Source organism: Nicotiana sylvestris, chromosome 1, assembly GCF_000393655.2.
Source record: "Nicotiana sylvestris chromosome 1, ASM39365v2, whole genome shotgun sequence".
NCBI lineage: Eukaryota > Viridiplantae > Streptophyta > Magnoliopsida > Solanales > Solanaceae > Nicotiana > Nicotiana sylvestris.
In genome coordinates, this window is record NC_091057.1 from 10,950,586 (window position 1) to 11,022,674 (window position 72,089).

Consider the following 72,089-nt stretch of genomic DNA (forward strand, 5'->3'; position numbering starts at 1 on the left):
TGCCATTTTTATACTGGAATGGAAGCTATTGTTGTAAGAAAATTCAGCTAAAGGTAGATAAGCGTTTCAATTACCTCCAAACTCAAGAATGCAGGCTCTCAACATATCCTTCAAGATCTGTACAGTACGTTTAGACTACCCCCGTCTGTCTGTGGATGGAATACATTACTAAGATCTACTCGTGTACTCAATGCTTCTTGAAAAGATTTCCAAAAGCGTGAAGTGAACTGTGATCCTCTATCAGAGATGATGAATACTAACACTCCATGAAATGGGACAATTTCGTTCATAAATAGCTATGCATATCTTACTCCAATATATGTAGTCTTCACTAGCAAAAAGTGTGATAATTTTGTCAATCGATCCACAATCACCCATACAGAGTCATAACCTCTAAGGGTTCGTGGTAGACCGGTGACAAAATCCATAGTAATTCTTTCCCATTTCTACTCTAGAATCTTAGTTTGCTATAACAGTCCTGCGGGTCGTTGATGCTCAGCCTTAACCTGCTGGCAAGTCAAACGGTTAGAAATAAAGTTAGAAACATCTTTCTTCATACCTTCCCACCAATAAAATTGCTTCAGGTCATAGTACATTTCTATGGATTCAGGATGTATAGTGTATGTAGAGTTGTGGTCTTCTTCAAGAATAGCTTGTCTCAACCCATCTACGTCTGCTACACCCATTCGAAGAACACCATCATTTTCAACAACCATATCCTTACTTTTACTAGCTAAGGCCTCATCTCTATATTTTCATAATCGCTCATCCTCATATTGGGTGGCCTTAGTGCGCTTAACTAATGAAGACTTGACTTGAGCACAAACCAGCAATGCCTCTGAATTTCCAACACTAAATCTGGTATCTGTACCTTCTAGTCTATGAATATCTTCGTCCAAAAGTCTCTTTGTAGGATCTATATGTGCCAAACTCCCCATAGATTTTCTGCTCAATGCGTTAGCCACCACATTGGTTTTTCCTAGATGATACAAAGTAGAACAGTCATACTCTTTGAGTAGTTCCATCCACAGATGTTGCCGAAGATTCAGATCTCTCTGCTGAAAGATATACTTCAGCCTTTTATGGTCATTATAAAGCTTACAAGTTTCGCCGTATGGGTAATGCCTCCAAATTTTTAGATCAAATACTACTGCAATCATCTCCAAATCATGTGCATAATAGTTTTGCTCGTGCTTTTTCAATTGTCTCAGAGTATAAGCTATAACGCGACCATTTTATATGAGAACACATCATAATCCCACCCTCAAGGCATCACAGATACTGTAAATCCTCCAGAACCTGATGGTAAGGCTAATATTGATGCTATTGTTAGACACATTTTGAGTTTTTGAAAGCTCTTATTACATTCCTCCATCCACTAAAGCTTTGTATTTTTTATGTTAGCTTGGTCAGTGGCGCTGCTATTCTGTAGAAATCCTGCACAAAATGCCTGTAATAGCCTACCAAGCCTAAAAAGTTGCGAATCTCTGTAGGAGAAGCATGTCTAGGCTATTTTTGCACAGTTTCTATCTTCTTAGGATCTACCATAATTCTATACTTGGATACAACATGCCCTAAAAATGATATAGAATCTAGCCAAAATTCACACTTTGAGAACTTAGTATAAAGCCGATGGTCTCGCAATGTCTGCAACACAGTCCTCAGATGATTCTCGTGTTCTCTTTGGCTACGAGAATATATCAAGATATCATCAATAAATACTATCACAAATCTATCCAGAAACGGCTTGAACACCCTATTCATTAAATCCATAAATGCAGTTGGAGCATTATTCAGTCTGAAAGGCATCACAACAAACTCATAGTGCCAGTACCGAGTCCTGAAAGCAGTCTTAAAAATATCTTTATCTTTGATTCTAACAAAAACAACAACCCGGTAATAGTCCACTAGTGGGGTATAGGGAGGGTAGAATGTACGCAAACCTTACCCCTACCCCTGAGGGTAAAGAAGCTGTTTCCGGGAGACCATCGGCTCAAAGATAAAAGATCTGCAACAACAACAAAAAGCAGACAAATAATATCAGCACCACAAGCGACAACAAATAAGTGGAAGGACAATAATTATGGTAATAATAAAAATTGAAAATAAAAATAAAAATAAAACAAAAAAGTGTGATGGAATAAAAACCGCTAGTAGTCATATACAAAACACTATAAGATTAGCCAGAATAATAAGGAAAAAACGCTCAACTACTCCCTAACTTACAACCCTAATGCTCGACCTCTACACCTGCCTATCTAGGGCCATGTCCTTGAAATTTGAAGCTGCACCATGTTCTGCCTGATCACCTCGCCCCAATACTCTTAGGCCGCCCTCTACCTCTCCTCGTACCTGTCAAAGCCAACCGTTCATACCTCCTAACCAGGGTATCTAGGCTCATCCTCCGTACATGTCAGAACCACCTAAGCCTCACTTCCCGCATATTGTCATCCACGGGAGCCACACCTACCTTCTCCCGAATATCTTCATTCCTAATCTTATCCAGCCTAGTGTGCCCATACATCCATCTCAGCATCCTCATTTCGGCTACTTTCATCTTCTGGATATGAGTCATCTTTGATTCTAAGCTGATGATAAGTGATAACCAGATCGGAGGTCGATCTTTGAAAAGTGGGCAAATCCTTGTAACTAATCAAACATGTCATCTATACAAGGCAAAGGATATTTATTGCGTAATGTTATCTTGTTCAACTGCCTATAGTCAATGTACATTCTTAGAGATCCATCTTTCTTTTTTACGAACAATAATGGCGCACCCCATGGTGATACACTAGGTCTAATGAAACCCTTATCTAACAAATCCTATAACTATTGCTTTAGCTCCCTCAACTCTGTTTGTGCCATCCGATATGGGGGTATTGATATGGGCGGTATGTCAGGTGGCAAATCAATACCAAAGTCTATTTCTCGTACTGGAGGCAATCCTAGTAAATCCTCAAGAAATACATTAGAAAATTCTCTTACTACTGGTACATTTTCTATACTAATTGTTTCCTCTCTTATGTCATTTACAAAGCTAAGATACCCAATAAACCTTTCTTTAAAAGCCATTGATCCTTCATAAAAGATACAACTTTGCAAATATCTGAAACTCGATCCCATTTTAAAACAAAACTAGGTTCATTTGGTATCTCAAACTTAACTATCTTTGCATGACAATCGATGATAGCATAGCAAGAAGATAACCAATCCATTTCCATCAATATGTCAAAGTCAATCATATCAAGTACAATAAGGTCAACTAGAGTATCTCTACCATCAACCCGAATCTGACAAGCACGATACACGTATTCAGCTAATAGAGACTCTCCAACAAGAGTAGCAACTAGTAAAGGATCATTCGATAGCTCAGGTTGTCTTACCTCAAAGCAAAGTACGAGGACACATAAGAGTGAGTAAATCCCAGATCAATCAACGCAAGTGCATCAAATGTACAAATATAAAGAATACATGTAACCACATCATTCGAGGCATGGGCATCTTGTCTAGTAAATGCAAAAATTTTCGCTTGACCTCTACCAGCATTCCCTTGCCCTTGATTCACAATATCACGATCTCCAACACCTCGACCTCTATTTCTTGTACATACAACACCTAAAGTATTACGAGTAGTTTGAGTAGGTGCACCTGACTGGATGGAAGCTTGGCTGAAATTCCTTGGAGGCTGAGGGCAATCCCTCAAGTGATGTCCCAACTGACCACACCGAAAGCACACTTTAGTCAGAACACGACACTGGCCCAAATATGATCTATCACAGGCCTGGCAGACTGGAGTAGTGGCATATATCTTCCCAAAATTACAATGTCCAGATGATGATGGTCCCCTAGTACTCTGTTTGTAATGTGGTCTGTATGTGGACTGTAAAGACAAGTGTGTCCCTATTTGAGAACCCTGATGTTGCTGTCACTGATTTCCTGCTCTGCGATTTTCACTAAAATCGCCACTGAAAGTTCCTCATGTTTTGGCCTTCTTACCTAAATCACTATTTGCACGCTTATCACGTCCCTTATTTTCAATCTTTTTAGCGAGATCGACTGCATTAGAGGAGGACAAAATTTTCATCTGTAGGGCTACTGCAGTGTATAGACGACCAACCAATCCATCAACAAACCTCTGAACTCAAGCTTCTTGGGTAGGCACTATGTAAGCAGCATATCTAGTCAGATTACAAAACTTGTTGTTATATGTTGACACATCTATATCTGGAGTCTGAACCAATCTCTCAAAGTCTCTAGCATATTTTTGCCTTAGGCTTTCTGGAAGGAAATGTTCGATGAACAACTTACTTAACTCGTCCCATGTTAGTGGTGCCACTCCTGCTGGCCTTCCTAGCAATATAGTTTCATACTATGTGTTGGCAATATCCTCTAGTTTCTATGTTGCGAGCTCCACGACTCTCTCACTAGAACATCTTAGAGCACATAATGCCTTGAGTGTCCCATCCAAGAAACTTTGTGGATCTGCTGAATTATCAGAACCTGTGAATTTTGGTGATTTCAATTTCAGGAACTCTCGTAGGGATACTTCCTTATTTCCGAAAGTCTGAGTCTATACAGGTGCTTGTGTCTGTAAAGTAGCCTGAGGAGCTAAATTTCCACCCTGAGTAGGCACTAATGCCTCTAACACATTCAATAACCTTGCCATTGTAGGTAACAGTAGGTAAAACAGTTGGCACTGGTGGTGGAGCGTCCTGAACTCCCTATTCTTGCACATGATCTGGCATAGCAGTTTGGGGTTGACCCATATTCACAACTTCAGGTTGAGGAGCGGCCTGTCTTCTAGTCTGATGAGCCCCAATTTGATCTCCACCTGGGGTAGTACCACGTCCAACAGATGAAGGTGTGTGTGTCCTAGCCATCTGCGAAAGAAATACTCCAAAGTCAATCTCAAGTTATCTCAACGCACGATCAAAGAATGAAAGAAGGAAAAACATTCCTAGATGTTCAGTAGCCTAAAGATCATAAGTATGGGCGCCCACATACCCATGAACCAGACTCTACTAAACATTGCTCCATGACTCAGGACTTAAAGCCTAAGCTCTGATACCAACTTTGTCACGACCTAATTTAAGATCATGACCGGCACTTAGGGGTAAGTGCCTCTAAGTAAGCCTCGCCGATATTTTACAGAAAAACGGACAGAATTTCCCCTATTTTTGGGACTATCCAAAAACTTTCATGTCTCAAAATCAACAATCAAACATCCTAATATTAATCCAACCAACAATAACTTTATCTATTAACCAAAATAAGTCTCAACTATTAATAATCCACCCGTTAACCACCAGAAATACTAATTTATATCCAAATTTGATAAGAAAGTGCAATACTCATCATACGTCTATAATAACGAAATAATACTCATGAAACTAAAAGAATGACTAAGGAGCGACTCTAAGAGTTCAAAAAAAGACCATAATGATTAATTCAACTTCTTGCCCACGCGAACAAATTGGGGCTTACCAAGAACTATCAACCAGTGCACTCTAAGTAACGAAATCCTCGCTTGCGTCAATTACTGTCTCTGTAAAAAATATTAGCGGGGAGTAAGTCACTAGCTCAGTGAGTAATAACACTTAACCACAATCGTTTTATTGGGGATAAGTCAGAAAACATGCTAGTATATCAAATAGAAAATACCATAAGAATACCCTTTCTAAAACGGTAAATATAATCAGTCTTTTCATATGTTTCTTGTAATAGAAATAAATTTAACAAATCGGTAATAAACTCAGTAAACACTTTCTCATAGCAAATCTTTATGTTAGGAAGGTTTCCAAGAAAGGATCATGTAATCTGTATCACTATGTGGACCCCTTCGTAAAAAGGAGTCAAATATAACCGTAGGTCCCTACTCGAGAGAAAACTGTAACTGTATGCTAGTTATACCTTCCCACTAGCTAGGGCTATAATTGTACTCGGTAATCGATAAATACAAGGTGCACTAGGTCAAACAAACCCGCCGTTAGCTACGGGATCCTTCAAAGTCTCCTCCCATTTATACTTTTCTTTGTAAACAGTAAATATTCACATAGAAGCATTTTCAAAATAGCACGGGACATTTTAATTCTTATCAAATCAAATAATCTAAATTCCGATAACGGTAACATATCTCAAGTGATAGTAAAATATGTCTAGTAACAGTGAGAACCTTTTAAATAACTGTAAGCATCTCAAGTAAACTATTCAGTACCATATCAAGTAAATGACTTGTCCCACATGCAATTTTAAATATTCGGTAACATATTTTATTTTTAAAATATAGTATAAACCATGCAGGTTATGAAAACATAAATTGCGGTAAGATTACTACTCACGGTACTCGTGCCGAAATGCCAAATGCTTCACCTTGAGCAATTCGTACAACTTCCTCCAATCAATCTATAATTACATAATATCGATCTCATGTTAATTTCCATGTTTAGGATAATTCATAGCTAATTTAGAGTACCCAACCCTCGAAATTTTATATTTGACTCTTAATCAACCGAATTATATTTACCCACGCGATGAGTAAGTATTAATATATCATCTCCAACCTATTCATATAATTTATTAATCCAATTTTATAAAGTTCTATGGATTCTTCAGGTAGAAAATTTTCAATTACGTGAATGAATTAGTGTAATTTTTATTACTCTGTAGAATCTTTAGATCATGGGAAACGAAATTAAAATCTAACAAAAGAAGAAGCTCAAATATTACATGTAAGACTCAATCAATGCTTAAGATTCCTCAACAATTATACTTATGGTTCCAACGCACTGCACCAACTTCTTCCTCCTTCTTTTCTCTTTTTTTTTTCTTTCTTTCTCTGCTCGTTTTTTTTGTTTTTCGTTCCCTGAAGCTTTTTGCTTCGTTGCACATAGGTTCTAATGGGCTTCGACCCTTTTTGCTTCAATTACTTATTCCTTTTTGTTTTTGTTTTGTTTTATTAATTAGTTTCTTTTTTTGCTAATGGCCAATACATCCTTATTGAAGGTGGCGAGGGTACATGAGCGAATTACGCTCAACCAGCGTCCCCTCAGACTTTTGATTTTAAGGGTTTGAAAGCAAAATATATTATCGTCTTTAATATATATACACTTATATATTCAAAAAATTTGTCGAAGTTAACGGGGTTCAATAATCTGTATTCCCGAAGCATAGATCCGTCTCTGATAATGGATATGACCTGAACAAGAATAAGGGTAAAGGAACCCTGCAAAATTAAAGTGTGTAAATAATTTTTTTGTAAAAATATTTAGTATGAAATTTATGTATTTTTCCTACTTCTCACTTAATCCCAGATATTGGCTCAACAAACGATTTTTGGGGGAAAAATAGAAAAACAAGAAAAGGAAGAATGTTATAAAATAAAGGTTGTAAAGTAAATAAATCGAAGACAAATATAGAGGGAGATTGATATTTTTATTCAACTTCAAACTGATCTATATAATTAACTGAAATCTCCTCTATTTATAGAAGAAATGAAGCTGCTGGGTAGGCTGCTACTGCAAGCTGCTGTGTAAGCTGCTACTATACCAGATATAGATAATCTTCTACCTAAGGTAATGTTTATCCATAATGGAGTACCGAAATAATAAGCTCATTGTACCAGGTATGGATAATCTTCTACCGGTAGTAATATTTATCTACAATGGAGTACTGAAAGGATAAGCTTGTTGTACTAGGTATGGATAATCTTTCACTGGGGGTAATGTTTATCCATAACGGAGTATCCAAAGGATAAGCTTCTTCATGAGGCTTATTTCCAATAGAGTACTAAATAGATAAACATGTTTACGGCGGAGTCCCATATGGATAAGTTTCTTCAGGAAGCTTATTTACAACAGAGTACCAAATAAACATTCATAATATAATATATTTATAACACTCCCCCTTTGATGTTTAAAAGATAATGTACCTCATTAAAACCTTACTAGGAAAAAATACGTGAAAAAAATCCTAGTGAAGGAAAAAGAGTACACATATTTTGTAATACGCATTTCTAGGTGTCTCATTAAAAATCTGTAAGGAAAACCCCGTGGGAAAAAAATATTAGTAAGGAAAAAAGAGTGCATCGTGTATTTTACTCCCCCTGATGAAAATCTTGTTTCAAATATTCGAGTCTCCGCATTCCAATCTTGTATACTATCTTCTCAAAAAAAAATTGTAGAGAATATTATCCATCACTATTTCAGATCGATTTAAATTAATATCATCAAATCAAAAAGCTGCTACAAGTCATTTCATTGAGTTGCTTGCAACCTGCCTGCATCAGCTGCTTTTAGAAAACTTCAATGGAGTACTAAATGGATAATCTTCTTCAGGAAAATTATCTATAGCGGAGTAATAAATGAACATCCATAATAATATTTTCAAAACACTCCCCCTTGAATGTTCATTATTATGTGCCTCGTTAAAACCTTAATAGGAAAAATCCCGTGGAAAATAATTCTAGTCAGAGAAAAAGAGTACACTAATAATATACATTGCAAGTTGCCTCATTAAAAACCTTAATGGAAAAACTCAGTGAAAAAAAAACCTGAGCAAGGGAAAAGAGTGCAGAGACTTGGGTATATCAGGACCAAGGAGTCCATCATCCTCTTCTGGAGGTAAGAACGGATCCTTAATCCGTGTAGGAGAAGAACTATATCTTGCTAGTATATTAACAGAAATGCTATGCCAGACCTTGTAGCATTAGCAAGATACATTAGTGCACAAATTGCACTGAGATAGGGTACTTCGGGACCAAGGAGTTCCTCATCCTCTTTTGGAGGTCGGAACAAATACTTATCCACTTCAAATGATCGAACAACCATTGGTGTACTCAATGGGTGATTTGTCCATGTAAAGGCGTTTTAAGACCCTTTCTGTATAGGCAGATTGATGGATAAAGATCATGTTCGCTAAATGTACAATTTGCATATCAAGATAAAGTTGTCTTTTCAAGATCTTTCATCTCAAATTTTTTGTTAAGATATTCAATTGTCTTTTGGAGCTCTTTTGGAGTTCCAACAAGATTTATGTCATCAACAAAAATAGGAAGTATATCAAATTCTGAATACATGGACAAATAGCATCATATATGTAACTTTCTTTCAGCAAAATTCACTGAGGCGATAATACCACATACGCCCAGATTGCTTTAAACCGTACAAAGATCTTTATAATTTGATCGAGTATATTTTTTGAGACATTGAATTATATGCTTCAAGCATTTTAAATCCTTCATGGATCTTTATATAGACTTAATCAAATGAGTCATATAGGTTATGGCATTTAAATGGCATGACATCTCCAGGTGCCTGGACCACAGGTCCGATCCTCACAATTTTTTATAATATTGTGCACTATATTGTATCAAATATATCTTCGACGATCATTTTGTATCGGTTCCTAAGCAACATAACTTGTTGAGATCTTATCACTTTCTTTATTTTCAGGTACCTGGATTTCTTCTGAAGTTTCATGAAATGTTATGTTTCCAGAGCTCATTTTGATCATTAGCTCCTATCATTTTTCAAGGATTGTTACCTTTGGAACCGATTGGTCTACCACGCTTCATGCGTATAGTAAACTCTATCCTTCAGGGACTTTAATTTTATAGGAGCATTTGTAGCTGAAATATGATATTTAATTTTGGATAAGCAAATACTTCTGGCATTTTACTTGAATTATCTTCCAAGTGAGGATCATATTATTGATAATTCAATTCATATAGCATATTTTTCAGCTGTTTATTCCATCCCCCAAAATGTTAGAAAAACTAACATATTAATCTTCTTTGGAAAAAATATCTTTGTGTATTGTGGTAGAGAAATTAATCATATACCACACATCAAAAGATAGTAAAAATATTTGTTTCTGATCCTAAAACAATTGTGAGGGGAGAACTTATCATATATTGTTGGTCTGATGCATATAAGTGCTGCCATATGCAATTTAGAAAATCTTAGACCAACACATGAAGCTTTGTTCTCATAAGCAATGGTTTAGCCATTAATATGAGGTATTCAATGCTAAACCAGCTTGGATATAAACCAGCATTATCAAAATGAACTATCTTGATTTCATAATCTAAAAGTTATGCTCTTAGTTGAGAAAAACAATTTCAAATGTCAAACTGTAGGTTGACAATGAACATACATGTAATCATCTTATATATGCATCTATAAGTGGTTCACATGATAGGTGAATGAGCCCATATTCACGTTTTATATATTTCAGAATTCAGGGGTCTTAGTCCCAATTTTAGCCGGTATAACCAATTTATTATGAAAACAAGCAACACAAGAGAATTTTGGAAGAATCTTCTGGTTCTTCAGTATATGCTTATCATAATTCTCAAATAGCTCATTTAAAAATGGTAAATAAAAACTTCAAGTTTATCATGGCATGTGTTATCTCTTAGTAAACTTGTAGTTTACTATGACATATACTTTTGCATTAGTAAACTTCTGGTTTACTATGATACATGATGTAGTACAAATTGAACATATAAGGCGGATAACTTCTCATATACATATTATATTACCACATATGATTGTGGAAACAATTTTCAATCTTTCAATCATTTGTAGTCTCAATATAATAGCCATTTGTGTTAGTAAATTTCAGGTTTACTACAACATATGTTTTGACCATAATTATATAATATGAATGACATATTTGTATATAAGGTCTTCAAGAGCCTTCATTCATTATCCACAATCTAATATTTATAGGATACTACTGGTGTCATATGTCTTCTAGACAAACAGCTAGCTCTTCAGGAGTTGTTGATATATTTTGTACTATCAAATATTGCTCAGACACTTCTGGTATCATGAGAGAAAATCATAGTCAAATGAACATTATAAAGATAATTCTAAATTTATAAATGTAAGAAATTAAGAATTTTAGTATTTTTACCACCAACTTTGTGATAAATATCTCCTTCAGGGAGAAACGCAGTTAACATCTGAATATTTTATATCAAAGCGGTAACCACTAGTCATTACATCCTTCAGGGAAAGATACATGAGTTGTTATGTCCATCGGGGAACTCGATAACTAACCATAACATATTAATGTGGTCGTAGTAGAAAATATTCGACAAGAATACTTTTGTCTTGGAATAATATTTAATAAAATTATCCAAGATGTTTTACGTACAATAGGTACGTGCGATAATGATCTTTATGCCACAAAAATAATGTTTATATTCTCTATTATTCTAGCTCTTCAAGAGGTGAGTTGTGGCATTTACACTGCTTTATAATATTTTCTTGCTTCAGGAGGAATAAATTTAAAATATGAAAAATTGAGTATATATTCTCTCAATCATATTACCTCTTCTCGAGGTGAATCGTAATATATTTGCATCAAGAGCGCGTTCATATTTACGAATTTATTAATATTGTCACATTCACTTCATAGAATGGATTAATATTATCAAAAGTTCTCATCCTTCAGATAATCGAACATAATTATCTGAACATGCATTAATTACATCAAATTGTGATACTTCAACCTTTTTTAAAATTTTACTACTTCAGGAGCAAATCGAGGTGTGCATTTAATATAGAGAATATTTATGTAGTTTTTCTTCAATTGTAACCATAGAAAGCCTAAATTATCATTTCTGATGGTCATAGTCATATACCACTTCTGGTGGTTAACAAAATTTAGTTACAATGAGATATACAAAATATAACCATTTCTGGTGGTTGTATATTTCTTGAAAACTCTGATGGAGTTTAAGTGGATCTAACAACATTATCCACTTTGTAATTCTTTATTAAGATAATAAGGATAAAATTAAAACAAATACCAAAATAGGTATTGTATACGTAGCATATAACCAAGCAAGCGATGATAAAGATATTAAACCAAATATAAGTAAAAGGCTCAAATTAATTTACACAAATTTGGCCACTTCAGACGTAAGTGATATCCACATCACTATTTCCAAGAAGAAAAACTTACCGCCTCAAAGATATAATATGCCTTATGATGGTCAGAATGAACAAGATCTAACCACGGACGTAAGAACGTCGCCTTGCTTCGGAGATGGACACTGAATTGGCCAGAGCTCAGTCTGCCGTGGTAGGTGCTGATGTCTTTTGCATTATCACGATGCACTCTCTACTGTTGTATATTTTCCATGTAGACTTATGACAATATTTCAACCAATATTCACTTTGCAGCATCAAAAGATGATTGTTGCACCAAAGGCAAAGAACCCGGATACATTCCTCTTTGAGTTGCTATCACATTTCAGTTGTGACAGTCAAAACTTGCAATCGCCGGAAAATTGTGCGAGGATGACGGAAGCAAATAGGCAGCCGGCTGAAAAAATCACAAACACACCGAGAAGGGGAGTAAAGGCGATCAAACCAAAGAAAATAGCTTCGAAGTAATTGCTCAAAATGACAGAGTAACGTGTTATAATAAAGGCCGTAAAGTAAATAAATCGAGGACAAATATAGAGGGAGATTGATATTTTTATTTAATTTCAAACTGATCTATATAATGAACTGAAATTTTCTCTATTTATAGAAGAAATGAAGTTGTTGTGTAAGCTGTTACTGCAAGCTATTGTGTAAGCTGCTACTGTACCAAATATAGATAATCTTCTACTGAGGGTAATGTTTATCCATAACGGAGTACCGAAAGGATAAGCTCATTGTACCAGGTATGGATAATCTTCTACCGGTAGTAATGTTTATCTACAACGGAGTACTAAAAGGATAAACTTGTTGTACTAGGTATGGATAATCTTCCACTGGGGTAATGTTTATCCATAACGGAGTATCCAAAGGATAAACTTTTTCAGGAGTCTTATTTCCAATAGAGTATTAAATAGATAAACATATTTACGGCGAAATTCCATATGGATAAGTTTCTTCAGAAAACTTATTTACAACGAAGACCAAATAAACATTCATAATATAATATATTTATAACAAAGAAGATATTTTTATGTCGTGACAATGACAGTATGGCTCTAATAGTTCGACACCTCCACTCCCATAATAAGACGTAATGTACCTAGCTAGCATTAATTAATCCTTTACTAAAAGTTAGAAAGTATTTAACAAAACAATATTATCGTAAAAAAACTTGATGTAGATATATAGGAACTGCCAACGTAGGATTGCGTTGGATTGGAGAGTAAAAAACCAAGTTATGAAATTTTAAGCGCAACATTTTTAATTTTAAATATTAAATGAGAACGATAGTTTTCACTTTAAACAATGAGTTTTCCTAGAGAAATATTCAAAAAATATACTGTATAGCTGCTATAAAAATAATAGCCGAAAAATATATAAAATTTATATATATATATATTCTTTATGTTATATACAAAAATTATACATATTTTATACATTTTTCGGCTAGCAGATGTAAATAGTTTTTGGTGCGGGCTAAAAGTGATAGTACCCAAAAATAGGTTGTTCACGTCTAATCGTTAATCTTTCTCTCATTTTATCTTCCAACATAAATTCGCTATGTGTCATACGTCGAGATTGCTTTGAAGACATAGTCCGAACTTGACAAAGAAAAGGATATCTTAGAAAATTATTGGATGTTGTTTTTAAATTTGTTGACTACCACTATTTGTCAAAGAATCCAAAGCCATCCAAGAATTAATTAATTTATTAATACTTTGCCAAACAAATTAAATGAAGAATTGCCTAAATTTTAAAAAATTAAGTGAAAAAGTCTATACATTTTAAATAGCGATCATGTCCTAGATCTTGTTATAGTTAATAAAACTTTAGCCAAGCTTCCACTAATGGAAACATACTCGAGGCATTAATTGATTAACTGCAAATTTGACTAAAAAGGACTTTGCGATTAACATAACCAAAATTGGGGAAAATACAGTCGCATTTCAAGTATATCTTATTATTAAGGTCAACACATTTTAAGCTATATATAATTTTTATGAGTTAAATTACGATTGGTACAGTATAAAAAATCTTTTAGATGTACATATTTCTCCTAGGAATAATATGATGTGATTTTTATGACACAATTAATAATTTACTTCATTTTCAAATAGACCTTGCATTAACTTCTTTAGGAGTTATAACTTCCGTAAGTTGAATTTCATTCTTTAATTAATCAAAGTCAATTATTTTAAGAATTAAATTAAAAATAAAAATATTCTCTTTTTAATGACCAAAGACGTACACAAAAAAAAGGATGCAATTTGCATTAATCAAACCAATATATTATAACTATAGATATCTTTAATTAAATTTGTGTATAATATAGATTTTGTGTATAATTCAATTATGGTATGTATCCTTTTTGAGAAAGAATCATTGTATATTACACATTAATTTTAAGTTAAAATAATAATTCTTTATTTAGTACAAGCTTTGTATTTAACCTTATTTGTGAACAGTATACATTACTATAGGTATCATATACATTAATATATGTATCTTTAATTAAATATTGTGTATAATTCAGTTATGGTAAGTATCTTTTTTTGAGAAAGAATTAATTAAAATTTCGTTAATTTCGTTTTGTATTTTACATATTTTTTTTAAGTTGAAATAACAATTCTTTATTTAGTACAAGCTTTGTATCTGATCTTATTTGTGAACAATATACATTACTATAGGTATCTTTAATTAAATTTTGTGTATAATTCGGTAGATATCCTTTTTTAAGAAAGAATTAACTAAAATTTTGTTAATTTTATTTTGTATCTTACATATTAATTTTAAGTTGAAAAAATTATTTTTATTTTAGTACAAACTTTATATTTGGTCTTATTTGTGAACAATATACATTATTATAGGTATCTTTAAGTAAATTTTGTGTATAATTCAATTATGGTATGTATTCTTTTTTAAGAAAGAATTAATTAAATAAATATTTTGTATCTTACATCTATATTATATTAAAGGAAATGATATTATTAACAAGAGGACAAAGGAAAAAGACAAGAAAAATTAAAGTTTGGTGGTTAACAAAAAAAATAAATGAAGGTTGAAAATTCAAAAAGCCCAAAGCTAAAAATGAAGATTTGTATCATTTCTTGAGCATATTCGCTCTTGCACATTGATTTACACATAATTTTTTTAAAAATTAGGATTTCAGATGCCTTAAAAATTGATTTACTTCGAAATTTCCTTAGAAATCTTTATTTAAGCAACTTTTATTTAGGTTTGGCTTCTCTACATTACTTAGGGTTTAGCTTACACACAAATTACTGCAAAGTATGGCTCCAAACTATAACTATATCAGCGAAATATCAACGTCCAAAATGAGTTGGAATTTGAAGGTTCGTGTTGTTAGATTATGGCACGTTCCAGACCGCGAGAAACCAGAAAATCCTAATTCAATTGAATTAATTATTCAAGATGAAAGGTGCATACTCTTTTAGTTGTTATTTTTTTCGAGTTGTGATGTATTTTCTTCAAGTTATGTGCCTTACTAACTTAACTTTCTTTTCAAATTTTTTGTTTTAGGGAGATCGAATTCATGCAACTATTGGAGGAGCTGTTATTAAATGATTTATCATTTAATTATTGATTATTGTTATTGTCTTATGATCCTTTGGTCTTATGTATCATTTTTTAGTTAATATTTTTAATTTGGTATAACTATGTTATGTGGCAGTTCATCAGAGGAGACATTTTAGCATTTTTTTCCAGCGCCTCACTCCTAGAATCTTGAGCCAATTAAGTATTTCTCTGTTTTCTTTATATATGATTTACTCTCTGTCATTATTGGTTATTACATTTGTGTATTTTATTGTCGTGTTGTTGTGATTAATCTGCCAGAAATTTTTATCCTATTTGAGTGATACTATCGTGTTAGAGCTTGCAGATTAGTGAGAAATGGAGAATACTAATTATTATACTGGCAATCCTCATCTGCTGCTGGGTGGACAGCAACAGTGGCCAAAGAACCAGAAACTGGAGGATTCTACATTGAGGTAGTATGCAACTTTTTACTTTAATGCAAAGTTGGATAATTTATTGTAGAGAGCATAATATAAGCTAGATGCATTGAGAAAGTCTAAAAAGATGTCACCTATAGTGACATGGAACAGTGGCTTGTGACTATGTTATCTGCAGTCCAAGTGCATGAAGCTCATCTAGATTCTGATGTTGGCGTGATGAGATCTATTGGCTTCCTAGAATCCAAGCTATTGATGTATCTGAATATATTTTATTCTATACTTAATCAAAATATCTCAAAGTGTGTAACAATTTTAGATGCCAACTAAGTTTCCTTCTGAGGGATCATTCTGGCATGTCTTGTTCATTATCTTATCAATAATATATTCATTCTGGCATGTCTTCTTCGTTAACTCATCAGTAATACAATATATGTTGTCTCTCATTTCCATAAAAAATTATCGCTCAAGGACCAGAAATTCTTGAATTCTTACCCATGCCTTTTTGTAGTGATAAACCTCAATACAGAGGACAACTTCTGGAAAATGCACTGCAATATGTCCATGAGCATTTGCTACAATAATGTTCCCTTGGGCACATGCTTCATATCAAGAAAATTGTATAGCATCATTATTTTTCGTGGAACATTCATATCAAGCAAATTGTATAATATCATTATTTTTATGGAACATTTATTAGGAGATGGAATGAAAATTTACCGGAGCCTTAATATGTTTTTAATGCTTGGTTGTAAGGATGATATTAACACTAAAATATTAGACTTTACGGTGTGCATCGTTCTTTTTAATTATCTGCGCATCGCGCGGGTATTAATACTAATTATAGTTAATAAAACTTTAGCCAAGCTTCCACTAATGGAAACATACTCGAGGCATTAATTGATTAACTGCAAATTTGACTAAAAAGGACTTTGCTATAAACATTACCTAAATTGGGGAAAATACAATTGCATTTCAAGTATATCTTATAATTAAGGTCTACACATTTTAAGCTATATATAGTTTTCATGAGTTAAATTACGATTGGTACAGTATAAAAGATCTTTTAGATGTACATATTTCTCCTGGAAACAATATGATGTAATTTTTATGAAACAATTAATAATTTACTTCATTTTCAAATAGACCTTGCTAACTACTTTAGGAGTTATTACTTCTTTGGTAATACGACACATGTACTTTTTACCTAATATATAACGCAACAAAGTTGCCTAATTTCAAGAACAAACGGAAATTAAATACCAAAGGTATTAGGTGAACCATAAATTTTGAATTTTTAGGACTAATAACATTATTCCTTGACTTCAAGGACCAAGAAACGTGACAATCTAGAACAATATATCGATTAAAAAAAAATATAGTGCATCTGTTTTAGCTATTTATATAAAGATTCCATAAAAATATGGGTTTGTTACATCAATAACCGACCAGATTCAATGTTTACTTTATCTAGCCCCTCTCTCTCTATCTCTCTCTCTTTCTCAATATATATATATATATATTGCTTAGACCAAAAAAAAACTTTTTTCTTTATTATCATATCGACACGTAGTCATGGGTTCGATCCCCACAGACAACGCCAAATTGTATGACCAAAAAGTGTTGAGCCCTTGGTTAAACAAATTAATGAAGAAAATGGAGGATAAATCTTAGCCAAATATAATTAACTCTAGATCTGAGCATATGGAATACGAGAATCGAATGAGGCCGAGCTTACATAACACTTCTTAAGATTGTTAAAAGACATCAAACATAAATGATACGTTTACATCTTTGATATATTGCTCCGTACTTGTAAGGGCAATGAAGGAAAGGAAGGAATGCCATTGATAATTATGAGATCTATCTTTATTGATTCAACAATGACGATTACAAAGGTTTGCAACCAAAATCTAGGCTTTCTCTTTGTTGTTGGAGGTCTCCTCCTGTTCTTCTGTTCCTTTTTCCCTCCAGGGACCCCCTCCCCCCCTTTTCTTACCTTCTTACCTCATATATATATTACAAATCTTTTCTTTTGTCTAACAGTCTTTAACCAACATACCCCCTCTCTTGACTATACTCTTCCTTACTCGCTCAAGTATTACGACATGTATTCTGCCGTGCAAGCTTTCAGATGGCTCGATCTCGGTAGTGGCCGAGATACTCATCGTTATTACGCCTTGTGGGTACAACCATGGCTCGGTCGACCCCTTATCATTCCTTTTAGTGATAATCCATTTGTGGTTAGATTTTGACCCATACAGTTAGTCCTTCCGCCCGTTGGGATCGCCTCTTGGCGAGCTGGATGGGTGGACTCTATTGATTGAAAAATTAGGAGAAATCTGAACATGTTATGCGATGAGCGAGGTCCTTATTCGAGGTAGCGATGTGACGCTTCAAGAATTTTATTGGACCGTTACGTCAGTTCAGAATTGGATTGTCACGTCAATTCAGGATATGATGAATGCTTCTTATGCGTCATTATGGCGCACGTTTCCTAGCCGTCGTGTCGTTTCTTGTGCCCTTTCCATTTTCTGATTGGCGGCTCTTGGTTTTCCCGCTCAGGGCATTTATGTCCCTATAAATAGGGGGAAACCTCTCATTTGATTATTGCGCTTTTTCAATCGTCTAAGAAAGAACTTTGCAAACTTTCTCCTCCTTTGCTAGTCTTTCATACTTCTGCTTTCAAGAGAATTCACTATGACCATTACCTTTTTTCCTTCACCGTTCTCATTTATTTCGATCAAAGAAGACAAATGGCTAGTGCTCATTCCTAGTCTGATAAAGTTGTTAGTGCTCCGGTGCCGGAAAGTGACGTATCCCTACTCGAAGAGGGAGTGAAGGTGGTAGAAGACGAGGGGTTTTCGACGGTGGATAAGGTAGTTCCCCATCTCGGGAAGATGAGGACTGATTTTAACAGCCTTGCTAGAGATAAACCGAAGCCCATTCCTTACACGATGGATGCCGAGGCAATAAAGACGTTTAAATCCAAATGGTGGATTCTCGGTCATATTGAAATGGTGTCGGCGGGTAAGGATATAGTGCATTTGCACCGCCCGGGCTACTGCGCATTTTACGTGTATCCCTTTGTCATTGGGTACATGCTTCCCCTTCCTTCCTTGGTGGTGGATTTCTGCCATTACTATGGAGTGTGCCCGACCCAACTCTCTCTGTACGCGTACAAGCTCTTTTTCATGCTCATCAAGTACGCAGAGTTGGCTGGCCGAGAAATCTCCCTAGGACACATGCTCCTCCTCTTCGCCTCCCATTTTCTTCGAGGTATGATGATCCATATGCTTCATCGAGGGACCAAGGATTTGGTGGTGAAGATGGACGATAAGGCCGACTGCTGCTTTTGGGAGAGCTACTTCTATGTTTGAACATGACATATCATGTTGGACCCAACAGGGTTTCCTGAGACGTGGAACTTCACTCGTGAGTTTTCTTTTATGCAATTTTTCTTATGACGGTCATCGGTCATCTCCTATTCACGACCATTGAGGATTTGCTTTTGTTTTTGCAGCCGAGAGACTACCTCCCCCACTAGTTGCCGATATCTGCGAGTGGGTGAGCACAATTCTCCCCCACACTATGGGGATTCGTGAGAAGGCGCCTTTCCACGAGAAGTTTGGGCGCTACCTCATACTGGTGAGTTGGCTTGTTGCAGGTTTGCTTTGTTCTTTGTTTCGCAATTTCTTTAGCTTTGTCATTATATGATCGGATTCCTCCTTATTGACAGGTCGGAGAGGAGTGAGAAGGACGAGGGCTCCTCCGCTCGCATTCCGTCAATCGGTGCCCTCTGCCCGGCCTGCACCAAGAGCTACTGCCCGACCTGCGCCCCATCCGAAGCCGTGTGTTTGGAGGTTACTCCTCAGCCGGAGACTCTGGTTCCCACAGTCCGTTCAATGGGCGAATCTTCCCGCGTTGTTAGTGGAGAGGCCTCATCAAACAGAAGAAGGGTAGTGTTGGAAGAGGCTTCTCCAGCCGAAACATCTTCGAGGGGAGACCTTGCCTCGGCGGTGCCTAAAATTGGCGGTGGTGCCAACCCGGCCGTAGAGATGACGCCCGTTGCGAGTGTTTAAGGGGCTAATAGGGCGGAGAGACAGAGTTTCGAGGCTGTCGTTGCTGTTTCAGGCGGCCCTTTGACATCTAGGCAGAACCACGCCCCCTCTTTGGACAATGAGAGGGGGAAGTGCGTCGTGATTAAGGATTATGAATTTGAATCCGACATTGACCCCGAGGACATGAGGTTGTTCGAGGAGGGCTTTTCCCGAACTGGTAAGAGCGGAAAGCCCTTCCCAAATACTCAAAATTCCATCGGATCTTAACCTGCTGCAAGACATGGTGGATTTGGTGTTGCAGATCGATCTTCTATGCTCCACCGCTAAAAGCGGAGCTTTTCAGGATGTCAGCGATTCTGAGTTTTCACGCGATGTGGTCGCGATGTGCCTAAGGGTGAGTTCATTTTTGTTTTCTTTGCTTTGTGACCTTTGTCTTTACTGACTCATTTCCTCCCTCTCTTCTTCCATTTTCTTAGACTTACATGGTGGAGGTCGAGAGTGCTCGTAGGGCTGAGACGCATGCCGAGATTTTTCTGAATATGGTCGAGATGTATCGGCGATATCGCAACAGATGTCGTGAGATACATGAGCAGCTCGGAGCGGGCGCCAGTACCCAGTATACCAGGGAGGAGTTGGAGAAAAGAGATGAGGAACTGATGCGGTCTATCCGTAGATGTAGTGAGCTTGAGGAGCTGTTTCATGCCAAGGACGAAGAGTTTGAGGTGGGCAAAGGGGTTGCCGCGAAGTGCGAGGACCTTCAAGCAAAGGTGCTATCTTTATGAGCGGAGCTTGAGCAAAATGCTACTAGGGTCGACGCTCTGAGTGCATAATAGACGGAGAAGGTGGCCGGGCTAGAAAAGAAAGTGGTCGAGATGGAGAGAGCCGGGAATGCTCGAGTGTCGGTTTTGGCGAGGGAGGTGGCGCTGGAGGACACTATCAATATCCTTAAGTCTGAGCAAAAATCTAAGAGAGTGACGACCACACTAAGGGAGGCACGACTTGAAGAGCGAATTGGGGAACTTGAACGGGAAGCTTCGAGCTTGGGAGATCGAGTTGTGTCTCTTGAAGCCGAGAAGGCGTAGTTATTGGCTCAAGCTCCACCCCCCCCAAGAGTCTGCTTCTGTTATTGTTCCATGCCACCTGTATGAGCTATGGGCCTATGCTGAGTCCCAACGTGATATCTACAAGGGTTTGTGGGAGGCGAAGAGTGTTCCAAAGACCTCCTTTGAAGATGCTCGGGCGAAGGCACGAGAGGCTCGTACTGCCTGCGGTTACAACCCTGGGATGCCAGAGGCTGGTGATGGAGTTGATGTTGAGGATGGGTTCCCTTCAGATGATGATGATGTTAGGGAGAACGGCGGTAGGGATGATGCGAGTGAAACTTTGTTGCAACCTTTGTACTTAGTTTTTTTTTTGTTCTTTTGTTGTTTATTTTCATCTTTTTCTTGAGGGCCCGTTTTGGCCTTTTGTTAGGTGAGACTGTTGTGCACGTATATTTGAATGAAATAGTTGTTTCGCCTTCGTTTGTGTATCTTTTGATTTTCTTTTTCCTTCCCTCCCATTTGTTGTTTTTTTTGGCGTAGACCTTTGGATTTCTTCGCGACGAGTCCCTGAACTTTTGATTGGGAATTCGAATGAGGGAGGATCTAGTATGCTCGATCCGAGGGAAGTCGGATTTCGTTATGTGAGTTCGAATGAGGTCACCTCAGATCTTCAAGTTCGGACGAGGTTGACTTCTGATTTTCCAACTTGGGCGGAATTAACTTTGATTTGTGTATTCGAATGAGGTTGAATTGACTGGCCAACTTGGGCGAAGTCAAACTTGACTTATGTATTCGAACGAAGTCGAATTTAGACTTGCCATCTTGGGCATAGTCGATTCTGACTTATATGTTCGAGCGAGGTCGAACTTTCCTTTCATTTGGTGATGGCCGATAGTCGTGAGGGTGTTAATTCGAGCGACGTCGGAATTGTAACCCGTTGTAAATTTGAGCGAGGTCAAACTTTCCTTTCGTTTGGCGATGGTCGATGGCCTTAAGGGTGTTAATTCGAGCGAGGTCGAACTTTCCTTTTGTTTGGCGATGGCCGATGGCCGTAAGGGTGTTAATTTGAGTGAGGTCGGTCGGAATTGTAACCCATTGTAAATTTGAGCGAGGTCGAACTTTCCTTTCGTTTGGCGATGGTTGATGGCCGTAACGGTGTTAATTCGAGCGAGGTCGGAATTGTAACCCGTTGTAAATTCGAGCGAGGTAGAACTTTCCTTTAGTTATGGCCGTGAGGGTGTTAATTCGACCGAGGTCAGAATTATAACCCATCGTAAATTCGAGTGAGGTCGAACTTTTCTTTTGTTTGGCGATGGCCGATGGCCGTAAGGGTGTTAATTCAAGCGAGGTCGGAATTGTAACCCGTCGTAAATTCGAGCGAGGTCGAACTTTCTTTTCGTTTGGTGATGGCCATGGCTGTAAAGGTGTTAATTCGAGCGAGGTCGGAATTGTAACCCGTTGTATTATTTTTATTGGAGAACATTACACGTCGCCTTATTGTTTATGCGTGGGTCGGGGTGAGTCCCGGTATGCTTGGTTATGCTTTCATTGGAGAATACTGTGCATTTCATGGGTGAGTCCCAGTTCGCTTAACTTTGCTTTCATTGGAGAATACTGTGCGTTTCATGGGTGAGTCCCAGTTTGCTTAACTTTGCTTTCATTGGAGAATACTGTGCGTTTCATGGGTGAGTCCCCTATTCTAGATATTGTTTCTTAATAGTCTACCTGTGCTGAACCGTTTCTGTTATTTGTAGTACGGTACAACCTAGAGGGCTTTGCTCGGTCATTGCTTGCAAGATGGTATGGTACGGAACCTTTTCCTGGGGTGTTTTGGTAGCGTTCGTTCCTTGTTCGCATCCCTGTGAGAGTGCTCGTGTTCCTGTTCAGAACCAACAAGAGAGCGTGATAAGTTAAACCCAAATGAAATTGCCTATTACCTTGCCCTAGTAAATCGGTAAAAGGAGGAACGGTGTTGTAGGGTCGCTCACTTTGCCTCGTACTCGAATGATGATTTTAGATTTGGCGGTCATGATTGGCTTCGTCGTTAATCGCGTCTAGGCTTCTCGTGAGTTGGACTTACCTTGCCCGTTGGAATATTAAAATTGAGTCCCAGTCCGACCCCGTTCGATATGCACAAACAATGAGGGAAACACGTCATACTTTGTTCATAAATCATCCAGTGCGTGTGGGTACAGAAATAAGGCAGGATATGCCTGTTATTTTAAAGAATCATACAATAGGCTATCATCCCTTCGTAAGAGGTGGAAGTGCAGGCCGGTATATAAGGTGAATACGTCAAATGGGATTGCGGTCATGCTAAGCGCATAGTGACTGTGATCCTACTTTAAACATGCATATGACATGCAAAGCCCATCGCTATAGGTGAGGCGTGGGTTTTGCATAGACATAGATCATAATTTCTATTTCATGTAGAGATTTGACCTAGATTGGTTTAGTTATCTCAAAAACTTATCTACCACTTTTCCCAGTCGGTGTTTATACCGAGACGGTGAGGCTATGACAGCCTGGAAGTGATACTTGGCTGGTTTTAGATCTAAAGGAAACTATAAAATGGCTAAGAAATCCCCACAGATGGCGCCAAATTGTTTGACCAAAAAGTGTTGAGCCCTTGGTTAAACTAATTAATGAAGAAAATGGAGGATAAATCTTAGCCAAACATAATTAACTCTAGATCTGAGCATATGGAATACAAGAATCGAATGAGGCGAGCTTACATAACACTTCTTAAGATTATTAAAAGACATCAAACATAAATGATACGTTTACATCTTTGATACATTGCTCCGTACTTGTAAGGGCAATGAAGGAAAGAAAGGAATGTCATTGATAACTATGAGATCTATCTTTATTGATTCATCAATGACGATTACAAAGGTTTGCAACCAAAATCTAGGCTTTCTCTTTGTTGTTGGAGGTCTCCTCCTATTCTTCTGTTCCTTTTTACCTCCAGGGACCCCCCCTTTTTCTCTTCTTACCTCATATATATATATATATATATATATATATATATATATATATATATATATATATTACAAATCTTCTATATATATGTTACAAATCTTCCCCTTTGTCCAACAGTCTTTAACCAGTATACCCCCTCTTGACTATACTCTTCTTTATTCGCTCAAGTATTACGACATGTATTCTGCCGTGCAAGCTTTCTGATGGCTCGTTCTCGGCAGTGGCCGAGATATTCATCGCTATTACGCCTTGTGGGTACGACCATAGCTTGGTCGACCCCTTACCATTCCTTTTAGTGATAATCCACTTGTTGTTAGATTTTGACCCATACAAGTAGAACTTTCAAAACGAATTGAGCCATTTCAGTCCAATAAAATGGAATAGATTATGTTAAATGTAATGATATATTTAAAATCATAAGTTTTAGAATTCACAAAATACCACAAATTTAAGATCACAAAATATTAAAAAAAAAAAATTCTTATTAAATTGTGCCGAATTAAACTATGTCAAATAAAATGAAACGACACCAATTGATAGCCACTAATATCAGTTGTCAACTTTCCAGCTTTCCGCGAGCAGCTGCTAACCGTTTCTTCATTTCTTCTCATGACTTTAGTTTACAAAAATCTTCTTTCCCAAAGTATATTGTTTCTCAATTCATCAAATATTTCTTGCTGGAGAAAACCAACTTTAGAAAGAGGAGCTGGAAAAAGACTGCAAATTGTGAATTCCCAAAATAAGAAGAAATGTTTGAGGTGCAAACTCTTTATCAAGACAAAGATAATTCCCCTATTGCCTGCTCTTTCCACGGCCACACTAATGGTAGTTATCATCTCCCATTTCTTGATTTTGCTGCTTAATTCCTGTGTTTTATTTCTCTATATAAAGAATATGTGATAAGAGTTAATGTTTCTTGGTAGGAAATAAAAATGGTTAGAAATAGCTGAATAATAAGTACTTTTCCGGTTCAGGGAAGATTTTTGGAGGGAATTAACTTAGTTCCATTGTCGGAAATTTAAGTTGTAAGAGTTTAAGTTGTAAGAGTTGACAAAAGTTTGACTTTCGCGTAAACGACTTCGGATTGGTGATTTGATGGCATGCTTTGGAACTTCACTTTTGTCCAAAATTTTGCCTTTTGTCGTTTGAAGGAACCATTTTGTCCCTTATAATAGGGCACATAAAGTGATTACTCAAAATAATCCTTTCAAATTAGTGTTGCCTTCATTACATCTAGGGGATGGGATTGTAAAAAAGGCAGCTCGGTGCACTAAGTTTCTGCTATATGCGTGGTCTGGAGAAGAGCTCGGACCACAAGGCTTCTATTGTATGCAGTCTTACCTTGTATTTCTGCAAGTGATTGTTCTCACGGCTCGAACCAGTGATCTTCTGGTCACATGACAGTAACTTTACCAGTCACGCCAAGGCTTTCCTTCTGAGGATGGGATTGTCCTTAGGAACTATTCCACACCATTAGCATCATTATTTTCTTCCCTTGTTTTTGTGTCGCATCGCCAACTTAAATCAGAAGTTTCTAGTTACCAATTAGGTGCTCGTTTCACTTTATCTTATTTTTCTTCCCAAAATGGAAAAGGTTATCTGGTTACCTATGTTGCTCGAGCTCTTCAAAAATGTTGTCTCATGTGTGTCGGATCCTCCAACGTTCGAAAATATTGGAGGATCCGACATGGGTGTGGCAACATTTTAGAGGGTCCATGCAGCATAGCTGGTTATGGCTTTGCATATTTATGGGGAAATTGAGCAGCATAAGAAGTCCTAAGGTCTTCTAGTAAAAGAAGTTTTTAGTCTGTCGCATTGATTTTGCTAATACTTCTTCGAAGTATATATTTTAAAGAATCAATGAACCTCGCTCGCCTCAGTAAGAAGCTCGTCTTATCCCTCTTTCATTTGAAAATGGAAAAACTGAGAGTAAAGTGCTAAAGTAGATGAATCTGGAATGTAAAGGAAAATGGGGGGATAATGTGAAAAAAATTTAACAATTATGAGGCAGATTGTTCCCCTGCCTCTGCCATCCATGATCCTGCGTTGATTTACTACTTATCCGACCCCTAAAGGCACCCAACTTTTCCAACATTGATGAGATTGAAAGAGCTTGAGCCTCTTATAAACTTAGTTTATGGGAGTGGATTTTAACTTGGATTTACAAATTTCGGTACTGGGAATTGAGGTCAAATTAGTGTAGTAATAACTCAGGCCTTTGCTGATCAATTTCATTGCTTGATGGTTTGAGGCGTGACGCCTGATTTCTCCCCTTCCCGCCTTATATGTTACTTGATTTGAGTATTTTATTGGAGACAAGAAATTGATGCAGACAAGTACTCCTAGTATTCAGATGTTTTTTTGTACATTAGTAAAAGTGTGCAACGCACCTCCTAGTATTTAGCTTGAGGGAAATGTTAGATTCTTTAGTGACAAGAGAGAGCTTATAGCCTTTGTAAAATCTGAGTGTTGAGTCTTGACTTATGGTGCAAGAAGAAAGTGGTTAGACGTAGCTTCCTCGTCTCAACTAATGTACTCCAACCTATAGAAGGGACACAATTTCCTTGTAATACTACGGTACCTCAGTTCATATTTAATAAAACTTTTACCTTTTTCATCCAAAAAAAGTGCGCGAGATACCATTTCCATCCGATATAAGTTATAGAATAGCTAGTCAGAGGAGGATAAGGCATTGGGATTGTATAGGGTCTACTAACATGTTGTCATCTGAAGGAAAACAACTGTGTTGAAGCTAAAATTTTGTATGCCAGAAGCTGAAAAGATAACTGGCTACGGCTCTGCTTTTTTGGAGGATCCGACATGGGTGCAGCAGTATTTTAGAGGGTCCAAGCAGCATAGCTGGTTACAGCTCTGCTTTTTTGTGAGGAAATTGAGCAATAGAATAAGAAGTCCTCGGGTGTTGGGAGTAAAGAAGTTTTCAGTCTGTCACTTTGAGTTTGCTAATACTTCTTCAAAGTTATTTTTTTAGATCAGTGAACCTCACCTCAGTTAAAAGCCCGTCGTATCCCTCTTTTGCTTCTTTCGTTAGTAGATGAATCTGGAATATATAGGGAAAATGGGATAATGTTAAACAAGATAGTGTTCCCCTGCCCCTTCCATCAGTGGCTTGCTTCTGTGTTTATTTATCGTCTACCCCACCCCTTATGATACCCAACTTTTCCCAACATTGATGAAATCGAAAGAGCTTGAGCCTTTTATAAACCTGGTTTATGGGAGTGAGTTTTTTTTTGTAGACAAGAAATAGTTGCCTCTTGTTGCAGGCAACTACTCCTAGTATTCAGATATTTCTTTGTACATTAGCCCTTTCTTGAATTGAGAGGTTTTCTGTGAGATAATAGAGAATGCTAAATGCTCTATATCATCTATTGTTATTCGATGGAAATCGCCAGGAGCTCAGTTCATTAAAATAAATTCAGATGGCTGCTCGAAGGGAAATCCAGGTCTTATTGCAGGTGGAGGCATCATCAGAGACCATAAGGGCAACTTGGTGACTGCTTATTCTGTCCCTTTTGGCTACACCACAAATAATATAGCTGAAGCCTTAGCACTGATAGTTGGAGTTGTGATTGAGGTGGACTCCCTACTGCTATAACTGTGAATACAGGAATACAGGACAATTGGTTACTTGGAGTGGCTAGAATTCCCTGGAGCATGACAGATATAATTTTAGAACTGAACTCTAAGCTAAATCAATTGGATGATAGAATCATTTAACATTGCTACAGAGAAGGGAACAAAGTGGCTGATACACTCGCAAATCATGGCCTATCCCTTAGACAAACTACATGTAACATCTACCAAGAGAAGCCAGGGGAGAGTACAAATTGGACATAATGCAGCTACCTTGTTTTCGAATGAAGCAGACAAGAAGCATCCATTGCCTAAACAGAAGTCTCGATAGAGTGTACCAGTTTGATGTTCCATGATGCTGATATTCTTTATTTATTTATTTATTTATACTGGAGAGGGTTAAGTCCATCTCATATTGTGGGAGCTAACAATGAAAATATCTAACCTATCCTTTGTAATGGATTGAGATTACTCACTCCACAATGTTTATGGGGTTTGGTTTGGCCCCCCCCCCCTGTGAATCTTGATCTGATGGAATAAATCTCTCATCCATGCTCATGAAGGAGGTGGATGCTTTAGCCCAAAAAAAAAACCAGGGGAGGATAAGGCGTTTGGGTTGTATAGTGTCTAGTAACATGTTCTCATCTGAAGGAAAACAATTGTGTTGAAGCTGCTGCAATTTGGTACACCAGAAGCTGAAAATAAAACTTTGAAGCAATTGAGTTCTTGGAGAAAACTGGAAATGTATGTCAAAAAGCAAGAGGAAGGAAGATAAGAGAGAATAGATTTAGGGCCAAATAGGAGCATGGGAGTTTCCGGGGGTAGTCTACCGCTATATTGCTCACTCTGAATATCCTCCAAAAACATACTACTTTTGGAGGATCTGACACGCAACCAACGGCATTTTTGAAGAGTCCGAGCAATATAGGTCTGCCGTACATTTGGATATCTAGAGTGGCGTCTGAGTTCTGTTTTGGTCTGGAGCTATAGCCATAGGTTTAGGTGAATACCATTGTTTGAGTTACCACGATGTCCGGTCATTTATCTTTAAGTTGTTGAGCTATGTGCATTTTGCTTGCACTCTTAAAAATGCCGCCGGATACGTGTCAGATCTTCCAGAAGTGGTACATTTTTGGAGGATCTGAAACAGGTGCGGCTGCATTTTTGGAGAGTTCGAGCAATATAGATAGTAGGTTTAGGTGAATTAGTTGAGTTGCCACGATGTCCTGTCATTTTCTCTGAATGATATAGTAAGCTTTTATCTAGATCAGTGACTCTTGTCCTTATCACACAAGATCAAATTGATTATTTGAAAAATCTTCTTTTATATGGACCCTTTCTCTTAATCCTAGTACCGTTGCTTTCATTTGCTATTTCGCTGCTGAATCTTTTAGTTTAAGAGTAGAACAATACAATATTTTGAAGTGAATAGAAGGCATTTCTCAGTAGTGTTTACTGTGGCAAATTAATCATTTGTGTGAGATTGATGCATGTTAGTGAGCCACTTGACTTTCTAGCTTCTATTCGTTAAAGTCATTAGCAGCTATTCAAATTTTGATAATCAACAGGAGATGAAGGACTATTTTCTCTGGCTCCGCCTCACCAAGGAATCGATGGAGAATGGAGCGATGGATCTGGAGTAATCGTCTATAAGTGGAACGACAAGGATAAGAGGCCAAATGCAGGAAGAAAAAACTGGAAAAAGAGATGGAGTTGTTGTGCCGAGTATGATGAAAATGCTCCACCTTGTAGGCAAGGATGGCATGTCTCATATGATGATGGAATGCCATGACATATATGCAATAAGAGACATTTTTGTTGAGTTGAAGTGTCTATTTGATAGGTAGTTAAGTTAGAATGTGTATTTGAAACTACAATAGTATCAGAAGCGAACTTAAAATTGATCGGCTTATAGATATTTTCCTTAGTAGTTGCAAGTCGATAGGGCGTTCAAACAACTTCAAGCTGCAATAATACGTCCTATACATGATTGATTAATGACGTTTCTCAATGACATCTTTAAGATCTCAAAGCTTCCTAAACAAATTTGATTAAAAATGAAAACTTTGAATACTTTTCTTAGAGATGCATTTGTTATTATTTTCCTGCACCCAACATATAATTAATTTCTCACAACTATTTATTTAAACTATTTCAAAGCTCACAATCATATTTATAAATTAATATATTTTCATAAAAGTTAGGTTTTGGTTGGTCGACTAGTGCGGTCCCTCTGCTTCTTAGTGTGTCTTCCACTATCATAAAAAGCAAAATAAAGCACAGGTACAAATAATAGAACCAACTATTTTATGGTACAAATATGTTTCTTCACTATTTTTCTTACTCTTCTATTTATAATCACAATATCTGTAACAGGCCAATCGCCATGCAATGGTACAATAGCTGAGTGTAAGGAAGAGTTGGAGATAATAATGGAGTCTGATATTAGTAGAAAATTTCTTGAAGAAAGAAAAAAATATATTTTTTCTGGAGCTTTAAAAAGATCAATATCAATTAGAAATTAACTGATCAACTAAATATTAATAGTGTAATATAAAATACAATTTGATTAGCTCTAAAGGAAAACTATTTCTGACTCAGAACTTTGAGCTTTAATGGAGGATTGAAACTCTTTTGGGGTTCTTCAACTAATCTATTGCCACCAATTCCTGACATTTTTCGCCCTAGTATAAGAATGATCCACGTCTCCAGGCAAAGATATAACATTACCATGTTGGTCTAAATATAACAAATGGATCCCTATCTTCTTTAGGGTAAAGTCGTCAGACCACACTTTTATCTTTTTCCCGCCTTTAATCATCTGGCCATCAAAAGGTTCATCTAAGTAAGATATGTAACATACAAATGTCAGTTCTCTGTGTTCTTCAGGTATATTCAACGGCTCAATTAAAGTTTCTTTACGGGCAATACTAATTGAGAAGCTTGGAAAAGGGGCTTCTTCATCGGAAAAGCCGAAAACAAACCAGAGAACCATTCCTAAAAAGTTATACTCCTTATTATGTGTCGGCATAGTCAAACGCATAGATGAAGCTGTTACTTGATTCCTGCACCATTCTGGAATCTCATTGCATTCCAGATAAATTTCTAAATCACGCTGCATCGGGAAAAAACTCAAGATCATTAATATGATATATAGGGGAGAGAGAGAGAGAGAGAGAGAGAGAGAGACTAACCTCATCTGGATCTTTTCTAGATAGAAATGATAGAGCAGGTGCACTAAAGAAGCCTTCATTGAATGGATTCTGCAGAGAACTACAATTTGTCATGTTGATCGACCATATAGAAGGGAGGTTGTCCAACTCTGTAATCTTGACCAATTTTTGGCAATTTTCAAGTTCAATAATTGCAAGATTCTCTAAATTTGACACTGACAGGAGTGTTTGAAGATTCTCACAGTCATTCAAACACAACTCCTTCAATAATCGTAACTTAGAAAAATCAATGGGTAGACAATGGAAACTGTTGCCACTCAAATCTAAATATTCTAAGGAGGATAAGCTGCCAATATTCCTAGGAATATCAGCCTCGGACAAATTACAGTATGTAAGGCTCAAATCGGATACAAAGGTTGACAAGGAATATTGTATCCGATGGACTCCTCTTCCAGAAATACTCCTTTCGGTCTCTACCTTTCGACCTCCCACTCTCAAAGTTTCAAGATTTCTTAGCATTTCAATGGATCTAGGCAATTGTTTTATACCCGTATCATATGCATCAAGAGATCTTAGACTTTTCATATCTCCAAGGTTATCAGGCAGTGTTTTTATAGATGAGCAGCCATCGATGTCCAAGTCTTCAAGGGATTTTAGCTGGCATATGCTGCTTGGAAGATCCGTAATTTTTTCGCAATTAGACATATCTAGTTTAATTAGTCTGTCCAAATTTCCTATTGATGAATGGATCTCTGTCAGACTTGAACAACTACCAAGGAACAAATTCTCAAGACTCAGTGAACCATTGAAGTTTGGAGTGCTTCTGAGTTGCTTGCAACGAGAGAGATCCAACTTCTTCAAACTTCTACAACACTAAAAGTAAACCAAATATAGTTTCAATTAACATTTTCTTTCACTCGGTGGCAAACAATACACATGAAATTGTAAAATTGAGTAACAAACCTGCAAATTCAATTGAAATTCTTGGATATCACTCTCCCGCATATCTAGAACTACCAGATTCTCAGCTGGAAAATTTGATGGTATACATTTTAAAGGACATTTTTTCCAAGATAACCATCTGAGCTCCTTGGACAACAGCTCAAAATCTCCACTAATATGTAACTCATCCATTATAAGAACCCTAAGGGTTTTCATTTTCTTAAATGCTTTGGTGCTCAAGTTCACTCCCTTAAATTCTCGTGGATCTACCTTCAGTAGTTCTACCTTTTTGGAACCCTGTAGTTCGGTGGAAAGATTAGTATCTTAAGACCATCTTAAGTCCCACCTATTAAGAGGGGAAAATGTTTTATACCTATTGAAGGTCAAACAAAGAGGTTACACCATATGTATCAAGAAAAATGAACTTACACATTAGAGGATGTTAAAAAAAATGTAAAATTGCTCAGAAAGCTAAGATGAGAGTCTTTCAAAAACTAGCTAGCACCATTCAATAAATTCACATGATAATATCAATGGGGAAAAACATAAATAAACAGAACAAATTGCCTGAAGCCCGGTAATAGTATCAATTAAAGATAGAATATATATTATATTATATTTAAAAGAATATTTTGTATATATTGCTCTAGAAATAATAACATAAATGTTACACATATGTACCTATTCAATTGTTTTCAAAAGTGCACATGCCTAATTTCTTCGAGAGCAAACTTAATTTCCACAATTAGATAAAATAGGAAATCAGTAAGAACATAATTAAACAAAAAAATGATGAATGAGAAAAAAAGAAGATAAATTCAAACATCTTTCAATAACTAATCTTGGAGATAATATGGTATATGCCCACAAGTGTGTGTGTGTGCGTGTATATATAACCTTTAGAGTTTTGAAATGTCATTTCTATTTTGCAATGGTTGACAAACTACTAGAAAAAACTAACTAACTAGAGACGAAAGCACAAATGAATTTAATTCTAATGATGAAAAAATAAATTATAAGTGGAAAGAGAAAAGTATTACTGACTTTATTTCCTTGTAGAACATAACGGACTTCTTGCGGAATGAATAATCTACTCCGTTTCCCAGGATCTCGAGCTGATTCCATGCGAACGACTTCTCTTCCCATATCTCGCACTAAATCATGCATCTCCAAAATATTCAAAGATCTTTGAAGCAAGTGTTTTTGGATTAAAGTTGCAATTGCACTTTTAGCATGAAAGCCACATGCATTTACCATTTCAGTAACTTCATGCTCATTAAACCCATGGAAGGCGCATGCAATATCGAGGAAAACAGTCTGTGTTTCATCATCAAGTCCATCAAAGCTTATCTTGAGAATCTTTTGGATATCACAATGAGGAATTGATCTTAATTTTTCGAATTCATATCCCCATTCTTCTATAGAACTTCCTTGTAAGTGTGACCCCAATGTCACAAGAGCTAATGGTAGCCTACCTGAATATCTGATTATGTCTCGTGCCAAATTAACATAATCTTCTGGTGGAAAATGACTGTCAAAAGCATGCCAACAAAAAAGTAACATAGCTTCATTGTCATTTAATAGTTCGGCCTCATATCTCTCTTTTTCTCCAAACCGACATAGCAATCGCTTGTCTCGGGTGGTAGTGATTATTAAACTACCCGAACCAAACCAACTTCTTTCTCTTGTTAAGGATTCTAATTGGTTTTTGTGGTCCACATCATCAAGAACAATTAGAACCTTCTTTGACTCGAGTCTTGCTTTGATTAGATTGATGCCTTGAGCGACACTGCCAACTTTGATGTCCTTATTTTTGAGTACTTGTTGAAGAAGTTTCTCTTGTAGCTTGACAAGACCAAATTCTTCAGCTTCTGATCTAACATCTGAAAGGAAGCAACTACTATCGAAGAGACGAAACATTCGATTGTAGATAGCTTTTGCCAGAGTTGTTTTCCCTATGCCACCAACTCCGTGAATACCAATCATGCGAACTTCATCTTCACATTCATTTTGCAATAACAACTCTATATCTTTGACACGAGAATCTACTCCAACTGGGTGCCAAGCAACATCTAGAGGTGTCTGGTTGACCTCTTGTAGGACTTGCTGTATAATTTTTTCAATAAACTTTGATTCATGCCTACAAATTTTTTAGCAAAATCAAAAAACTAAAAGAAATACTACTCCAATAAATAAAACTTTGATATTTGAAAATATTTGACGGACAAATCAAAATCGATAGCCAAGACATAACATAGTGGGATGAATCTAAGCAACAAAATAGATAACTTACCACGTCATATAGGATATTTTAAGAAATAATTTAAGTTATATATATATATATATATATATATATATATATATATATTGATAGTGTAAATATTTCAATACTGTCAATGCATAGAACTTTAACTCTTTGAACATTTAGTATCACATCCTATAAACAATTGAACAAATAACAAATGAAATTATATAGTTGAATCAAGAAAATGTACCCGTCAGCAACATTTTGCAAATGCCATCCAGATAAATTTGCAGCTTCAGTAAGTGCAGCTCTCCATTTCTCCACCATTTGAGCCCCAATGGATCGTTCCTTATGTTTAACCAAAGCTTCACCAAATAACCCAGTTTGCTTTCGCACTTCAGAAGGATCAACATCATAGAAAATAGGCAAAACCATCTGCTTTAATTTCTCTTTGCATTCAAGAATTTTAACTAGTTCATTTAGACACCAACTAGAGGAAGCATAGTTTCTTGAGAAAACAATAATGGAAATTCTTGACTCTTCAATTGCTTTCTCTAATTCTCTGGAAATCACGTCACCCTTTCTCAATTCCTCATCGTCGATGAAGGTTTTAACTCCAACATTATCTAATTTGGAATAAAGATGACCAGTGAATGTTTTTCGGGTGTCTTCACCTCTAAAACTCAGGAATACTTCATAAGAGAAGTGAGAAGATGTAGATGATTCTCCTCTGACTAATTGAGTATCCATTTAAGGGTTGATGAGAACGCAAGAATTAAGGGATGATTTTTTAGTAAATCTTTAGACTGAAAACACAGAATCTAATCCATGGCCGTCCCCTAGCCAGTTATAAAGTTCACATCTCCACTTCTTCTTTCCGCCCTCAACCCCTTTTTTTCACCTTCCAATTATGGCAACTCTGCAAAAATTCAAGCTATTAGCGACCCAATTTTCTGTAGCAGCAGGAAGCCCAACTCGAAGCCCAACAACTAGCCCAGTCATTCACTTCTGCCGCCGTAAAACTCTCCGCATGCTCCTCACCCGCAGCGGCAACGCCAGCAGCGACGGAGGAAGTGATCGACGGCTATTTTCCGAGGACGATGCGTCGCCGGATCGGATATTCAACGACGGCGATTCGCCGGATAAAAAGGAAGTGGTGGTGAGAAACACGCTTAAGATTTTGTTCGTTTTGTCGCCGGAAAATTCGAGAGGGATTTTCACCGGAAATTTCTAGTGCCGGTGGTAGTATTGGATCGGCAGTTCAGAGAATTCGGCCGTTGACGGCGACGGTTGCTTAGGAGGGTTTGGAGACCTATGCTTGTGAGTAATTAAATTGGAATCTATTGTATTAACGCTAATTGCGGTTATTAGAGAATAAATAAAGTAAGTTTTGAATCCTATTTTTTTTTTTAAAAAAAAGATGATTTTTTAGTAAAGGAAAAGTAGCTAAGCAAGAGTTACGGGTTGTGGTGGAGTAGTAAGTAGTATTTTAAAAGGTATTTTTGGGACTCGCCCCTAGGCGGGGCACTTGCAAAACGCCCTATGGCTCATGTATGGGGCTTAGTTCTGTGAGGCTTCCGCCCCAAGCGCTCAACCGTGCGCCTTAAACACGCCTAACGCGGAACGCTCGGGGCTCGCCTAACAGTTCTAACACAAATCACGTGTCGAATTTTCTAATTAATATTGTTGACCTTCAAAATTCTTTAACGAATTAATAATAAAAGTTCTATTCATCGATAGAAATATGAAGATTGAGCAAAACTCTAATAATGAGACGTAGTATTGCGAATTTATATCTTTACTTGTTATTGGGCGTGTCTTAGTTTATTTGTCCCTACTTGTTATACACTTTTATTAATTTGACATCTTAAACTAATTTGTATTTATCATGAAGGAGTAATATTTTTATAATCGTACTAATAAGATTTTATTAATTATTTATTTGGAAGAATTACAAGAAAATACACATGACTTCACATCATAACAAAAAATAGCCCATGTTTTTAAGTTTTACCCGACCTAGCCCACATTTCAAAGCACTAGCAAATTTAAAATTTGTGTTCTTACAACCATTGCTTCTAAAAGCTATGGAGTTAAATATGTGTTCTCGCAATCATTGCTTTCAGTCTCCCTTCTTCTCACATCTTCTACATATGCTTCAAGGGGCCATGTATTTTCTGTTCTCCTCTTGTGTCACTTGCTTGCAATGTAAGAAAATTGAAGAGTAGAAGTCCACCATTGAAGACCATTCAAAGCTTTACTTTCGAAAATGGTTTTTTTTTTGAATTTGTTAGTTGTTTGGATTGTGTATTGTTCCAATTGATTGAAAATATCAAAATGAGTTCAAAATTTAAATTTGAAGTGATTTGGAGTAGATTTGAGCAAGATTTGAGTTAAATTTCAGAAAAGATGCAAGGAATAAGACGAAGTCAGTTTTTTGTATAATTATGTAAAATCTTGTATAATACTAGTGTATATGAGTATAGAAACACACCTTATACATTATTATACACTTTTATACAAGCGTTTGTTGATGAACTTCTTCCACGATTTTCAGTTGCAATTCTTGTTCAAAACCAGTCCAAATCTCCATTAAATGACTTCAAATTTTATATACAACCTCCTTATACTATTTCTAACTAGCCTAAATAATATACACTCCAAATTTATCACAAAATCAAATTCGGAATTTAAATCCACATATTTAAGTTTGTTAAAAATCTAATTTTTACCACCCAAATGAATTTGGTTTGTTGAACTAATATTTGAGTCATAGTTACTGATTCGAAAATTAATTTAAAATCTTGAGGAATCTTTCTTAAAAATTAAATAGTAATTTTGAGAACCTATTGGAGTTGGATGTTGAATCTTAGCCTATTATTTTTGGGCTAGTTGGTTGTAAATTGAAATATGGGCTATAAAATTGAAAAGAATGGAGCCTAGTTGTTCTAATGTGAAATTTTCCCTATTTATTTTTAGGAAGGTAAAATGTGGAGTTTGATATTTTTTAAAGAAATTGTAATTTTTTAATTATTTGAAAGTTAAAGACGTTATACGTGATTTGTATGCATTAGTTATATTTAAAAAGCATGCTAGATATTTTTTTCTATGAGCTCCTTTAATTTTCTTTTAATTTTTAACTTTTAATTTATATTTTATATTTTTTTTTGTGTTATTATGTTATTTATTAATTTATAAATTAAATTTTTTATGTTGTATTATTAATTTATAAATTAAAAATCATGCCTCAAAGTTTACGCCTCGCTCTGTATCAAGTAAAATGTCCCGCCTCACCCTCCCGCCTTTTAAAATATTGATTAGAACAACTTATATAAAGAAGCAATCTTCAAGTTTTATGCAATTTTACTTGTTTATAAATATTTACTATCATTATATTATTTTATAAAATATTAAAAATTAAATACCTACGGGGCTTACGCCTCGCTGGGGCATATGTAAAACGCCTCGCCTTATGCTAACGCCTTTTAAAATACTGGTAGTAAGTACTCCTTCTTAATCAACGGATTAGTCGAGCCCAATATAAATACCCGATACCGAGTAAGAGATAAAAATAAAAATAAAAACTAAGCAGAGTTACGTATAAGCACAAGTCTTATGGTTTCTAGTTGGAAACTTTAAATCTTGGGTCAAGTGAAGGAAATTTCTCTTGATATTTGTTAGACTTCGTAAGAGAAGTTTCCCAAGATTTTTCTTGGATATCTTTTTTATACTACATAAAACAAAAATTCACCTATTTGAGTAAATTTTTGCTTCTATAAAAATTTCATATTTCACTTGAAGTTGAATTTTGAAAAATTATTTTTCAAAATTTTCGTGTTCAAACACAACTCTAATTTTCAAATACTATTTTCACTGAAATTCTTTTTTTTTTCTTCAGAGTTTCACAATTGTTATGTCTAAACGCCCACATAATTTAGTCTGATGGGCTAAATAATTTTCAAACTTTACATCTACAAAAGTGATGTACAAAGTTAAACTCATATATTAATACTACTAGTAAATGCTGGCCCGTGCCAAAAACACGGACACAAATGTTTTATTGCATCTTATAATAACTTCTTTTTCATTCACGTTTTTGCTTTATTTTTGTTCTATTTTATTAATCAAAAGATTTAAAAGTTTATTGTGATTTAAATTTGTTGCTCGTGAGATATTAAAACAATTTCTTACTTTAAAGTATGCAAGACATACTTGCTTATTCTTATTTTAATGATATTTTTTACTGTAAATTATTTTTCACGATAGTCTTATATGCTTCCCTTGAAAGTGAATACAAGCTATGAAGTTGTATCTTTTTTGGGTAATGCACAATTTTTTAAATATTTTTTCTAGAAACATATTTGTAGGATAACCTCACTCTCTTTGGCATTTCCATTATAATTTATATGTTCAACCAAGGACGATGTAGTGTGTATATTATGGTTATTCGAACAGAACCATGAAACAACCAAACATTTTGTATACAATAATGAATAATTTTTCGCCGGCTAAAATTGGAGTGTTATTAGAGGAGAAAAACGTATATATATATATATATATATATATATATATATATATATATATATATATATATATATATATATATATATGTGTGTGTGTGTGTGTGTGTGTGTGTGTGTGTGTGTGTGTGTGTGTATATATATATATATATATGTATATATGGATGTTCATTTAGTACTCCATTGTAAATAAGCTTCCTGAAGAAGCTTATCCATATGGGATCCCGCCGTAAATATGGTCATCTATTTAGTACTCTATTGGAAATAAGCTTCCTGAAGAAGCTTATCATTTCGATATTCTGTTATGGATAAATATTACCCCGGCAGAAGATTATATATATCTGGTACAGTAGCAGCTTACAAGCAACTTACAAGAAGCTTATACAACAGCTTGCAGTAACAGCTTACAAGCAGCTTACACAGTAACTTGCAGTAGTAGCTTACAAGCAGCTTGCAGTAGCAGCTTACACAGCAGCTTGCAGTAGCAGCTTACACAGCAGCTTCTTTTCTTCTATAAATAGAGGAGATTTCAGTTCATTATGTACATGAATTTGAAGTTGAATAATAAATATCTTTCTCTCTCTCTCTCTCTCTCTCTCTCTCTCTCTACTTGTCTTCGGTTTATTTACTTTAAAGTCTTTATTTTATAACACGTTATCAGCACGAGACTCTGCCATCTCGAGCAAATACTTTGAAAGTATCAAAGGTACGAACTTTTTTTTTATAAATAATGTCAAATCTTTTTAAACGTGAATTTGTAGTATTGGATATATCGGGCAAAAGCTATGTGTCTTGGATGCTTGATACTGAAATTCATCTTGATATGATGGGTCTAGCAGACACCATCAAAGATAAGTTATGCGTTTTACTTGCTATATATGCTACTGCCATTAAAATAAAATAAAAAAGGTACTTAGGAACTTAGTAAGCGAGCCATAATCATTGGACGAGATTCTTGAGCATTTTATGAATTTTCAAACACTATAATTATATCTTTATGTTCCTTTTTTCACTTACTCGTTTTCGAATTAAGATTTTAATTTTACCCCAGAAGAGTAATATTGCATAGGAAATTATAAAGTGGATGACATTGTTAGATCCACCACCAGAAGTGATTATGTTTCGTATATCTCATTGTAACTAAATTTTTGTTAACCACCAGAAGTGGTATATGTTTATGGCCACCAGAAGTGATAATTTAGGTTTTTCATGGTTACAATTGAAGATAAGCTAGAGAAATATTCTCTATAGTACATGCATGTCTCGATTTGCTCTTGAAGTAGCATTATCGTAAAAGAGCTTCTAAGACATCACACGATATGTGTGATTAATGCGTGTTCAGATAATTATGTTCCGTTCCCTGAAGGATGAGAACTTTTGATAAATATTAATCCATTTCCTGAAGTGAATGTGACAATATTAATAAAGCTCGTAAATATGAGCGCTATATTAATGTAAATATGTTACGATTCACCTCCAGAAGAGGTAAGATGATTGAGAGAATATATACTCAATATTTCGTATTTTAAATTTTCTCCTTAAGTAGTAAACCAATTGAATTATTCTCTTGAAGCAGGAAAATATTATGAAAGTGTCTCTTTTTGTGCTTAAATAAAATAATAAGCTATTCAAAGTTATTTTTGAAGCACATTTTCATTCCCTGGAGTGAATGAAGAAATACCACAACTCACCTCCTAAAGAGATAGAATAACAAAGGATATAAATCTTATTTTTGTGGCATAAAGATCATTGTCGCACGTACCCATTGTACGTAAAATATCTTGAATTTTTTTATTAAATATCATTCCAAGGCAAACGTATTCTTTTAGAATGCTTTATACTACAACCACATCAGTACATTATGGTTAGTTATTGAGTTCCCCAAAGGAAATAATAATTCATGTATCTTTTCTTAAAGGACGCAATGACTATGTGGTTGCCGCATTGATACAAAATATTCAGATGTTAATGGTAATTCTCCTTGAAGGAGATATTTGTCACGAAGTTAGTAGTATAATATTAAAATTCTTGATTTTCATCATTTATAAATTTAGAATTGGCTTTGTATTGTCTATTTATGATTTTCTCTCATAACACCAGAAGTGTTTGAGCAATATTTGGTAGTACAAAATTTATCAAAAGCTCTCGAAGAGCTATCTGTTTGTCTAGAAGACATATGACACCAGTAGTGTCCGATAAATATTAGATTGTGGATAATGAATGAAGGCTCTTGAAGAGCTTATATATAAATATGTCATTCATAGTATATGATTATGGTCAAAACACATGTTGTAGTAAACTTGAAGTTTACTAATACAAATGACAATCATACTGAGACTACAAATGATTAATAGATTGAAAATCTTCATGTTTCCACATCATAGGGGGTAAAAATGTATGTGAGAAGTTACCCGCCTTATTCTTCAATTTGTACTACATCATTTATCACAGTAGACCAGAAGTTTACTAATGCAAAAACAGCTACAGTAAATCAGAAATTTACTTATACAAAAGTAGCCACAGTAAACCAGAAGTTTACTAATGCAAAAGCAGTTACAATAAATCAGAAGTTTACTAATTCAAAAGTTTATGTCACAGTGAACCGGAAGTTTACTAAGAGATAACACATAATAATGAACATCCAAAGGGGAGTGTAATGAAAATATTATTGTGGATTTCCATTTATTACTCCACTGTAGATAATCTTCCTGAAGAAGATTATTCATTTAGTACTCCATTGAAGTTTTCTACAAGTAGCTGATGCATGCAAGTTGCAAGGAACTCAATGAAATGACTTGTAGCAGCTTCTTGGTTTGATGAGATTAATTTAAATCAATCTGAAATAGTGGTGGATAATATTCTTTACAAACTCAACTTTTTGAGAAGATGGTATACAAGATTTGAATGCGGAGACTCAAATATTTGAAACAAGGTTTTCATCAGGGGGAGTAAAATACGCGATGCACTCTTTTTTCCTTACTAGGGTTTTTTCCCACAGGGTTTTCCTTATACGGTTTTTAATGAGGCACCTAGCAGTGCGCATTAATAAATATGTATACTGTTTTTCCTTCACTAGGATTTTTTCCCACGGGGTTTTTCCTAGTAAGGTTTTAATGAGGCACGTTATCTTTTAATGAACATCCAAGGGGGAGTGTTATATATATATATATATATATATATATATATATATATATATATATATATATATTATGGATGTTCATTTAGTACTCCGTTGTAAATAAGCTTCCTGAAGAAGCTTATTTATATGGGACTCCACCATAAATATGGTTATCTATTTAGTACTCTATTGGAAATAAGCTTCCTGAAGAAGCTTATCATTTCGGTACTCCGTTATGGATAAATATTACTCCCAGCAGAAGATTATCTATATCTGGTACAATAGCAACTTACAAGAAGCTTATACAACAGCTTGCAGTAGCAGCTTACAAGCAACTTACAAGCAGCTTACACAGCAGCTTGCGTAGTAGCTTACAAGCAACTTACACAGCAGCTTGCAGTAGCAGCTTACACAACAACTTCCTTTCTTCTATAAATAGAGGAGATTTCAGTTCATTATGTACATGAATTTGAAGTTGAATAATAAATCTCTCTACTTATCTTCGGTTTTTTTACTTTAAAGTCTTCATTTTATAACATGGAAATCACAGACATTGTATACATCTTATGTATCTTTAAGCTAATTAAATATTCATACCAGCTTTATTTGGATTTATATGCATGATGATAATTTGACTTTAGTTAGGATTCTTGAAAAAAAAATTCTTTTAACTGCAAATGTCTAACGAAAAGAGCATGAAACAATTTTTCTCTTTTGTGGTGAGCTTAAAAAACTTAAGGACTTTTTTACCCCACTATGTATTTGCTATTCAGTTTATAATGTACAAGTGAATTTTCGAGATTATTAAAAATTACATGTAGTTTCATAGTTATGTACTGTATACTTAAATTTTTATGACTACTATTTGATTAATTATGTAGTCTTTTGACGTTCTTTTTGAGCAAGATGTTCAAGGAGTAGTTTATTTTGCTATTTATTATATTTTACTTAAAATGTCAATTATGATAGTATGAAACTTTTTTTGAACTATATTATTTTTTATTTAAGAAGCATGGAAAATAATATGTTAGATTTCTTATTTTACTAAGAAGAAATTATTGAAGTTAAAATAAGTAGACATAGCATCTAGAATAAGGTTAAAACTTAAGTTTGACACTTTACGTAATATTTTAGAAGTTTTTTCATGATAAAAAATATTTCAAAAAAATGTAAAGAATATTACTTTAGTTACGTGTCTTATTTTTTTCTTCTAAAAATGCATGTTAAACTACTTTAACGTGATATATGCTACACGACGAAAGGGTAAGAACTAGAAAAAATTGACCTACAAAAGCACTCCCAAATTATTTTTGTAAATGTAAATCTTATTTCTAAAATGTGAAGATATATATATATATATATATATATATATATATATTGTGACGACCCAAAAGGTCATCACCGGTTTTCTCTCTTTTTTCGTGCTTTCAAGGCCTTGAAAACCTCACCTTTAGTTGTCTCGATTTGCGTGCACAGCCCGGGCGTGTAGCCGGAAAAGCTTATGTGTTAAATTATGTGAAATTTGATAAATTGTGGCTTTAAAATGGTTAAAATTGACTTTAGTCAATATTTTGGGTAAACGGATCCGGAACTGTGATTTGACGTTACTGGAGGGTCCGTAGAAAAATATGGGACTCGAGCGTATTCCCGGAATCGAAATCCGAGGTCCCGAGTCCGAGAAATGAATTTTTGAAAGAAATTATTTTCTGAAATTTAATATGAAGATTTGAAATAAAAATGAATTAGAAAGCATTGGTATTGGGCCCGTATTTTAATTCCGGCGCCCGGTACAGGTCTTATATGTGGTTTAAGCACTTTCTGTGAAATTTGGTTGAAATCGGACGCCGTTTGACGTGTTTCGGACTTAAAACTCTAAATTTGAAAGTTTATGAAGTTTGAAGAAAAACTAGTGATTTTGAGGCGTGATTCGTTGTTTATGATGATATTTGGCGATTTGATCGCACGGATAAGTTCATATGAGGTTGTTGAGTTAGTACATGTGTTTGGTTAGGAGCCCCGAGGGCTCGGGTGTGATTCGGAGTTGTTTCGGAGTGGTTTTGGCCTTAGAAAAATTGCAGAAGTTTCAGTTCTGATGTTCTGGTATCCAGTTCTATGCGATAGCATAGGTAGCATTGCGATCTCATAGAGTAATCCTTGAGGTGCCCCACATTTGTTCTATGCGATCGCATAGATTCATCCGCGATCGCATAGCTTAGCCAGATCCTTCAATGCGAACGCAACCTTTAATCCGCGTTCGCGTTTCATTAATCCAAACCTGGAACGCACAACCTTTTCTTCTATGCGTTCGCAGCAGCCCTTCTGCGATCGCAATGACCAGCTTCCCCTTACCCTATGCGATCGCATTACCATCTTTGCGATAGCATAGGGCATTTTTACCCAGTGATTTTAAATACCCAAAACAGATCAGTGACGAGATTTAGTCCATATTTCACACGAGTTCTTCTTCTCCACAGCTCTTGAGCAAATTTTTGAGCACTTCTTCACCAAAGCTTCTTGGGTAAGTAAATTCCCACTCATTTCCTTCATCTTCCTTCATTAATTAATGAGTTTCTAAACCTAAATCATGAAATCAAAGTAGAAATTAGGGGTTTTGGGTAGAGTTAGGTTTTTGGGAATTTTGAGTGATTCAACCTCAATTTGGAGTCGGATCTTAAAATAAATTATATATTTGAACTCGTGGGGTTATGGGTAATCGGGTTTTGGTCCGAGCCTTGTGTTGGGACCATGTGGGCCCGGGGTCGAATTTTGGTATTTTTGGAAGAATGCTAGGAACTTTATATCTAAGCTATGGAATTTTGTTATCGAGTCCTTATTGATATTATTGAATTAATTATGCCTAGATATCGTTGTTTCGGAGTCGGATTATAAAGGAAAGGCGGTATTTGAGGGTTGATTGCTATTCTTTGGACCGAGGTAAGTGTTTGTTCTAACTTTGGCTTGAGGGAATAGGATTAGAGTGTTGTTTGCTATTTGCTAATTGTTGAGTACGGTGTATAGGCATGGTGACGAGTATCTATACACCAGAGTCTAGCATGACCGTGAGTCTTATTTGTGTTTATTCGGATTTTGTGATACCTCTTCCTTGTTAAATTGATAAATTTCATATAATGTGAAGAGTTTGAGGAAGAATTATGATCTGTACATTCTTGGAGCATTGGCTCGAGTATATCATAAAACGTGAAAGTATATGAAATGATTAAACCACTTTGGAGCGTTGGCTTAGTTGGTAAAGTGAAATAAGAGGTAAAAAGTGAAAGAAAGAGAAAGAATTATTGAATTGCTCCCTTGCCGGGATGCTTGTTGCTTTGTTGACTATCTCCCTTGCCGGGATGCTTGTTGCTTTGTTGACTATCTCCCTTGCCGGGATGCTGATATTGTTCCCTTGCCGGGTTTTTAACTGCTTAATTGTGCTCCCTTGCCGGGAGTTTGCTGTTTATTTGTATTCCCTTGCCGGGATTTCTATCATTATTTGTCTACTCCCTTGCCCCTTGTTTGTGATTGTTGCTTGGGTGAGGAAGAGTAATAAAGCACGAAGGGTGATGCCGTGCATTGGTTGCTATTGTGAGGATAGAGTGTAAAGCACGAAGGGTGATGCCGTGTATTGTTTTGGTGAGGACGAGAGTAAAAGCACGAAGGGTGATGCCGTGTAAATTGTTGACTTTTGATTCTTGTTGACATTCTGGCTTTGTTACTTCTTTCTGTTATTGAGGATTTCTATTTGAAACTGTTAGTTCCCCATAGCATGCTCCCCCTCTTAGCTGTTTAAATTCTGTATATTTCCTTTTATTGCATATATCTGCACAGGTTGTTTTGGTAGGTCCTGTCTAGCCTCGTCACTACTTCGCCGGGGTTAAGCCAGGAACTTTCCAGCACATGGGGTCGGTTGTGCTGATGCTACACTCTGTGCATTTTTTTGCACAGATCCAGGAGCATCTTTTGGACCTCAGCAGTAGGATTTGATCGGGAGCTGACTTCAGTCCAGAGACACCGAGGTAGCCTTGCTGATGTCCGCAGGCCCGGAGTCTCTCTCTCTTTATTCAGTTTGTTATCTTTTGTACCGAAACAAACAGTTTATAATTTCTTTCAGACGATTGTATTTAGTAAATCTTAGAAGTTCGTGAGCATTGTGACACCAATCTTGGGTAGAGGATTATGTTAAACTTCCGCATTTAATTTCAGTTATCTAAGTTTAAAGACTTCTGCTTTTATTTAATTGTCTTGTTTTGTTTATATTGTTGCGAATGTTATCAGAAATATTTTAATACTTGGCTGGCCTAGCTCCAATAGTAGGCACCATCACGACTCCCGATGGTGGGAAATCCGAATCGTGACAAGTTGGTATCAGAGCACTAGGTTACATAGGTCTCACAACTCAAGGATAACCTTAGTAGAGTCTGAGGGATAGGTACGGAGACGTCTGTATTTATCCCCAGAGGCTACAGAGTTAGGAAAACTTCACATATGTTCTTTTTTGTCGTGCAGTTCTGTTTCCCCAATACTGATTGAATTTCTACTCCGTTCTTTCGCAGATGGCGAGGACACGTGCTTCCTCATCGATCGCGCAGCAGCCCGAGCCCCCAGCAGCGGCTCCTATTAGGGGCAGAGGGCGAGGGCGAGGTCGTGCCAGAGTCCGAGGCAGGGGTAGAGCTCAGCCCCGAGTAGCAGTTCTAGAGGCGGAGCCTCATGTTGATTATGATGAAGAGGTTCTAGCTCCAGTAGCTCCGGTGGGCCCAACTCAGGTCCTAGAGGGTTTCATAGCCACTCCAGTGCTTTAGGACGCTTTGGTCCGATTGGTAGGCTTCATAGAGAGCGTCTCTCGAGCAGGTTTGCTTCCAGTAGCACCAGCCACTTCTCAGGCTGGAGGAGGGGTTCAGACTCCCGCTATACGTACTCTAGAGCAGGTAGCTCCTCAGTTTCAGGTTCTGGTGGTTCAGCCAGCAGTGACAGTATAGCTGCGTACAGCGGCTCAGACCGACAATGGTGCGGCTATGTCCGCCAATGCTCTGTGGAGATTGGATCGATTCACCAAGCTATTCACTACCACATTCAGCGGTGCTTCTTCAGAGGATCCCCAAGATTTCTTATATAGCTTCCACGAGGTTCTTCGGAACATGGGTGTTGTGGAGACCAATGGGGTTAATTTTTCCACCTTTCATCTATCTGGACCTGCCAAGACTTGGTGGAGGGACTATTGCTTAGCCAGACCAGCAGGGTCGCCGTCTTTGACTTAGGACTAGTTTGCAGAGTTGTTTTTGGAGAAGTTTCTCCCAATCACTCAGAGGGAGGCTCTTCGCAGGCAGTTCGAGCACCTCCAGCCGGGCTCTATGACAGTCACTCAGTACGAGACCCGGTTCATTGATCTAGCTCGCCATGCTATTGTCATACTCCCCACCGAGAGAGAGAGGGTGCGAAGGTTTATCGATGGTTTGATTTAGCCGATCCGTCTCCAGATGGCTATGGGAGCCGGGAGTGAGATTATATTTCAGGAGTTGGCCAATGTGGCCCGCAGAGTTGAAATGGTTCTGTTACAGGGAGGTGGTCATGGGTCAGATAAGAGGCCCCGTCATTCAGGCAGATTTAGTGGTACCTCGTCTGGAGGTAGAGATTCATATAGTAGAGGCCATCCTCCTAGGACCTTTCAGTCAGCCCTATAGGTCTCTCATGGTACTTCGGGTGGTCGTGGTTCTCAGCTGCATTATTCAGACCAGCAGCCTTACAGTTCACCATCAACACCTATCAGTGCACCACCGCTCTAGAGTTTTCAGGGCCGTCATCCCCAGCAGCCGAGGGCTTGTTTCACGTGTGGAGACACGAGGCACATTGCCAGGTATTGCCCTCGAGCTTCGAGCAGCTCTCAACACCAGAGTTCTCGTACTATGATTCAGGCACCGGAGGTTTCACAACCTGCCCAGCTAGCTAGAGGTGGTGGCAGGGGTGTTAGAGGTGCAGGTAGAGGTCATAGAGGTGGAGCTCAGGCCGCCAGAGGTGGGGGCCAGCCAGCAGCCGGTCGTCCCAGAGATACAGTTCAGGGAGGTGGGGCCCAGCCCCGGTGTTACGCTCTTCCAGCCAGGCCAGAGGCTGAGTCATTAGATGCTGTCATTACAAGTACTATTCTGGTCTGCGATAGAGATACTTCAGTGCTATTTGACCCTGGATCTACGTATTCATATGTGTCATCCTATTTTGCACCCTACTTGGTTATGCCTAGTGAGGCCTTGAGTATTCCTGTATATGTATCTACACCGGTGGGTGATTCTATAGTGGTTGATCGGGTTCATCGTTCCTGCGTTGTCGTGTTTAGGGGTCTTGAGACCCGTGTTGATTTGTTGCTCTTAGATATGGTGGATTTCGACGTTTATATTAGGGATGGATTGGTTGTCCCCATATCATGCTATCTTGGATTTCCATGCCAAGACCGTGACCTTGGCTTTACCAGATTTGCCCCGACTAGAGTGGAGAGGGACCCCAGGTCATGCCACTCGCAGTGTTATTTCATATGTGAAGGCTCGACGCATGGTCGAGAAGGGGTGTTTAGCTTATCTGGCGTATGTTCGCGATTCCAGCATAGAGGTCCCTTCTATTGATTTTGTACCTATTGTTCGAGAGTTCCCCGAGGTTTTCCCTTCAGACCTGCCGATTATGCCGCCTGACAGGGATATCAACTTTTATGTTGATCTAGCTCCGGGCACTCAACCCATTTCTATTCCACTATATCGCATGGACCCGCCAGAGTTGAAAGAGTTGAAGGAGCAGTTACTAGACTTGCTTGGGAAGGGTTTCATTAGACCCAACATGTCGCCTTGGGGTGCGCTGGTTCTGTTTGTAAAGAAAAAGGATGGCTCGATGAGAATGTGCATTGATTACCGACAATTAAATAAGGTTACAATTAAGAATAAGTATCCACTGCCGAGGATTGATGATTTGTTCGATCAGCTTCAGGGTGCCAAGGTATTTTCAAAGATTGACTTGAGATCTGGCTACCATCAGTTGAGGATTAGGGCATCCGATGTCCTTAAGACAACATTCCGCACTCGGTACGGGCATTATGAGTTCTTGGTTATGTCATTTGGGTTGACCAATGCCCCAGCAGCCTTTATGGATTTGATGAACCGAGTGTTCAGGCCTTATTTGGACTCGTTCGTAATAGTCTTCATTGATGATATTTTGATATATTCCCGCAGCCGGGAGAAGCACGAGCAGTATCTTAGAGTGGTTCTTCAGACCTTGAGGGATAGTCAGTTATATGCTAAGTTCTCGAAGTGCGAGTTCTGGTTGAGCTCAATTGTATTTCTGGGTCATGTTATATCAACAAAGGGTATTCAAGGTTGATCCAAAGAAGATTGAGGTAGTCAAGGGCTGGCCTAGACCAGCATCAGCCACGGAGATTCAGAGTTTCTTGGGGTTAGCAGGCTACTACCGTCGATTCGTGGAGGGGTTCTCGTCTATTGCAGCCCCGATGACCAGGTTGACTCAGAAGGGTGCCCAGTTCAGATGGTTAGATGAGTGTGAGGCAAGCTTTTAGAAGCTCAAGACAGCTCTGACTACAACACCGGTATTGGTTTTGACCACAAGTTTAGGGCCTTATACAGTCTATTGTGATGCATCTCGTGTTGGACTTGGTGCAGTGTTGATGTAGGATGGCAAGGTCATTGCCTATGCTTCGAGGCAGTTAAAGGTTCATGAGAAGAACTATCCAGTGCATGATTTAGAGTTGGCAGCCATTGTTCACGCATGAAGATTTGGAGGCACTATCTGTATGGCGTGGCGTGTGAGGTGTTCACGGATCATAAGAGTCTTCAGTATTTATTCAAGCAAAAGGAGTTGAATTTGAGGCAGAGGAGGTGGCTGGAGTTGTTGAAAGATTATGACATCACTATCCTATATCACCCGGGAAAGGCCAATGTGGTGGCCGATGCCTTGAGTAGGAAGTCAGCCAGTATGGACAGTCTTGCTTATATTCCGGTCGGTGAGAGACCGCTTGCTTTGGACATTCAGGCTTTGGCCAATCAATTTGTGAGGTTGGATATTTCTGAGCCTAGCTGAGTGTTAGCTTGCACGGTCGCTCATTCTTCATTGTTGGAGCGTATCCGTGATCGGCATTTTGATGATCCCCATTTGTGTGTTCTGAGAGACACGATGCAACATGGAGGTGCCAAGAAGGTGACCTTAGATGATGATGGTGTTTTGAGATTGCAGGGGCGAGTTTGTGTGCCCAATGTTGATGGGATTCGAGAGTTGATATTAGCAGAGGCCCATAGTTCCCGGTATTCTATTTACCCGGGCGCCGCAAAGATGTATCAGGATCTGAGGCAGCACTATTGGTGGCGTAGAATGAAGAAAGATATAGTTGCACATGTGGCTCGATGTTTGAATTGTCAGTAGGTTAAGTATGAGCATCAGAGGCCTGGTGGTTTATTTCAGAGGATTGAGCTTCCTGAGTGGAAGTGGGAGCGGATCACTATAGACTTTGTTGTTGGGCTCCCGCAGACTCGGAGGAAGTTTGACGCAGTTTGGGTCATTGTTGATAAGCTGACAAAGTTAGCGCATTTCATTCCTGTGGCAGTCTCCTATTCATCCGAGAGGTTAGTTGAGATCTACATCCTGGAGATTGTTCGCCTTTATGGTGTGCCGATATCTATCATCTCGGACCGAGGTACACAGTTTACCTCGCGTTTCTGGAAAGCTGTCCAGCGAGAGTTAGGCACCCAGGTTAAGTTGAGTACAACATTTCATCCTCAGACGGACGGGCAGTCCGAGCGGGCTATTCAGATATTGGAGGATATGCTCCGAGCTTGTGTCATTGACTTTTGAGGTTCGTGGGATCAGTTCTTGCCTTTAGCAGAGTTTGCCTTCAACAACAGCTACCAATCGAGTATCCAGATGGCTCCTTATGAGGCTTTGTATGGTAGGCGATGTCGATCTCCGGTTGGATGGTTTGAGCCGGGAGAGGCTCGGTTGTTGGGTACAGATTTGGTTCAGGAGGCTTTGGACAAGGTCGGGATCATTCAAGATAGACTTCGTACAGCTCAGTCCAGGCAAAAGAGCTATGCATATCGAAGGGTTCGAGATGTGGCTTTCATGGTCGGTGAGCGGGTATTGCTCCGAGTGTCGCCTATGAAAGGCGTGATGAGATTTGGGAAGAAGGGCAAGCTTAGCCCTAGGTTTATTGGTCCATTTGAGATTCTTGATCGAGTGGGAGAGGTGGCTTATAGACTTGTATTGCCACCGAGCTTATCAGCTGTACATCCAGTATTTCATGTGTCCATGCTTTGAAAATATCACGGCGATCCATCCCACGTGTTAGACCTCAGCATTGTCCAGTTGGACAAGGACTTAACTTATGAGGAGGAGCCGATAGCTATTCTAAACCGGCAGGTTCGCCAGTTGAGGTCGAAGAGTTTTCCTTCGGTTCGTGTTCAGTGAAGAGGTCAGCCTCCTGAGGCATCGACCTGGGAGTTCGAGTTCGATATGCAAGACCGTTATCCTCACCTTTTCCCCGACTCAGGTGCTTCCTTCTTGTGTCCGTTCGAGGACGAATGGTTGTTTTAGAGATGGAGAATGTGACGACCCAAAGGATCATCACCGATTTTCTCCCTTTTTCCGTGCTTCCGAGGACTTGAAAACCTCACCTTTAGTTGCCTCGATTTGTGTGCATAACCCGGGCGCGTATCCGGAAAAGCTTATGTGTTAAATTATGTGAAATTTGATAAATTGTGGCTTTAAAATGGTTAAAGTTGACTTTGCTTAACATTTTTGGGTAAACGGACCCGGAACCGTGATTTGACGTTCCTAGAGGGTACGTAGAAAATTATGGGACTCGGGTGTATTCCCGGAATCGAAATCCGAGGTCCCGAGCCCGAGAAATGAATTTTTGAAAGAAATTATTTTCTGAAATTTAATATGAAAATTTGAAATAAAAATGAATTAGAAAGCATTGGTATCGGGCCCGTATTTTGGTTCCGGCGCCCGATACAGGTCTTATATGTGGTTTAAGCACTTTCTGTGAAATTTGGTTGAAATCGGACGTTGTTTGACGTGTTTCGGACTTAAAACTCTAAATTTGAAAGTTTATGAAGTTTGAAGAAAAACTAGTGATTTTAAGGCTTGATTCGTTGTTTATGATGATATTTGGCGATTTGATCGCACAGATAAGTTCATATGAGGTTGTTGAGTTAGTACATTTGTTTGGTTAGGAGCCCCGAGGGCTCGGGTGTGATTCGGAGGTGTTTCGGAGTGGTTTTGGCCTTAGAAAAATTGCAGAAGTTTCAGTTCTGATGTTCTGGTCTCCAGTTCTATGCGATCGCATAGGTAGCCTTGCGATCGCATAGAGTAATCCTTCAGGTGCCCCACATTTGTTCTATGCGATCGCATAGCTTAGCCAGATCCTTCAATGTGAACGCAACCTTTAATCCGCGTTCGCGTTTCATTAAGTCCAAACCTGGAATGCACAGCCTTTTCTTCTATGCGTTCGCAGCAGCCCTTCCGCGTTCGCAATGACCAGCTTCCCCTTACCCTATGTGATCGCATTACCTTCTTCGCGATCGCATAGGGCATTTTTGCCCATTGATTTTAAATACCCAAAACAGATCAGTGACGAGATTTAGTCCATATTTTACACGAGTTCTTCTTCTCCATAGCTCTTGAGCGAATATTTTAGCACTTCTTCACCGAAGCTTCTTGGGTAAGTAAATTCCCACTCATTTCCTTCATCTTCCTTCATTAATTAATGAGTTTCTAAACCTAAATCATGAAATCAAAGTAGAAATTAGGGGTTTTGGGTAGAGTTAGATTTTTGGGAATTTTGAGTGATTCAACCTCAATTTGGGGTCGGATCTTAAAATAGATTATATATTTGAACTCGTGGGGTTATGGGTAATCGGGTTTTGGTCCTAGCCTTGTGTTGGGACCACGAGGACCCGGGGTCGAATTTTGGTATTTTTGGAAGAATGCTAGGAACTTCATATCTAAGCTATGCGATTTTGTTATCGAGTCTTTATTGATATTATTGAATTAATTATGCCTAGATATCGTTGTTTCGGAGTCGGATTATAAAGGAAAGACGGTATTTGAGGGTTGATTACTATTCTTTGGACCGAGGTAAGTGTTTGTTCTAACTTTGGCTTGAGAGAATAGGATTAGAGTGTTGTTTGCTATTTGCTAATTGTTGAGTACGGTGTATAGGCATGGTGACGAGTATCTATACACAAGAGTCTAGCATGACCGTGAGTCTTATTTCTGTTTATTCGGATTTTGTGATACCTCTTCCTTGTTAAATTGATAAATTTCATATAATGTGAAGAGTTTGAGGAAGAATTATGATTTGTACATTCTTGGAGCATTGGCTCGAGTATATCATAAAATGTGAAAGTATATGAAATGATTGAACCCCTTTGGAGCGTTGGCTCAGGTGGTAAAGTGAGATAAGAGGTAAAAAGTGAAAGAAAGAGAAAGAATTATTGAATTGCTCCTTTGCCGGGATGCTTGTTGCTTTGTTGACTATCTCCCTTGCCGGGATGCTGATATTGTTCCCTTGCCGGGTTTTTAACTGCTTAATTGTGCTCCCTTGCCGGGAGTTAGCTGTTTATTTGTATTCCCTTGCCAGGATTTCTATCATTATTTGTCTACTCCCTTGCCCCTTGTTTGTGATTGTTGCTTGGGTGAGGAAGAGTGATAAAGCACGAAGGGTGATGCCGTGCATTGATTGCTATTGTGAGGATAGAGTGTAAAACACGAAGGGTGATGCCGTGCCGCACGATGTACCATTCCGTGCCGATTTTATTAATTATATGGTGAGGAAAGAGAGTAAAAGCACGAAGGGTGATGCCGTGCATCTTTCATTTATATGATTGCTTTGGTGAGGACGAGAGCGTAAAACACGAAGGGTGATGTCGTGTATTTGTTGCTTTCTGATTCTTTGTTGATACCCGAGTTATGTTGTTTCTTTCTTTACTTGTTCTTATTTGATTTACTTCGAGGTTATAGATTTCCTTATCCTGTTTGCCTTGTGATTGTTTTTTGGGTGAGGAAGAGCGTAAAGCACGAAGGGTGATGCCATGTATTGTTTTGGTGAGGACGAGAGTAAAAGAACGAAGGGTGATGTCGTGCAAATTGTTGACTTTTGATTCTTGTTGACATTCTGGCTTTGCTACTTCTTTCTGTTATTGAGGATTTCTATTTAAAACTGTTAGCTCCCCATAGCATGCTCCCCTCTCTTAGCTGTTTAAATTCTGTATATTTCCTTTTATTGCATATATCTGTACAGGTTGTTTTGGTAGGTCCTGGCTAGCCTCGTCACTACTTCGCCGGGGTTAGGCCAGACACTTACCAACACATGGGGTCAGTTGTGCTGATGCTACACTGTGTGCATCTTTTTGCACAGATCCAGGAGCAGCTTTTGGACCTCAGCAGTAGGATTTGATCGGGAGCTGACTTCAGTCCAGAGACACCGAGGTAGCCTTGCTGGCGTCCGCAGGCCCGGAGTCTCTCTCTCTTTATTCAGTTTGTTATCTTTTGTACCGAAACAAACGGTTTACAATTTCTTTCAGACGATTGTATTTAGTAAATCTTAGAAGTTCGTGAGCATTGTGACACCAATCTTGGGTAGAGGATTATGTTATACTTCCGCATTTAATTTCAGTTATCTAAGTTTAAAGACTTCCGCTTTTATTTAATTGTCTCGTTTTGTTTACATTGTTGCGAATGTTATCAGAAATGTTTTAATACTTGGTTGGCCTAGCTCCAATAGTAGGCGTCATCACGACTCCCGATGGTGGGAAATCCGGGTCGTGACATATATACAAATGAATGTTTTTGGAAAACTAAATGAATAAAAAGTAACTAATGCGTGTCCATTCACTTTTCTTTTTAGAAAAATCAATCATGAAATTGATTTAATTTGTATAAGTTTGTTATAACATCTTATCAAATAAATTTACTTTAAATTTTTCAAAAACACCCTTAAACGGTTGGGACTTAATAGTACTGCTCAAAGAAGACGTGATTTTTTCCGGCATGTAATTCGTCTTCAACTTGGTTTTTCTTCTCTTTGATAAAAGGTCATAAAATACTAATGAATAATGTAAACAAAATACTAGTTTTTCTTTTATAATAACATTCAATTTTTTTTATTTACTTTAGTAACTCCATAAGTAATGTAGCACGTGTATTCCTAATACTTAACCATCATTTTCCATTGCCCCTGTTATGAATAACCCCAATGACATCAGCAAATTAACATCGCATAACATGAGACTTGAAGGTTATGACCGAAGAAAAGCTCTATACATATGCATAATTTTTCCTTTTTAAATTTAATATTATATTATGTTTAATATTGGCAATTCGATGTTACCAAATCAACAACAATATGTAATATCTGGTCTAGATTAAATAAAATCAATAAACTTAATTAAAGTCAATATGGTAGCCCTGTCCCCTGAACAATAAACAAGAAGCTCTATAATTAAGTATTTTGATACTATTTCATTAGCCCTAAATAGGACAAAAGAGGTGGCGTGCATTAATAAGAATACATAAGCCTTACCCAAAAAAGAAAAAAGAAAAGGCCAAATATGGCACCATATTTTATTTGGCAATCTATCTCTACCTTGTTCCATTTTGGCCCTCCAACTCTATTTTATATGTTCAATTTTGGCCCCCCAACTCTATTTCTTATGTTCCACTTTAACACAAAAGCTAAAACCAGTGCAAAAAATATAGCCCGTTAAATATGAGGTGTAATAAATATCCAATTAAATGTTGCCACCTGATTTTTTCATCCATGTCAAACGGGTCAATACTAAAATATCTGAACCCGACCGTATTTTTGTGGGTTTATTTCATCTAAACAGGCCAGGTATGAAATCAACAGATGAAAGCTTTGGAACTTAGAGAATGAAGATGGGGCAACAGTGGATGAAAAAAATCGATCCGTTTCAGGTATTTTAATACTGACCCGTTTGACATGGATAAAAAAAACCAAGTAGCAATATTTAATTGAATATTTATTACACCTCAAATTTAACGAGCTATATTTTTTGCATTGATTTTAACTTTTGTGTTAAAGTGAAACATAAGAAATAGAGTTGGAGGGCCAAAATAGAATATATAAAATAAAATTAGAGGGCTAAAATAGAGTAAAGTAAAGATAGAGTGTCAAATAAAAAATAATGTTAAATTGGATGAGTTGTATATGTATTTGTCCCGAGAACACATAGCAGAAATAGTGGTTAGGGATGGAGCCCACCTAGGGACCGCAGCCACACCAGTAACATCACATGTCCTTTTCACATGCTAAGATTATAAGTGTTCAAGGGCAGTGAAGTAATGGTAAACTTTTATGAAGCACTTATAGCCTGTTTGACCAAGTTTCTTTTTGGCCAAAAGTGCTTTTTTTTTTTTGCCAAAAGCATTTTTGGCCAAAAATTGAGGTGTTTGGCCAAGTTTTTGGAAGGAAAAAAATACTTTTTAGGAGAAGCAAAAAAAGTAGTTTCTCTCCAAAATCACTTTTTTGAGAAGCACTTTTGAGAAAAATACACTTAGAAGCAGTTTTTTAAAGCTTGGCCAAACACTAATTGCTGCTCAGAAGTGTTTTTCAAACTAATTAACCAAACACAAACTGCTTCTCGCCAAAAGTACTTTTGAAAAAAGCACTTCTCAAAATAAGCTGATTTTTGCAGCTTGGCCAAACGGGCTATTATTGTGACACTTCTATGGCAACCAATGAAAAAAAGGATAAACCGAATAAAATTACGGAAAGCTCCTTACTCACCCGAATTAATATCCAGATGCAGCTCACTTTGTAAACCGGAGGCAACTCTCTTTCCCTCCTATTAATAGTAAAAAAAATAGGTAGATTGAAGTGGTGTATTTTTTAATTTAAAATTTTATAACTATTTTATTCTTATTGTTTTTAAAAATTGAATTGAATTGATTAAAAATGGATCGAACCGAATTAATCCAAAATGGATTAAACTGACGAAATGTCCACCCATATTCAATCTCGTCACTAGTGTCGGTTTGCATTAAAAGTAGTGGCACCCACAACCATCAAATACTGGATCTACCTATGAATTTGCAGATCATGCATGACCCTTGAGTATATCTCACGACCTAAAATCCGATTAGTCGTGATGACACCTAACCCAACTTGCTAGGTAAACCAATTAACAACAATCCAATTTAATTATATTTATCGAGGAAAATAAATGATAAAATAACTGAACCTTTCTACTTTTCTCAAGGACTGGTATTACAAATCATGAGTTTCTAAGAGTTGGATTTTTACAAAATTGGTAGGAAATAAAATACATCATCTATTTGAAATAAACGTGAACAGATTAGTAATTCTAAAGCTATCAAGAACAAGAGCCAGCTATGACTGGATCGCAGAAACATCTTCAATGCCAGCTCCCATCATACATCGCAACATCAACATCCAAAATCTGCACACAAGGTACAGAAGTGTAATATGAGTACAACCGACCCCATGTACTTAGTTAGTATATGTCTAATCTCGTCGAAGTAGTGACGAAAATTTTTAGTTTAAAAGATACTCAATATTATAACCTGTGCAGTAGACTAACAACAAAAATAATTATGTAACATAATAGGTAAGAGTACAAGAAAACAAATGTATGAAGCAGTAAATGATTACTAAAAGAAATCACGGTAGCAAATTCATAACTTTCATGGTGAGGGAAATGTACTCAAGATATCAAATCAAATGGCACAACAATACTTTCTGTGCATTTATCTCATCCTCGCCAAATATATGAATGTAGATCAAATCAATTGACACGACAACACCCTTCGTACATTTATCTCTTCTTTACCAAGCATACGTATAACCAGGTAAAAGAAACGTCAATAACAATAACAATAACAATAAATTGGGTGACACACATAAAGGAATAACGAACAGGGCAGTACATATGGACAACAGAAATAGACTAGAGAAAATAGGCATAGATGTAGATATGACAACAAGGGGGAAAATGTTAAACAAATAGAAGGCATGGACAACACAACAACAATTGGAATAAAGAACAAGTCAGAACAACATCTACAACCACATAGAAAACATAGGTGTAACAGTAATAGTCAAGGTAACGGCATGAATACATACACAAGGAAAAGATATCATAACATAATATATGTCCCTCATTCTCACCTGCACGTAAACACCCTCGTGCCATGAACATATAGTAATATAAAACATGATGATATAACTAACATGGTACGGTATCACCCTTCGTGCTTTACTCTCATCCACATATGATAATATGTATGATAATATAATGACATGGCACGACATTACCCTTCATGCTTTACACTCTTCCTCACATAATAATGAATATAAAATGACACGACATCATTCTTCGTACTTTACACTTTTCCTCACATGATTATGTTGATGAAATGGAACGGTATCACCCTTCATGCTTTACACTCTCCTTAAGTGCGTTCATAATGTAACCAACTCTGGATCATTGTTCGAATAATTTCTTTCGTTCCATCTTAGCTTTCTTTCAAGGTAAGATATCACTTTTCCCAGTCTTTCTACCCCCGTGTTGCATCCATACTTAGTTTATCTTAGTGCCCACACATGCCAGAGTTTTCGTGCAACTCATATGATCTCGAGTATTACTTTTAATTTTTACTTCCCGTTCATTAGCCATGGTAGGTTCCACTTTCCTTTGGAGTGCTTCCAAAGTTGTTGCGAGACTGTTGTTATAAGACCATTCCCTCATTAGGTTACTGAGCTTAGGTTGAAGCCTTCTTCCTCACTTTTCGAGCTAGCCTTTCATTATAATATTTAGGGAGGACCCTCTGACTCTTGTAAAGTTGTGAGCTTATTACAGACCTTTTGATATCCTTTCTTGCCTATAATTATTCGTAGTTACTTATCCCCACGCCCTTGTGCTTGTAGGGTTGCCTCTGAACTAGTATTTCGACTCTCTTCCTAGTAGCACTCTCTTTTATTTCCGTAAAATTCACACGATACCTTTAACTACCTCGACTCCTATCTGAATATATCTCAAGTATTACAATGACATTACTGCGAGGCTAAATTCACTATATTGGGTTTTACTATGCTTATCTTACACTATATGCTGATTCGTCTATAACCTCCTGTCTAGCTGTAACTAGGCTCTTCCTAAATCAACTACTAACTAGTCGTTGGCCCGTTATCATATCAATATTCCACGTAATCTTTCTTGGTTTATTCCTTTTGCCTTAACTTACCTCTCACACTAGCTCCTTATTTATCAAAAATATCCCGAGCCGGAACCCTTACTTCCTCTCCTTGATGCCGTGCTTGTATAATGTTCTGGAATTGTAACATATCTGTAGGCTTTGAATAAGTGTAATCTCATCCCTTTTTTATTTTTCATTTTTTTGTATTCTTTCTTTACCATTTCGTAATTACTGGAACCACCAAATTCTGACTTAATACCACATCACTCTATATTCTCCCATTTGGGGGAGTACTAAGAGTTGGAGTTATGATAACCTACGTATAGATATTTTACCTTTTCATCTTTGGCGTCTTTTCACATCATCGATGACCCTTACTTATCTTGCGGTAATCATTCTATACCAGGGATAACAAAATTTCCTTATTCACGAGGTGACACATAGTGTTACTAGCACATACAGTCCCATAAGCTTAACTTTGCTCCCATTGCTTGTTTTAGGGAAGCGTCTTCTTGAATGACCATTTTTTGAATTTCTTATGAATCTTCTTCTGTTTTCCAATCTATTATCACTGGAACACAATCTGAAATTCTATGATGCCGACCATTATCAAATCACTCAGTCCTTAATTCATGTTTACTTTATCTTGTTCACCAGCCCATACTGATCTCTATTATTCTGGGGTCTAGCTTTTTCTATCGGTAATCACGTTAGAGTCACGAACTTACCTCTTGAAATGAAGATATGACTTCATGGCCTATACTCTTTTGTTGTCTTAAGGCCTATCACCTCTCGTCTCTTCCTTCACCTAACTATGGACCCGGTAATATCGTCATCTTTTGCTCTACTATTGTCATCCATGCGTCTTACTCATAATTCTTCTTTATCTCTCTTCTCATTACTTCTGCTAATATTTCTGCCTATCCCTTTCTTGTGAAAACATTAGCAAGACATTCTTCAGCTCTTTGCTCCCCCTTGCTTCATCCATCGGCTCTTCGGGTTGCTCAACATCCTTGCTCTATTAGTGTCACAACCCGGATTTTCCACCCTCGGGAGTCGTGATGCCGCCTACTCGTAGAAGCTAGGCAAGCCACGAAAAAAAATATTCAATATCTTTTATTTTAGTCTTTTTAGCAACTTGTATTAACAGATGATAACATTTAAATAATAGCGGAATATGAGATTAAGTGGAAGACATAGACAAATATAAAACCGAAATTATACGAAAACCAACATATGTGTCTACCCAGAAACCAGTGTCACAATATTCACGGACTAACTAGGATTGCTACATATAGATGTTTGAAAGAAAGAACATAGTCTGTCTCGAGTACAAATGATAATAGAACATAATAAAAGATAGAGGAGACTCTGGGCCTGCGGACGCCTGCAGGGCTACCTCGGAGTCTCGATGAACTGAAGCTAGCTCCCCCTACTGCTGCTGACCAAATACTGCTCCGGTATCTGCATAGCGTGCAGAGTGTAGCATCAGCACAACCGACCCCATGTGCTGGTAAGTGTCTGGCCTAACCCCGGTGAGGTAGTGACGAGGCTAGAACCAGACTCCAGATAACCCTGTTCAGTTATATAATATACGGTGGAAAATAAACAGGAACAAGCAGTTTAAATGTGAGGGGGTACATGCTTCGGGGAACATATCAAAACTAACAGAAGTTTAATAAAATATGAAAGAACAAATCAGTATCAACAACAATAAAATAACAATAAACTCGATCCTCTATCATTTAACATTGTTCGCGGACTAGTGGTCGCGTTCGCGATGTACAAATGGTGACCCTCCCCAAAACCTTAAGCGTTCGCGAGTGGAAGGACGCGTTCGCGAAGGGTCTCCCCCCTCAGCTTCGCGTTCGCGTCTCAACCTTCGCGTTCCCAAAGAAGAAATTGGGCACCTGGGATTTTTGCCTTATTCGTTCGCGAGTGGGTCCACGCGAACGCGAAGGGTAAAATCCCTGGGCACTAACAGGAGAAATCTGCAACTTTTCTCAAGTTCAAAACTTCCCGAAACACATCTGAAACACACCCGAGCCCTCGGGGCTCCTAATCAAACATTCGTACTAACTCAATAACATCATATGAACTTATCCGTGTGATCAAATCGCCAAAGTAACATCATAAATAACGAATTAAACCTCAAAATCAAAGAAATATTTCAAAACTTCTTAAACCTCAACTTTTGCAAATTAGGTCTGAAACACGTCAAATGACACCCATTTTTCACCAAATTTTAAAAAAATATCTTAAATCATATATAAGACCTGTAACAGGCACCGGAACCAAAATACGGGCCCGGTACCATCATGTTCTAATCAAATTCCATTTCAAATTTCCTTAAACAATTTCAGAAAACAATTTTCTTTAAAAATTCATTTCTCGGGCTTGGGACCTCGGAATTCGATTCCGGGAATATGCCCAAGTCCCATATTTTCCTACGGACCCTCTGGAACCATCGAATCACGGGCCCGGATTCGTTTACCCAAAATGTTGACCGGAGTCAAATTTGCTCATTTTATAATCAAAACTTATCATTTTTCATAGATTTTCATATTTAAGCTTTCCGGCTATGCGCCTGGACTGCTCACGCAAATCGAGGAGATCCTAAATGAGGTTTTCAAGACCTCAAAAACACAAAATTTAATTTAAAGCAAGTGATGACCTTTTGGGTCATCACATTCTCCACCTCTAAAATAACTGTCCGTCCTCGAAAGGACATAAGAAGGAAGTATTTGAGTTGGGGAAAAGGTGAGGATAACGGCTCTGCATATCGGAGTCATACTCCCAGGTCGATGCCTCAGGAGGATGACCTCTCCACTGGATGCGAACAAAAGGAAAACTCTTCGACCTCAACTGACAAACCTGCCGGTCTAGAATAGCCACCGGCTCCTCCTCATAAGACAAGTCCTTGTCCAACTGGACAGTGCTGAAATCTAACATGTGGGATGGATCGCCGTGATACTTCCGAAGCATGGACACATGAAACACTGGATGCACAGCTGATAAGCTCGGCGGCAATGCAAGTCTATAAGCTACCCCTCCCACTCGATCAGGAATCTCGAACGGACCAATGAATCTAGGGCTAAGCTTTCCCTTCTTCCCGAATCTCATCACGCCCTTCATAGGCGACACTCGGAGCAATACCCACTCACCGACCATAAAAGCCACATCTCGAACCTTGCGATATGCATAACTCTTTTGCTTGGAATGAGCTGTACGAAGCCTATCCTGAATAATCTTGACCTTATCTAAGGCCTCCTGAACCAGATCCGTACCCAACAATCGAGCCTCCTCCGGCTCAAACCATCCAATCGGAGATCGACACCGCCTACCATATAAAGCCTCATAATGAGCCATCTGGATACTAGACTAGTAACTGTTGTTGTAGGCAAACTCTGCTAAAGGTAAGAACTGATCCCACGAGACTCCAAAGTCAATGACATAAGCTCGGAGCATATCCTCCAAAATCGGAATAGTCCGCTTGGACTGCCCGTCCGTCTGAGGATGAAATGTTGTGCTCAACTCAACCTGGGTGCCCAACTCTCGCTGAACTGCTCTCCAGAAATGTGAGGTAAACTACGTACCTCGGTCCGAAATGATAGACACCGGCACACCATGAAGACGAACAATCTCCCGGATATAGATCTCAGCTAACCTCTCGGATGAATAGGAGACTAACACAAGAATGAAATGCGCTGACTTGGTCAACCTATCAACAATGATCCATACTGCGTCGAACTTCCTCCGAGTCTGTGGGAGTCCAATAATGAAGTCCATAGTGATCCGCTCCCACTTCCACTTGGGAAGCTCAATCCTCTGAAACAGACCACCAGGCCTTTGATGCTCATACTTAACCTGCTGACAATTCAAATATCGAGCCACATATGCAACAATATCCTTCTTTATTCTATGCCACCAATAATGCTGCCGCAAATCCTGATACATCTTCGGCGCCCGGATGAATACAGTATCAGGAGCTTTGGGCCTCCTCTAAAATCAACTCTCGGAGCCCATCTACATTAGGCAGACATACTCGACCCTGCAACCTCAAAACTCCATCATCATCTAAGGTAACCTGCATGACACCTCCACGTTGCACCGTGTCTCTAAGGATACACAAATGGGGATCATCATACTGCCGATCACGGATACGCTCCAATAAAGAAGAACGAGTGATCGTGCAAGCTAATACACGACTAGGCTCAGAAATATCTAACCTCACAAACCGATTGGCCAAAGCCTGAACATCCAAAGCACGCGGTCTCTCACCGATCGGAATATAGGCAAGACTGCCTATACTGGCTGACTTCCTACTCAACGCATCGGCCACCACATTGGCCTTTTCTGGGTGATATATGATAGTGATATCATAATCCTTCAACAACTCCAACCATCTCCTCTGCCTCAAATTCAACTCCTTCTGCTTGATCAAATACTGAAGACTCTTATGATCCGTGAACAACTCACATGCCACGCCATACAGATAATGCCTCCAAATCTTCAACGCGTGAACAATGGCTGCCAACTCCAAATCATGAACCAGATAGTTATTCTCATGAATCTTCAATTTCCTCAAAGCATAGGTTATGACCTTGCCATCCTGCATCAATACCGCACCAAGCCCAATACGAGATGCATCATAATAAACTGTATAAGGCTCTGAACCTGTGGGCAAAACCAACACCGGTGCCGTAGTCAGAGCTGTCTTGAGCTTCTGAAAGCTCGCCTCACACTCGTCCAACCATATGAACTGGGCACCCTTCTAGGTCAACCTGGTCATCGAGGTTGCGATAGATGAGAACCCCTCCACGAACCGACGATAGTAGCCTTCTAACCCCAAGAAACTCCGAATCTTTGTAGCTGATGCTGGTCTAGGCCAGTTCTTGACTGCCTTAATCTTCTTTAGATCAACCTGAATACCCTCTGCTGATACAACATGACCCAAGAATGCAACTGCACTCAACCAGAACTCACACTTCGAGAACTTAGCATATAACTGACTATCCTTCAGAGTCCAAAGAACCACTCTGAGATGCTACTCGTGCTCCTCCTGGCTGCAAGAATATATCAGAATATCATCAATGAAGACTATCACGAACGAGTCCAAATAAGGCCTGAACACTCGGTTAATCAAATACATGAAAGCTTCTGGGGAATTGGTCAACCCAAATGACATGACCAAGAACTCACAATGCCCGTATCGAGTGCAGAAATTTGTATTAGGGATATCGGATGCCCTAATCCTCAACTGATGGTAGCCAGATCTCAAGTCAATCTTTGAAAATACCTTGGCACCCTGAAGCTGATGAAACAAATCATCGATCCTCGGCAATAGATACTTATTCTTGATTGTAACCTTGTTCAACTGCCTGTAATCAATACACATTCTCATCGATCCATCATTCTTCTTAAGAAACAACACCGGTGCACCCCAAGGAAAAACACTGGGTCTAATGAAACCCTTTTCAAGCAAGTCTTGCAACTGCTCCTTCAACTCTTTCAACTCAGGCGGGGCCATGCGATACGGCGGGATAGAAATAGGCTGAGTGCCCGGAGCCAAATCTATGCAAAAGTCAATATCCTTGTCGGACGGCATACCCGACAGGTCTGAAGGGAATACCTCGGGGAACTCATGAACCACAGGCACGGAATCAATAGATGGAACCTCAGCACTGGAATTACGGACATATGCCAAATAAGCCAAATACCCTTTCTCGACTATGCGCTGAGCCTTCACATAAGAGATAACACTACGAGTAGAATGATCAGGAGTCCCTTTCCACTCTAAACGAGGCATACCCGACAAAGCTAAGGTCATAGTCTTGGCATGACAGTCCAAGATAGCATGGTAAAGTGATAACCAGTCCATCCCCAATATGACATCGAAATCGACCATGTCCAGAAGCAACAAATCTACCCGAGTCTCAAGACCCCCAATAACAATCACACAAGAGCGATGGACTCGATCTACCACAATAGAATCACCCATCGGTGTAGACACATAAATAGGAACACTCAAGGAATCACTAGGCATAACCAGATACGATGCAAAATAAAATGACACATATGAGTATGTAGATCCTGGATCAAATAACACTGAAGCCTCTCTATCACAAACAAGAACAATACCTATGATAACTACATCTAAAGCCTCAACCTCGGGCTTGGATAGAAGAGCATAACATCGGGGCTGGGCTCCACCACCTTGGACTATATCTCTAGGATGACCTGCAGCTAGCTGGCCTCCACCTCTAGCGGTCTGAGCTCCTCCTCTAAATCCTCTACCTCCACCTCTAGCACCTCTACCCCTACCTCTAGCTGGCTGGGCGGTCTGTGGAACACCTGGTGCCTGAACCATAGTACAAGAACCCTGATACTGCGACTAAGTACCCACCAACATCGGACAAACCCTCTGAATATGACCATACTCACCACACTCATAGCATCCACCAGAATACTGCGGCTGAGGAAACTGAGACTGACCCTGGCGACCTGAATGACCACCCCGAAAACTCTGGAGCGGTGGTGCACTGATAGGAGCTGGTGGTGCACTATAGGGCTGCTGATCAGAATACTGCATGTGAGAACCACGACAACCTGAAGCACCGTGAGAAACCTGAAAAGCTGACTGAAAGGGCCTAAGAGGATGGCCTCTACCATATGAATCTCTACTCTAGACGAGGTACCACTGAACTTGCCTGAATGACAGGGCCTCTTATCTGACCCATGCCCACCTCCCTATGACAGAACCATCTCAACTCTGTGGGCCACCTCCTAAAAAGTAATCTCACTCTGAGCCTCCTTAGCCATCTAAAAACGAATCGGCTGAATAAGACCGTCAATAAACCTCCTCACTCTCTCTCTCTCTCGGTAGGAAGTATGACAAGGGCATGGCGAGCTAAGTCGATGAACCGAGTCTCATACTGGGTAACAGTCATGGAACCCTGCTGGAGGCGCTCAAACTGCCTCCGATAGGCCTCTCTCTGAGTAATGGGGAGAAATTTCTCCAGAAATAACACTGTAAACTGCTCCCAAGTCAAGGCTGGCGATCCGGCTGGTCTAGCTAAGCAATAATCCCTCCACCAAGTCTTGGCGGATCCAGACAAGCAAAATGTAACAAAATCGACCCCATTGGTCTCAACAATACCCATGTTCCTGAGAACCTCGTGGCAGTTGTCTAGATAATCCTGGGGATCCTCAGTAGATGCACCGCTGAAGGTAGAAGAGAAGAGCTTGGTGAACCTATCCAGCCTCCACAAAGCATCGGCAAACATAGCTGCTCCATCGCCGGTCTGAGCTACCTTACCCGACTGAACTGCTCAAACTGGCTGAATTGCTGGAGTTTGAATATGGGGAGCTACCAGCTCCAGAGTGTGAGTAGCAGGATTTTGGGCCCCTCCTCCAGCCTAAGAGATGGCTGGTGCTACAAGAAGCAAGCCTGCTCGGGTGACACTCTCCATGAGGCCCACTAATTGGTCCAAAGCATCCTAAAGAACTGGGGTAGCAATAAACCCCTCTAGGACCTAAGCTGGGCCTACCGGAGCTGCTGGGGCTGGAACCTCCTCATCAAAATCAACCCGAGGCTCCGCCACTAGTATTGCTGCTCGGGGCTGAGCTCTGACCCTACCTCGGCCTCTAGCATGGCCTCGGACTCGCCCTCTTCCCTTCGTGGGAGCTGCTGCTAGGGGCTCGGGCTGTTGAGCGATGGATGAAGAAGTGGTTGTTCCCGCCATCTGCGAAAGAACAAAGTAGAAATTCAACTCTGTAGCCCCTGAGGGATAAATACAGACGTCTCCGTACCGATCCCTCAGACTCTACTAGCTTGTCCGTGAATTGTGAGACCTATGTAACCTAGAGCTCTGATACCAACTTGTCACGACCCGGATTTCCCACCATCGGGAGTCGTGATGACGCCTACTCGTAGAAGCTAGGCAAGCCACAAAAAAAAATTCAATCTCTTTTATTTTAGTCTTTTTAATAACTTGTATTAACAGATGATAACATTTAAATAATAGCGGAATATGAGATTAAGCGGAAGACATAGACAAATATAAAACCGAAATAATACGAAAACCAACATATGTCTCTACCCAGAAACCGGTGTCACAACATTCACGGACTAACTAGGATTACTACATACAAATATTTAAAAGAAAGAACATAGTCTGTCTCGAGTACAAATGATAACAGAACATAATAAAAGATAGAGGAGACGCCAGGCCTGCGGACGCCTGTAGGGCTACCTCGGAGTCTCGATGAACTGAAGCTGGCTCCCCCTACTACTGCTGACCAAATGCTGCTCCGGTATCTGCATAGAGTGCAGAGTGTAGCATCAGCATAACCGACCCCATGTGCTGGTAAGTGTCTGGACTAACCCCGGCGAGGTAGTAAAGAGGGTAGAACCAGACTCCAGATAACCCTGTTCAGTTATATAATATATGGTGGAAAATAAACAGTAACAAACAGTTTAAATGGGAGGGGGTACATGCTTCGGGGAATATATCAAAACTAACAGAAGTTTAATAAAATATGAAAGAACAAATCAGTATCAACAACAATAAAATAACAGTACTGTTGCAGCGCGCAACCCGATCCTCTATCATTTAACATTGTTGCGGCATGCAACCCGATCCACATTTATAACTGTTGTGGCGTGCAACCTGATCCAATATAATAGCTGTTGCAGCGTGCAACCCGATCCTATATATATATATATATATATATAAATGTTGCGGTGTGCAACCCGATTCAATATAATATCTGTTGCGGCGTGCGACCCGATCATATATATATATATATATATTAATATTGCGGCATGCAACCCGATCCATTTATAATAAAAATGTTGCGGCGCGCAACCCGTTCCAAATATACAGTCAACAGTGATTGCAATATCAGTCCCGACAAGGGATCAACAATAAGCTACACTATCCCGGCAAAGGAATTCAACAGTACAACTATATACGTCCCAGCAAGGGAGAATCAGCTATAACAAATCTTAACTCAACTCCTACTCATCTCAGTTATCAATATTACTTAGCATAAGTAGATTCCACGATATATAAACTAAGCCTTTTGCTCAATATAAGGGATTTACTCACTATTGCAACTATAGTATCATTCAAGAATACAACAAGTATCAATTTAAGACTCACGATCATGCTCGACACCAACGTATAGATACTCGTCACCATGCCTATACGTCGTAGCAAATAGGACTCAACTCCTAACCCCTCAAGCTAAGGTTAGACCGAACACTTACCTCAAGCTTCCACGGCCAACTCAATCCTCAAGCACCGCTTTTCCTTTCAAATTTGGCTCGAACTCAATCGTATCTATACATAATTGACTTAATAACATCAATAAAAGCTAAACAATCCAATTCCAATGCCTAATTATAGCTTTCTAACCATTCTTTCCAAAAATCCAAAAATTGACCCCGGGCCTGCTTGGTCAAAACATGAGGTTCGAACTAAATTCCGATCACCCATTCGCCTATGAGCCCGAATATATAATTAGTTCCCAAATTTGACCCCAAAACGAGGTCTAAATCACAATTAATCAAAAATCCCTAACTCTACCCGAATCCTTAGTTTTCTACCCTTAATCACATGTTTTAGGCCTAGAAATCTAGTGGGTGTTGATAAAATGGAAGAAAACAAGTTAAAGATTACTTACCCAAAAGTTTTTGGTGAAGAAGTGCTCAAAGAATCATCCAAGAGCTTTGGAGAAGAAAGAGTTTGTGAAATTTTGGTAAAATCCCGTAATGGGCTCTGTTTTGGGTCTTTAAAATAGCTGGGCAAAAATGTTCTTCGTGATAGCGACATACCCTTCGCGTTCGCGATGGGTTAGGCCTGCTAGGCCTTCGTGTTCGAGGAATGTGGCTCGCGTTCGCGGAGCTTTGGCTTCTCAAGCCTACACATTCGTGGACCAGTGGTCGCGTTCGCGATGCACAAATGGTGACCCCTCCCCAAAACCTTACGCGTTCGCGAGTGGAAGGATGTGTTCGCAAAGGGTCTCCCCCCCTCAGCTTCGCATTCGCGTATCAACCTTCGCGTTCACGAAGAAGAAATTGGGCACCTGGGATTTTTGCCTTACGCGTTCGCGAGTGGGTCCACGCAAACGCGAAGGGTAAAATCCCTGGGCACTGACATGAGAAATTTGCAACTTTTCTCAAGTTCAAAACTTCCCGAAACATATCCGGAACACACCCGAGCCCTCGGGGCTCCTAACCAAACATTCGTACTAACTCAATAATATCATATGTACTTATCCGTGCGATCAAATCGCCAAAATAACATCATAAATAACGAATTAAACCTCAAAATCAAAAAATATTTCAAAACTTCTTAATCCTCAACTTTTGCAAATTAGGTCCAAAACACGTCAAATGACATCCATTTTTCACCAAATTTTACAGAAATGTCTTAAAATAATATATAAGACCTGTACCGAGCACCGGAACCAAAATACGGGCTGGTACCATCATGTTCTAATCAAATTCTATTTCAAATTTCCTTAAATAATTTGAGAAAACAATTTCTTTTAAAAATTTATTTCTCAGGATTGGGACCTTGAAATTCGATTCCGAGCATACGCCCAAGTCCTATATTTTCCTACGGACCCTCCGGGATCGTCGAATCATGTGCCCGGGTCCATTTACCCAAAATGTTGACTGGAGTCAAATTTGCTCATTTTATAATCAAAACTTATCAATTTTCATAGATTTTCATATTTAAGCTTTCCGGCTACGCGCTCGGACTACGCACGCAAATTGGGGCGACTCTAAATGACGTTTTCTAGGCCTCGGAAACACATAATTTAATTTAAATCAAGTGATGACCTTTTGGGTCATCACAATTAGGGACGAGAGTTACCTAAGGTAATATTTATCCCTTTCAGGCTTCCAGTGTCTATCTTTGCAGTACTTATATCCAGTTCTACTATTTTATCATGTACTATCTGGATGTCTCACAGGGAGATTTATTAGCACTTTTGCAATATCTTTCGGAAATGTCAACTAACTTAAACAATTCAATCACCATTTTGGGTTACTCTAACCCTAGCCGAATCCTGATACCTCATTCTTTTCTTAAATCACATCTGTTATTTCCCATAGGGTAGAACTGAGATAGGTGTGGCCAATTATATATACGTTTGTTATAGTTGAAGGTATCTCAAAATGCTTATACTTTTTCTGCCGGAACTGTAATACTGATAATCTTCCTTAACTGGGTGCCTCGTACCCTTCTTCACTTTACTTCTTTTACTTGCTGAAACTTGCATTTATCTTCTGAATCTCTCATTGTCTTTCACCATAAAGGTAGATATTCTTGCCTTAAGGATCCTTATCAAGAGGCTTACACGTCTCAGTACACACATGATATACTAAAGACCTTATGTTTTCTTAACATAAACATCATGAAAAATCGAGTTCCTCTGACTCAATTCTTCCATATCCACATTCAATCCCTTACCACCAATCTTTCTGGATGTAGGCATCGTCGTATTATGAATACGATAGAGTTTAGGAAATTGTGTTCTTACAACTTAGCTCTACCACATGATCTAGAGTAGGAAGGAAGAGTGATAGTCCTAAATGCCCTGTAGCCTCCTGCTTATAAGTGTGGTGCACGACACACCCATAAACAAGACTCTACTAGACACGACTTGTAGACTCCCTTGTGATAGAACTGCTCTAATACCACTTTTGTCACGACTTAAACCGATGGGCCGTTATGGGCACCCGGTACCTTACTCAACCGAGTACCAACATAGTGTATTTTTTCGTATCATACTATCATAGATAACTGAACTGGAGAGGCTGCCGTGAAATAGGTAGAATATAACATGTAATACCAATCTATACATAAGACATACGGGCCTATAAACCCAAAATAACCACTTGTACACTAAATATAGGCCGACAAGGCCATACAATCTCTTACATAATTACACTAAGAATACGTAATTTTCATAAAGGTAGGGATAGAGTCCCTCCCTACCAAAAAATACACGTTTAAATCATACTAACCAAACAAGCAACTCCGAAGCAAATTGAGCGTACCAACATCTTCCGCGGAGCTGATAGCCTACTTGGAGGGCTCTCGACCTATCTATCAGACCTCCGGGCATGAAACGTAGCGTCCCCAAGCAAAAGGGATGTCAGTACGAATAATGTACCGAGTATGTAAGGCACATAAATAAGTACATTACAGACATGGAAGAAATATAGAGTAAATGACTCAACCTGTAAATCTGGGAAACTTTGTAAATCATAAAATACCTATAGTGTCATTCATATGCTTATGGATGTCATGTCGTGCACAGGTACATGTTTCATAACATCATCAGCCTCTGAGGACATCTCATCATATCATCTCGGCCACTGTGGGCAAATCAGCAATGTATACCAGCTGATCAGGTGGTGGTGCGTATATAATGCCATAACCTTTATCATATCCCATAGACATATATATATATATACATACATATATACACGTATATAACACCATATGGTCATGGGTCAATTTACATGAATGCAATGCATGAAACGTACGTTAATAAAACCTTTCAGAATGTCATAAGACCATTTTGCCTTTGAGTAATATCATAAAGTAAACTCTTTTCAACTTTCATATTTTTCTAAGACCCATGAACAGATGATAGAATATTATGACACATGGAAATTCAACAACATAGATATCTCTAATACTTCTATGAATAGAGTCATTTATGGAATTTGTGCATTTGCTCATTTCGTTTGTGTCGTATAGATCATGCCAAAAGAAAGAAGGGATAGCCTTTCGATACCCGGAGTAGGGAAAAATCCATATAATATTCTTGGAAAAGATTGTACCGTGGTCTCTTAGAATCACAAAATTCCATTCCTATAAAATTACGTAGTCTCGTATGATTTTTGGTTGCAAAGTCACGTTGCTAATGAGTTGCTGAAGTTCCTTTCTCATTATAGAGATTGAAAAATGATTTTGAATGGTTTCCTTAAGCTTTGGGAGTGGGCCCCACTTTATGGCTTAGTTGGCCAAAGGCTAGTCCATATTTTGCCATCTTTTATGTGATTTTAAGAGTCGCAATTGATATTAGGGGGCTGCCACACGTTGGGGAGGGTTGTCTCCCTTAAGCTTTATCCCAAAAATTCCATTTACAAATTAATATCCCACTTAAAAATTTATAATTACCCAATTATCCCCCAATTAAGAACTATCTCAAATTACTTAAAATACTACTTACTTTTAATACACCTTATAC

At 38.2% G+C, this 72,089-nt stretch overlaps 1 protein-coding gene and 1 long non-coding RNA gene across 2 annotated transcripts; one reads left to right on the forward strand and one right to left on the reverse strand.

Moving 5' to 3' along the window:
- The first annotated feature begins 24,546 nt into the window (after positions 1–24,546).
- On the forward strand, positions 24,547–29,492 carry LOC138883280 (uncharacterized). Its single transcript, XR_011404164.1, has 2 exons — positions 24,547–24,824; positions 29,159–29,492. It is a non-coding gene; the product is annotated as an uncharacterized lncRNA (long non-coding RNA).
- A 543-nt stretch (positions 29,493–30,035) lies between these two features.
- LOC104211607 (disease resistance protein RUN1-like) lies at positions 30,036–35,278 on the reverse strand. Its single transcript, XM_070164450.1, has 5 exons — positions 34,201–35,278; positions 32,750–33,845; positions 31,727–32,002; positions 30,785–31,636; positions 30,036–30,705 (listed from the first exon to the last, which is right to left on the reverse strand). The coding sequence occupies exons 1-5, from the start codon at positions 34,698–34,700 to the stop codon at positions 30,244–30,246; spliced, it is 3,186 nt and encodes a 1,061-aa protein (XP_070020551.1). The 5' UTR covers positions 34,701–35,278; the 3' UTR covers positions 30,036–30,243.
- Positions 35,279–72,089: the final 36,811 nt, after the last annotated feature.

Excerpts from the sequence above, each read along its gene's own strand:
- LOC104211607 (XM_070164450.1), bottom strand. The coding sequence starts at position 34,700 with ATGGATACTCAATTAGTCAGAGGAGAATCATCTACATCTTCTCACTTC. Across the intron at positions 32,003-32,749 it reads ATGTTCTACAAGGAAATAAA|GGTTCCAAAAAGGTAGAACT; the intron begins GTCAGTAATACT and ends ACCGAACTACAG. Across the intron at positions 31,637-31,726 it reads AATTTCAATTGAATTTGCAG|TGTTGTAGAAGTTTGAAGAA; the intron begins GTTTGTTACTCA and ends GTTTACTTTTAG.